Source organism: Eretmochelys imbricata, chromosome 5 (genome assembly GCF_965152235.1).
Source record: "Eretmochelys imbricata isolate rEreImb1 chromosome 5, rEreImb1.hap1, whole genome shotgun sequence".
Classification (NCBI taxonomy): Eukaryota; Metazoa; Chordata; order Testudines; family Cheloniidae; genus Eretmochelys; species Eretmochelys imbricata.
Window position 1 is genome coordinate 46,645,866 of NC_135576.1, and position 72,089 is coordinate 46,717,954.

At 43.2% G+C, this 72,089-nt stretch overlaps 1 protein-coding gene across 1 annotated transcript; it reads right to left on the bottom strand.

Moving 5' to 3' along the window:
- Positions 1–27,415: 27,415 nt before the first annotated feature.
- Positions 27,416–45,676, bottom strand: CRHBP (corticotropin releasing hormone binding protein). The gene is made up of 7 exons (XM_077816309.1): positions 45,596–45,676; positions 45,022–45,115; positions 44,552–44,709; positions 40,162–40,372; positions 36,689–36,837; positions 33,773–33,890; positions 27,416–27,615 (listed from the first exon to the last, which is right to left on the bottom strand). Exons 1-7 carry the CDS (start codon positions 45,674–45,676, stop codon positions 27,458–27,460), a joined length of 969 nt encoding a protein of 322 aa, XP_077672435.1. The 3' UTR covers positions 27,416–27,457.
- Positions 45,677–72,089: the final 26,413 nt, after the last annotated feature.

Consider the following 72,089-nt stretch of genomic DNA (forward strand, 5'->3'; position numbering starts at 1 on the left):
AACTTTCAATTCTCGTATTAATCCCCATTTTCTCCAGTTTAACTAATAATTTCCGATGTGGAACTTTATCAAATGCCTTCCTGAAACCCAGGAAGATGAGCTCTACTTCATTTCTTTTGTCGAGAAAATTAGTTATCTTGTCAAAGAAAAAGATCAAGTTGGTCTGGCGTGATCTACCTTTGATAAAACCATGTTGTATTTTATCCCAATTACCATTTTAGAAATGTGTTAAACTGCAAATACTGTAACCTTAACAAAAGCCCATCGAATAATAACCCCAGTAGGATAAGTATAAACATAACAAATTAGAGTTAGTTTAAATTTGGTTAAGAAAAGACCATATTTGATTTATAGTTTTTGGCTAGTAGGGAGAAGGCCTCAATCAGCAAATAAAAGAAGGCTGTGAGAATAATAAATCAGATTACCTGTAGTGTGGGAAGGAAATATGGTTTCAACATAATTAATAAAATAAAGAACTGCAGTAACAAGACTGGTTTCAGAGTAGCAGCCATGTTAGTTTGTATCCACAAAAAGAACAGGAGTACTTGTGGCACCTTAGAGACTAACAAATTTATTAGAGCATAAGCTTTCGTGAGCTACAGCTCACTTCATCGGATGCATAGAATGGAACATATAGTAAGATATATATGTACATATATATGAGCTGTAGCTCACGAAAGCTTATGCTCTAATAAGTTTGTTAGTCTCTAAGGTGCCATAAGTACTCCTGTTTTTTTAGTAACAAGACTGTGATGCATGGCTAGAAAGGGTTAAACAGCTTGCAGGCTGAATGACCCAAAGCCCACCTTTAAAGTCATGTTAGAAAGGTATGCAAATGATAATTAGAGCCATTCACGCTAAATAGGCTAGAACTTTGAAATGCAAACCTATATTGTTAGAAGCAATATGAATTGTGTGTATCTTAGATGCTACCCGTAAACAGATAGTTCCTGTCTGTCACTATAATTATTGATTCAGAGATCAAAAGGGAATATTAACATTTGGATGAATCTTGGGTAAAATAATAGGTTTCAGAGTAACAGCCGTGTTAGTCTGTATTCGCAAAAAGAAAAGGAGTACTTGTGGCACCTTAGAGACTAACCAATTTATTTGAGCATAAGCTTTCATGAGCTACAGCTCACTTCATCGGATGCATACTGTGGAAAATACAGAAGATGTTCTTATACATACAAACCATGAAAAAATGGGTGTTTACCACTACAAAAGGTTTTCTCTCCCCCCACCCCACTCTCCTGCTGGTAATAGCTTATCTAAAGGGATCACTCTCCTTACAATGTGTATGATAATCAAGGTGGGCCATTTCCAGCACAAATCCAGGGTTTAACAAGAACATCTGAGGGGGGGAGGGGTTATGCAGGTAGGAAAAAACAAGGGGAAATAGGTTACCTTGCATAATGACTTAGCCACTCCCAGTCTCTATTCAAGCCTAAGTTAACTATTCATTTGCAAATGAATTCCAATTCAACAGTCTCTCGCTGGAGTCTGGTTTTGAAGTTTTTCTATTGTAATATTGCAACTTTCATGTCTGTAATCACGTGACCAGAGAGATTGAAGTGTTCTCCGACTGGTTTATGAATGTTATAATTCTTGACATCTGATTTGTGTCCATTTATTCTTTTACGTAGAGACTGTCCAGTTTGACCAATGTACATGGCAGAGGGGCATTGCTGGCACATGATGGCATATATCACATTGGTGGATGTGCAGGTGAACGAGCCTCTGATAGTGTGGCTGATGTTATTAGGCCCTGTGGTGGTGTCCCCTGAATAGATATGTGGGCACAGTTGGCAACGGGCTTTGTTGCAAGGACAAGTTCCTGGGTTAGTGGTTCTGTTGTGTGGTATGTGGTTGCTGGTGAGTATTTGCTTCAGGTTGGGGGGCTGTCTGTAGGCAAGGACTGGCCTGTCTCCTAAGATTTGTGAGAGTGTTGGGTCATATAATGTCATTGTCTATGTGTCTCTTTGAAGTTTGTAATGGACTGCTAATGGATAAATTGGCCTATGTTAATTTGTGTAACTAATTGCTGCTGGTGTTTAGAAAGCAAAAGGTTATATCAAAAGCCTATTGTTTAACCAGGATTGTGTTGTCAAGTGGATGCTAGAATACTGTATAAAAAGACCCTTGGGTCCTGATTCTGTCATCTCAGATCTGCTTAGGCTTCATCAGGTGAAGTTTAAGTCGCAAGACTGCGGTCCCAGGTAGGCTGGTACACCCTGAATATGATATTTGGACATTGGACTATTATCTATGAATTGAATTCTAAAGGAACTCTTTGCAACTACAAAGCTCACCATCTCTGCTCTGAATCTGCACCTCAATTAATTGAACTCATGTCTGTATGTATAGTGATCTTTTAACCATACTCTCTCTCTTTTGTTTTTTAATACATTTTAGTTTAGTTAATAAGAATTGGCTGTAGCGTGTACTTGGGTAAGATCTGAAACATTCATTAACCTGGGAGGTACTGTGTCTGATCCTTTGGGATTGGGTAGAACCTTTTCTTTTATATGATGAAATAAGATTTACAGAAATTTTCATCATATTTGACGTGGGTAACTGGATGGAAGCCTGAGGCTGGATCACTTTAAGGGAACTGTGTTGTTTGGACCTCTGAGTAACCAGTAAGGTAATAAAGAAGCTGTTTTACACTGGCTTGGTAAATCTAAGTAGTGGAATATCCACCAGCTTCATGGGTATTGTCTTTCCCGTTCTTTGCAGTTCACCCTAATTGAGTGATCATAGCTGGTCCCCACCAGGAAAGAATTAGAGTTAGTTTAAATTTGGTTAAAAAAAGACCATATTTGATTTATAGTTTTTGGCAAGTAGGGAGAAGGCCCCAATCAGGAAATAAAAGAAGGCCATGAGAATAATCAGATTACCTGTAGCATGAAGGCTGTATGGTTCCAAACATAATTAATAAAATAAAGAACTGCAATAACAAGACAAAGAAAAATTGTCTTAAAAGAAACTAGCCCAAACCCTTCCCACTGTTCTGCTGGTAAGCAGGGAGGTAGGGGAGAAGATAAGAAAGGAAAGGCCTTGGGAAGAAAAGAGGTTATAAATCTTATCTGGATTAAGACTGGAAGTAAGGGTGAATTGTCTCAAATTGGTTTTTATCTGAAGTCAGTAATTGGCAATGACATCACTTCTTTGTAAATGGGTATAAAAAGTAAACTCTTAAAGGGTTCATTGCTAATACCTGCCTGACCAATTTGGAGCCAACCAATATGGGTCTAAGCACCTCTGGGTTTAGTCTGTTTGTAAGTATCTTGATCAAATGCTTATAAATGTTTTGTTACTGTTTGGATGTAGTAAATTGTTTAGTAGTCAGGCTTTTTAGGCATGCTTAGAGCAATTGTCTAAAAACCATTGGCCTTTGGATTTAATAAAGGAACTTATGGTTAAATTAGTGTTTAGTGGTTTCCATATTAATATTAATAATTTCAAATATTAATAACTGCAACAACCGCTAATCGACATCCTATTCTCTCAAACCCATCAGTAATCCTGTCAGTCAACCTATCAATCCATCTTCACCCCAAATGTCCAAAAAGAACAAAGGACTTTGCTGCATACCTGGAAAATTAACAAATCCAGAATCAGGCAGATGAAATAGAGGAGTAAGCTCCAAAGTCAAGGATGCTCCATGCAGAAAGCCATATGTCCGGTGAGCAGCTCACTCCTTTCTTTAAATTAAGAGTGCTCCAGTTTGAGCACCTCAGACCATTTGCAATTGTTAGTATTAGAAAATAGAAAGGTGACTTCTTCTGGCAGTTCTTCAGCTTCTGTGTATAGAGCACTTTCACAGCATGCTTTCCTCCAGGGCCAACACTTCGTATCAGACATACCTGTGCAGGTATCTCAAGATCTTCATGCCTTCAATCTTACACTCCAGCAGGAGTCAGCGAGGTTTCAAAGCTGTTCAGATGTGAGACTCCAAAGCTTCTCATCTGCTCATGGATGATGAAAATACGACCTGTATAAGACAGAAATAGACACTGAATGACTTAACTCATGAAAACAATTTAGCAATATTGTGCCTGGATTGTCCCCTCATTAACACCTATCCTCTGCAGTGAGTGAAGGAAATATCATAATTTCTATGCTCTTGCTTGATGACATCAGTCAGTTTTTCCCCACCTCAGGCTGTCTACATTAGTCACTGAACACTGTGCTTTGTCGTACCACCACTCCCCCATGGTCCGCATCTGAGCCCCTGAAGTACATGCATGAAAGAGTGCGCACAGCAAGAAAGCTAGCATGCATGAGGGGTGTGAGTATGTACATGCCTCTGCTGTGGCATAGTCCCATATGCTACCGTGCAGTGTGGATGGGGGCCAGGCGCATGTACCAAGTTTCAAATTTCAGTCGTCCTCAAGGCCCATTCCCACAATGCATTGGACTCGTTTCTGCCTGACCCGATGTGACGAAGTGGGACTGTTCTTAATGTTTCCTCCGAATATTGTGGGGGTGCCTCAGTTTCCCCTATGCAGTTCTTAAGTATCTAGGTGGTGGGGTAAGGGTGTATGATCATTGCAGAGCCCTAGAGGGCAGGTGTGTGCAGGGGTCTGGGCACAGAAAATGGCCAACACCCTGTTTCCTGGCAACTGATGGCCTGGGCCCTTCCCCCCCCCCACCTTGCATGGTGAAAGCTGAAGGGTTGGAGAACAAAGGAATCAGGTGACCACCTGGCCCAGGAAAGGAACAAAGCACAGAGGAGGAGGGGCTGGAGGAAGTTTCAGTTTGGGGCTGGCTGGGACATGGAGTGAAGGGCAGACGTGGTTGTCTGGCTCACTGCCCCCCAAAATGGACCCAGCTGAGGGGTCCTGTTCTCTGCACCTACAAGCTCTGTGTTAGACCATGTTCCTGTCATCTAATAAACCTCTGTTTTACCGTCTGGCTGAGAGTCACGTCTGACTGCGAAGTTGGGGTGCAGGACCCTCTGGCTTCCCCATGAGCCCTGCCTGAGCGGACTCGCTGGGGGAAGCACACGGAGGGGCAGAGGATGCTGAATGCTCCGAGGTCAGACCCAGGGAGGTGGAAGCAGTGTGAGCTGTGTGTCCTGAAGACAGGCTGCTCACAGAAAGGTGACTGCCCCAGAGTCCTGACTGGCTTCATGGGGAGCAGTTCCAGAGCATCGCCCAGGGTCTCCGTGACACCCTCATCCAGTGTCTCTGGCCCTCCACTATCAGTGGTAGCAGAGAACTGTGCTGAGCACTTCAGAACAGTTTTTCTCTACACTCTGGTCAGTACAGGTTAGCATGGATCATGTTTGCAGAGCAGCCACTTGGTCCACCGAGCACATCCCAGTGCTGATAAAGGTGTGTTCAGAATACACCGTCTTCCAGGACTTTGCCTGGAGCAGCAGGAACATTCTTTTGTACTGGGAGATTTCACGGAGGCTGGAGGAGGTGGGCATTCACCAGACACAGGCTGAGTGCTGGGAACAGATGAAGCCCCTGAGGCTCCTGTTCTGAAAGGAGAAGGACTGGAACAGTCACTCTGGGAGGGACCCTTGTATATGCCCATGCTATGATGAGATGGACCAGGTGCTCCCCAGGGCTCCCAGTACAGAGCCTGAAGTGACTTATGAGCCCCTCCTCAACCTTGTTGGCTTCATCAGGCCAGGAGCCAGCAGGGAGCTTGGAGGAAGACCCAGGAGTCCCAGAGGAAGAGGAGCATGTGATTTAGCACCTTTACCTAGTGAAACCAGTTGAACAAAGTCCCCACCCCAAAGGAGCCCAAGGAGGATCCTGAGCTCTGGTAGGAACCAGTATCCAAGGCTGATAATTTTTACAATGGACCCTCCTTCAGCCCCTGAAATATCCCCTCTTGCTTTGGTGCTACATGCCTGAAGCCCAGCCCCACTCTGCTCCACCCCTAAATGGTCCCCAAGCAAGACATGGCTAAAAATGAATGATTTTCTGGAAATCCCATATTATGTGTTTAGTGGAAGCTATAACAAAGATTATTCATGAATGATGTCCTTAACTACCTTCCTCAAAGATCAGTCTTGGGACCAACATTATTTAACATTTTCATTATTGACCTTGGCACAAAAAAATGGAAGTGTGCTTATAACATTTGAGGATGACACCAAGTGGGGAGGTATTGCCAATATGGAGGAGGACTGGAATATCATACAAGAAGATTTGGATGAACTTGTAAACTGGAGTAATGGAAATGGGATGAAATTTAATAGTGCAAGGTCATGGACTTAGGGTCTAACAATAAGAATTTTTGCTAGAAGCTGGGGACACATCAATTGGAATGACAGAGGAGGAGAAAGACCTGAGTATATTCGTTGACCACTGGATGACTATGAGCCACTGATGTGAAAAAGGCTAATGAAATCCTAGGATGCATCTGGAGATGTATTTCCAGTAGAGACAGGGAAATGTTAGTACCATTATACAAGGCACTGGTGAACCCTCATCTGGAATGCTGAGTGCAATCCTGGTCTCCCATGTTGAAGAAAGATTAATTCAAACTGGACCAGATACAGAGAAGAGCTACTAGGATCATCTGAGGAATGGAAAACCTACTTTACGAGAGGAGACTTCACAATCTCAGCTTGTTTAACCAAATGAAGGCTGAGGGGAGATACGATTGTGCTCTATAAATACATAAACACAGGGATAAACACTGGGAAGGGAAAGGACATATTTAAGTTAAGGGCCAATGCTGGCACAAGAACAAATAGATACAAACTGGTCATCAACAAGTTTAGGCTTGAAATTAGACAAAGGTTTCTAATCACCAGAAGAGTGAAGTTCTGGAACAGCTTTCCAAGGGGAGCAGTGGGGTCAAAAAACCTAACTGGTTTCAAGACTGAGTTTGATAAATTTATGGAGGGAATGGTATGATGAGATTGCCTACAATGGCATGTGACTTGTCTACGACTGCTAGTACCAAATATCTCTAATGGCCAGAGATGGGACAGAGAATTCTTTCCGTTGTGTCTGGCTGGTGGGTCTTGCTGACATGCTCAGGGTTTAACTGATCTCCACATTTAGGGATGGGAAGGAATTTTCTCCCAGGTCAGATTGGCAGAGATCCTGGGGCAGTTGCTCTTTCCTCTGCAGCTTGGGCCTCAGGTCACTTGCTGGTTTAAACAGAGTAAATGGTGGATTCGCTGTTACTTGAAGTCCTTAAATCATGGTTTTAGGACTTCGGTAACTCAGTCAGATGTTTTGGGTCTATTACAAGAGTGGGTGAATGAGGTGCTGTGGCCTGCAATGTGAAGGAGACCTTAAAGTCTGTAAGGTGCAGGCCCACTTACGTAAGCCTGGGACCTAACCCACCCCCAAACTAGCCTGGGGTGAAACTCAGGGAGTTCACCACTAAAACTGAGGAAAAGAATGCTCTGCTGCTGATAAAGCATCCCTTCAGGAATGTCCCTAACAAGAGTTATAATCACCAATGGTTGTAAAGTAGAGACACACAGGCGCTGGGAAGTTTTAGGGAGGATATAGAGAGACTCAAGAACAAATAGTTGTAGATAAGATAAGCTCTGACCAGCAAATTTATGCTGACCATTTGCACAAACAAGGAAGGTCATAAATAAGTTACAATTTGGGCATGAGAGCTAAAATGTAAGAGACTTGGGAGGGAGGAGGAAACATAGGTGTCAGTGTGTGATTTGTTAAATTTTGTTCCCTAGGGGTGTTAGATAATGTGATAGGTTTAGTAGCATTAAAGGAGGTAGTTAGTTTTACCTATATAACATAAATGAAATACAAGGCTGTTTGGGAATCAACTCTGGACTGCAGTGCAAGAACAAGCTGCGATGTCATACCCCCTGCATAACCATGACATGTAAGGGCACTGGAACCCCCAGACGAGTGGATCCCGACTGGCCATTGGGTGAGATTCGAATGTATATTGGGAGAGGTGAGCATAGTAGCCTTGCCTGGCATATGTATTCTGTATGTGTTGCTAATAAATAGATGTTTAGAGCAAGCTCTGTAAGGCTGTTTCACTGGGAAAAGGTCCTACAGACCCGTATGGCCCTGAGCCCCGAGGGAAAAAGGTAAGGGGATAAGAACATAGGAATGGCCATATAGGGTCAAACCAAAAGTCCATCTAGCCCACTATCCTGTCTTCTGACAGTGGCCAATGCCAGGTGCTTCAGAGGGAATGAACAGAACAGGTAATCATCAAGTGATCCATCCCCTGTTGCCCATTCCCAGCTTCTGGCAAAATACTTAAACTGACCAGGTTTTGCCCTGAGCCCCAGACAGGTAAGGGTGGGTGCCCTATGTCTTGAGCCTATGGAAGGGAAAGGGTGGGGGTGCCTAAATTAACCAGACTGTGCCTTGAGCCATCGATAGGGTAAAGGTGGGGTGCCCTAGATTGTGCAGGTAATACTTAGGTCCAGGAAGGAAAAGGGAATCCTTTGGTTGTCCAAGGAACATCAGAGCAGTCCTTTCTCCCAGTGAACATAAATGTGTTTTTTTACCTGATGTCTGGTATCTGGCCTCCCACTGCTCCGGTCAATGCTGCAGAAGCTGGGAGAACCAGGAGTGTGTGAAGGATCAGGTTCAGTGGCTACACAAACACAATGTTGTGTCCCTTTGCAATGGAGAGACAAGTGGCTTGCAGTGCTCATCATAAAGTTCCAGGAACAAAATGAAGTTGTGGTGTGACTTTCTTTCCTTGTCTTTTTCACATCTGCTTGCTGGACACAGCGGATGGATTTTCTAGCAATGCAGTGGGATTAGCGAGGCGGGTGAGCATTTTTAGCGGTTTGGTTTTCCTCTTCCAAGGGAACTCCGTCTGCTAGCTTAGAATACAGTCTATTTCCTCTTTAATTGCTTCCCATTGCTGTAAGCATATTTCAAGCTGTTTCTTCATATTCAACAGCAGCATGAATGTAGTTGGTTCATCTTCATAGGTGTCCAGTCCCCTCCATTCAGCAATATTCATACGGGTGATCTTTAGCAGAAACTTCTCCTTTACGTGAATCACAATGACACTAGTGACTGGCGCAGAATTCTACTGTGCTCCATTCAACATTTCTTTGATGGTAATTATGGTAGGTTTAATTGCCCATAGTATATTCTACATGTTCTTCCATCATGGATCAAATTTTGCCTCAAGTCCCTCTTAATCAAGGAAATTCCCCATTTTGCTTCTGGTGGAGCTAGCCAATTCTTCCACTTAATTATTTTTTTTCCCAGCAGCCAAAAAATTGCTGCTTTATAAAATAAACCAAGATATAGACCAAACCTACCTCCCCTTTGTCAGTGTTACCTGAGCTCAGAAATGCATTCACAAAGTTTTAAAAACCACTGTTGCTAAAACAGTTTTATAGCCAGTACGTTCAGCTACAGAGCATCTGGGGACTAAGAGTTTGATCTGTCTCAAGAAAAATGTAGACTACTTTTGTATATTAATCAGAAATCAAAATAATGTTTTGTGAGGATCAGAGAAGGTTGTCATTATTCATAACAAATATTGTGATATAAAATACATCATCTAGTAATTGTTTGATTAATTATCCAAAGTAAAAACAATCCACATATTCATACACAATATGTAAAAACCAAATATAAATCACACAGGATTTAAGCTGTAATGTTAATCTGGTGACCAAGATAACTGTTTCTAAAAGAAGGTAGAAAATAAAATTTAAGATAGCACAAACACAGCTAGCCATTTTTAAAACACTTTACATTTCAGAGGGTTCTTATTCCCATCTCTTATCTAGTTCACCAGTGACATCACAAAGTTATCATTGTATCCAGCTGTGAAGTCAGCACTGCCGCAAAAATGTGAAATGAATTGGGAAGCAGATATTATGATAAATTGCAATTGTGCTGTAGCAAAAAGAAAAGATTTCTTTTGAGACATCCATATTAAAGTGACAGCTACATGACAAGAAATACAGCATATTTTCAAACAGCTTTGCTGTGTAGAAATTGAAAGATGAAGCCAGATCTTATCTAAAACTGAAGAAAACAGGCCTGGTTTCCAGACTGGATGACAAGTGCACATGACAGGTTTCAATTTGGCTCTGGAAATGGTTATGATCTTGCATAAAAAAGAACAAAAGTAAGAGAGTTTATTTATTCAGTAACACTTGAAGAAGACGTCCCAAGTGCCAAAAAAGTGTGCTGGAGTCAGAGGACAGGTTTGACAATCTTGATCTGGGACCTGAGCCTTCTACTATTGACTTCAGTGGAAAGCTGAAATGCTGGTCAATTGATTTCCACTTTAAAGACGCAACCAGGTGTTAAAATCAAAGACTTCCTATGCAATGAATTAGTAAATTACATCTAAAGCAATAAAATGTACATTGCACATTCAGTTACGGAAAGACATGTACTTCACCCAAAGTCCAACAAATATAAAATACATTTTCCTTTAATCTTTTAAAAGGCTTTTCTTCAGTATTTTCATGACAGCTATCTGAAAGCAAGCATCACCTTTTTATATTTTTTTCTGCCTGGTATAAGATAGTAGAAAGCCTTCATGACATGCTCAAAAGGAGAAGTAATGAGTGTTTTGCATTTTCATTTCCCTTCTGAATGTTATTCCAAGAGAAGTTAATACATTCAATCTTCCCTCAGGAGAAATCAGGGAAGTGCTTTGGTGAGTTATTTTCTATTTGTACATGTCTATTTATGTGTTTTGCTCTTTAGGGAACAAAACTCCACAGACCAATATGAAAGGTACCTCGACAATTGAGAATGGCAGAATGTCCATAATTTAATAGCCTGAATTAGGTTTTTATCTTAACTCCTGAACAGTGCCAAATACATAAAACCAACATGAAAAATTCATAAGAAGTTTGTCTATCATGAGCATTAGTATGTATTTTAAGAAAAGAGAACCTAAATGAGCTAAATGCTTCCTTCAGATACACATACACAATTCCTGTTCACTTCAGTGGGAGCTGGACATGGCTCATATTGCATATTCAGGACACCATTTAACTTCTCATTATTAGGTCTTATGCTTCAGGAAATAAAATGATCATCGGCTGAGATCAGGATTCCCTCTGCTAATCAGACAGAAATGCATAATTGACTATGTGGAATTTTACAAGGACACTTCTCCATCTGGCAGAGACCACTGATAACACAGAGAAAGGGTATCAGAGAGCCTACTGCCTGAGGTGCAATGTTAGTCAGGGCTGAAACAAAAGACTATTCATCAGACTAACTGGACCACGTTTGCTGGAATGGCAGGTCTTGTTTTCTTGTTCACTATTTTTATTCAATTTGAATAGTTTAAAGTTTTTAAAGTAGGTGAAAACCGGTGCTTTTAGGAACTCTGGTAGATGAGCCAAGTAACCCACCATCTGCAGTCTCTCTTATGCAACCCATTAAATTATTGCATGCAAATTGGCTGTAGAGTAAGGATGATGATTGGTTGAGTTACCTCTGATATCACAATGGCCTGGGACTCTTGGCACCACATAGATACATGCCTTTCTGTAGCTGAAAGCCTGTGCTGTTGCCTGGCTGAAAATTGTACAGTAATAGACTGTGAATCCCAGTGATGACATAACCTGCTGACATTCTGAACAAAAAGAGCCCTCCACCATTCGAAATTTTTTAGGGGTCCGCAAATGAAAAAAGGTTGACAACCACTGTATTCTATAGATTGTCTGCTAGTGAAGAGGTCTATCACCTTTCTAGTGAAAGTACATAGTACAGTATTGTTTAACAAAGAATATTTATACCCCTTAATCAAAAGTGCAATGAACTGAAACCACAATTTCATCAATGACTCATTAACTAAAATGCAGCTCTTTATAATATAGCATCACTGTAGTTATGATAAAGAAAGACTTTTCAAGGTAAAGCAAAGTCCCTGATTTCAGTGCTTCATAATTCCTCCCCAACTCAGAAAAATTAGGGTTGAAATTTGGGATTTTTTCCAGTTTAAAGAAAATCCACTCATTTGTGTGAGTTCAGTGAGCATGCAAAAGTGTTTCAGCTGTTAAAGACCTGTTCAGATGCCTTTTTGAACTCAAAACATGTTGGTTTCTCTTAAAGTTCAAACGCGGCATGTAACTAATCCTCAGAGGAATGTGGCCTGAACCAAGTTGGACTGAAAATCCATCCCCTCCATTAGGAGCTGTTGAGGGCACTCAGTAACTCATAGGAGTGTTCAGCACCTTGCAGATTTGAGCCCATGAAGGAGGTAGCTAATATTTTTGTCTTAACTCTTATAGGGGTAAAAACAATTTAAGGGTCTTGCATTTATAACTGAAACATTGCACTTGAAGCACTCTGGGTAATTAGAAGTATTCTTGAGCTGTACATTAATCAGGGCAAGGATATCAGAGGGCAGTCCTGTGCAACATCACTTCCAACTATTTATTTTAAAAGGCGAGATAACCCATGTAACAGTGAGTGCAGTGCTAGGTACTGGAAATAACTGTTTGCTAGAATGAGGCATTTTTTTCAATGTCTAATTAAAGTTGTGTCACTTGATATCTCTTGCTAGAGGTTTGCCCTATCATGACAACAGACTTAAAACAGGCCTTCCCGGTGGAGTTCCTGTCCTTAAGGTATCTCTGGTTGGCAAGTTGCAGCTTGTTTCTCAGCTCTGTTGAGATGGCAGTGTAAGCGGAGAAGGAAAATAAGGTAGGTTCTGTATCCTTTTGAAAAAATGAATACTTAGGGCAGGTCTACACTACCGCTTAAGTCGATCTAACTTGCGTCACTCAGGGGTGTGAAAAAGATACCCCCTGAGCACAGGTGCTGGAACTAGAGGTGCTGGGGGTGCTGCTGCACCCCCTGGCTTGAAGTGGTTTCCATCATACAGTTTACAGTTTGGTTCAATGACTCTCAGCACCCCCACTATACAAATTGTTCCAGCACCCCTGTTCCTGACCGATGCAAGTTACAGCGCTGTCCACACTGGTATTATGTCAGCAGGAGATGCTCTCCCGCTGACATAGCTTCCACTTCTCATGGAGGTGGAGTAATTATGCCGACAGGAGAGCGCTCTCCCATCAGCATAGAGCGTCTTCACCAGACATGCTACAGCGGTGGAGTTGCACCAACACAGCACTTCTAGTGTAGACCTGCCCTTATAGAAAACAACATGAACAGTTAAAGCCCAGATCATACATCTTATGAGGTTTGCAAAGGCTAGCTGTCAACTTCAATGCTCACTCATGAGAATAGTCCCATAGAAGTCAGAGGGCACTTATCACCATAATACAAAAGCGCTAACAGAGTTTTAGCTAATTGTTGCAGTCCCAGTTTCTTCCAATAAACATAAAGTAGTTGGAAGTAGATGGCATTCCCAGCTTCCTCTGTATAGAAGAGCCATACACTGGCTATAGTCCAATGCTACTTTCTTGTGGGTTTGTCCTCTACTGTTAACTTAAATAGGCCAATGTTGGTTGTGTTCTAAAGTTCAGCCTCCCCAAACTTGGCTGTTCCTAGATTTTTTTCCCTGCAGGACCGTCTCTGTCCCAAAAGCTAATTTTCACTGCCTCAGAGAATGGCCAGTCCCTCATATCCTACTGGGAATGAACACAATCCAGCTGCCAGTAGAATGAGCTACTATACATTTTTATGTTGGGTTCCACCTATTACAGGTACTGGGACGGGCAGGTCTATGCCTGCCCAAAACTATCACCTCCTATGTTAGGTTCTGTGACGGGGCAAGGCCAGATGGCTATAGAAAAGTAGTGGGAGACACATATATTAGCCCCAGGCTAAACAAATCCCTGTTACCAGGATAAGTAAATGGCAGCTGCTCCAGGTCAATTAAGACACCTGGGGCCAATTAAGATCTTTCCAGAAGGCAGGGAAGATAGCTAGGTTGGTTGGGACACCTGAAGCCAGTCAGAGGCTGGCTGAAACTAGTTAAAAGCCTCCCAGTTAGTCAGTTGGGTGTGTGTCAGGAGCTGTAGGAGGAAGTTGTGCTGTTGGAGGAACTAAGCAGTACAAACCATATCAGGTGTAAGAAAGGAGGCCCTGAGGTAATGGTGAAGTACATATTGAGGAAGTGGGGGCTGCTGTGGGGAAGTGGCCCAGGGAATTGTACACTTCCTATTTCCAAAAAGTCAGCTACCACAGCTGCTACTATTAGGGTCCATGGGATGGGGCCTGGAATAGAGGGTGGGCCCGGGCTCCCCCTCCCCAATTAATCACTGAGACTGGGAGACAACAGAGACTGTGCAAGGGAGGTTGCTTCTCCTCACCTCCCTTGCTGGCTTATGATGAAAATGGCTCAGTAGGCTGTGACCCTTGCCTCTAGAGAGAGAATGGCTACGTGGAGGGTTACAGTGAGCCTCTGAGGCTAGCGAAATCTGCCAGGAAGTGTGGGACCCACTGAGACTAGGACAGAGCTTTGTCACAGTTCTTACACCTGAATTTAGGGTGACTCAACAGAGGAGCTCTGTATTCTTTAGCGGAGTCCTGGGGCATACCATTTCCTTACACTGCTGTTGTAGAGGGAAGCAGCAGAAACAAGTGATAAATAAAATAAACCATGCTAAAAATTCCAGTCATGCATTCCTTTTAAATGGATAATTGACAAATCATGCTTTATCAGTTTCAAGAGTATCCATGCACATCACTGACCACAGGAAGAGATATTGTTTGGTCTTGCATTTGGGAGTGCTTTCCAATTAAAAGCAAATCAGTGAAAGAGACTTTCAAATTGGTTTCATTGAAGAAGAAGAAATGAAGGAGCTACTTCAGACTTGACAATAGCTGAAATGATTTGAAGTCATGAAGGGCGAGAGATAACATTTAATTAACATTGGTAAAAATAGAACATTGCTTTGAATTTACGCAAGTTCTCTTGCTGTTCTATCTATGTGCAATGTCCTTTCTTTAAGTCTTTCTTTCTAAAGAAAACTGTAGCAGCCTGCCTCTTCTACAAATAATATTACAGCCAAAGCTCTGGTAGCATTTCCATTGTAAAATTTCTTTTTTCAGAGCTCAGCTCTAAAATTTGTTCCAGGCTGGATTTTGCAACATAAGGTCAGGGTCACACAGAGGTTTTTGGGGGCCTGGGGCAAAATCTGAAACTGAGGTCCCTCCCCCTTCCAAAAGAAATTACCACTGGGGAGAGTCCAGGGAGAATGGGTGTTGGAGAGTGAGCCTGGACTGGACTAACCCCTCCTGGGTGACTTGTAACTGTCAATAGTGGGGGGGGGGTCATAATTTAAAGGTTGGGGGGATCATGGGATAGGCCCACATGTTGCCTCTGCTGTCCACCGATCAGCTCTTTACATGCTCCCCTCCTCACTGTTCTCTTCCTGCTTTGCCCCTTCGCCCCACACCAACCTATTACTCCTCTATACCCCCGCCCCCTGGTGGGGCATGTCCCACTCCCAGCAGCATATGGAGACCCAGCTCCTGGTGGGAGCGCTCCACACACCTACAGCCTGCCTGGCAGGCTCCTTCCTCCCCTGCTGCCACTGGCTGGGCATGGGGCACTGCCCAGGAGGAGCTGAATCCAGCATGTGCCAAAGCCACCTGGAGCCCTGTGCAGCACCAGGTGGACACTACACCGGCACGGGGGGAGCCTCTCAACCCTTCAGATAAGGACTGGAGGAGGGAGGGGAAGCGAATTCCAGTCCAACCTGCAGGCTCAACAGCAGCCCCCGGGGGCTTAGCATCCTCTTCACACACACCCACTGTTCCGGGTCCTGGCCCCAGGGAGTGCAGGGCTGCCCCATCCCTATGGCACCCTCCTCTGCTAAGCCACCTCTGGCTGGGCTCCTGGGCTGCTGAAGCCCCAGCCGTGAAGTTCCCTGGGGCTCCGGTGCACAATGCCTCCTTAGTGCTTAACCCCTTCCTGCCTGCGCTGAAGCCAGGGGACAGGAGGCAGCTGGGTTTTGTTGGTGGCCAGCAGCAGCCTGGAGGTGTTAGCTGCCTTTCCGTGCTGTGCAGGCAGGAAGGGCTGGGAGCTGCTTCCAGCCACAGGGGGGAAGGAGAGGGAAGGGATGAGCTTTGCAAAGACACGGGCCAGGTCATCCCTTCCCCACTCCTCCCCCTGCGTCTGGAAGCAGCTCCAGTCCCTTCCTGCCACACAGTGTCAAAAGGCTGCTGCTGGCCACGTTCTGGTGTGAACCCTCCCTGGCAGAAATCTGGGGGGGCACGTGACCCCGCCTGCTCCCCCACAAGTCTGTAACAGTGGCGGCTTGGCTCCTGTCCCACAGGTCTGGGTCTGGCTCTCTGCTCTCGGCTTTGTGACCTGGCCTGCACAGTTGCAGCACCACTCAGGTTTGGCACAGCCGCAAATTTCAGTGTGTGGCATTGCAACCCGTCGTGCAGTATCGCAATGCCACTCTGGTTTGGCATGGCTGCCCCTTTTTCATGATGGAGGGACCACCAGGCACCCTACTCATACTCTCTAGTCCCCTGTTTACACATTCAAGGATCACATTAGCCCTTGGGCCATAGTGTTGTACGAGGAGCTGTTATACCAATAAAATAAAAACTAGCAGGATCTTATTGAAGGGAATAAGGCAAAATGCCACATTTATTGTGAATCCAGAAAGAATCATAGTAAGCAGTTAGTTATAGCTATAACATTCCATTCAATTTCGTATTTATTCACACATTCATTCATATACACACACACACACACACACACGCACAGGTTCTGCAAGGTTGTTATCATAGTTACCAGCCTTAGAGTTGCTCATGCCAAGCCACTGGCCAGGTGGCCTGGACATGAGGAGGGAGCAGGGACATGTCAGATGCTCATTTGATGCTCCTGGAAGTTGGTTTGCAGAATCAGACCCCAAAGTTCTCAGTTTCTAGACTCCATTTTTATAGGAATTTATTCCTATGCCAGTCTGTGGGAATTGCTTCATCATGCTGTTGCTGAATCAATCAGCAGATGGCACATTCCTGATGGCTCCGTGCTGCCAGATATTATCTTGTTCTTCGGTTCTCCCATCTTTGAGGCTGTTGGGTGGATTCCAATCTGCCCTGCAGGTGTCCTCTGGTTGTTTCCACTTGACGCCTTCTTCGGCCGATCGACACTGGATTCTTAGGCTGGCACCTCCCTGATCATTCATTTATTATCCACACCAAGCATCCATCCACATACATCCTCTATCTCTATTTTAATCACAATTGTTAACAAAGCGAGATAAATACAACAAAAGGGCAGGGAGTCTCTGTGTGCTGTTTCTGTTATTACAAAGTATTGCTTTGAGTCTCTCTCTCTCTCTCTCTCTCTGAGTAGTTGTTACAAAGTATTGCTTTGAGAACAGACTCTGTCTTAGGATGTACTAACACAATTAGTGGTTTGCAAGTTTCACACAGACAGGGAGAGAAACAGTAAAACCAAGAGACCCCTTAATTGTTAATGCCCTGCAATTTAAACTATGGGGAATCAAACTCATTTGTGATGTTAATACAGAACTTCTTTAATATGATCCAACGTAGCTCCTGTTCAGTTGGTTATTCACCACAACCCTTCAGTTATGTGGCATAATGTATTTGCAGACATTACAGAGGAAAACCTTTAGACACTGCAAATGCAGTTGTTTTCTGGAGCCAGCTTTTGGGCCACAAAGCTCACAGCTGTCAAGCTGTGGCCCTTTGATCAGGAATTTGAGTAGGGAGGAGTTGGGGCAGTGTAGTCCCCCTCCGCTTCCTGGTTTCGATAAGCAGTGCTCCTCTGCAACCTCCCCCTCCCCTTTTGGGTGGTGTGGTGGGAGCTCTTTCTTCCTAAGCCACCTCCTTGAACAATTGCCCTCGATTTAAGGAGATGTCAGAGCTTATCTCATTTTTCTTTCGGGGGTCGAGGGGGAAACAAGTTCCTTGTAAAGTTAGACTTAAGCTGGTCCGTAGGATGAGAGCTTCTCATTGACCCTTCCTGAAGATCATAGGTTTTCAGTCTTCTCCCATCCTCTTACAAAGGGCCCCTTAGGGTCTGCTGTCAACCCATGGCCAGAGGCCCCTCGGTTTTCAGAAGATACATCAGTTAGCAGCTGCATAGGCGGCTGCTGCTGGCACTGGAACTGCTGCATGTTCCCAGGGGGCTGGCTCTTCTGCTGGGCAGCCCATGTGACTTCTTGCCACAAGGAAGGGCTACTCAGAGTGTGACGGGCAGCGTGGAGCAAGCACCAGACTCAGAGTGAGGAATTGCGACATTCTAACCCACTGGGCTACAAGCGAATCCCAGCTCTGCCATTTGATTAAGGCGTCAGAGGGAGTCATCACCTAACCTTTGTGTTTTAGAGTAACAGCCGTGTTAGTCTGTATTCGCAAAAAGAAAAGGAGTACTTGTGGCACCTTAGAGACTAACCAATTTATTTCAAATAAATTGGTTAGTCTCTAAGGTGCCACAAGTACTCCTTTTCTTCTTTGTGTTTTAGTTCATCTGCTACTCGAATGGGGAGTGATGCTTATCTACCTGACAGGGTGAAGAGGTGATTAGTTAATGTATGTACAATGCTGTATGCATGCTTTCTGGTGAACGCAGACCCTGCAGTGGCTGAGTAACTCCCCAGTTTATTTTCACAGTTGTTCTTTGCATAACAACTTATGCTTTAGTCACCCACAAGTCTTGAGGCTCTATAAAGGGGTAACTGGATGAAATATAGTGATTTGTGAGATACAGGAGGCCAGACTAGATGATCTAATGGTCCCTTCTGGCTTAACCCCTGTGAAATGCTGGCAACTAGGCATGGACCCCAAAATAAGCAGCTGGTCTCCAACACTCCATTAGCAATCTGAGATGTGTGCGTGTTGGTCAGGGTGAACCTAAAGATCTCTCTTCACCCTCCCCACAGACACACACACACACACCCCACACCCCTGAATTTTCCCTGAACTGCCTACAGGTTCCCCTTTTGGCTACCAGAGGCCACAAAGTAGCTGAAGCTGTGGCCTCTAGTACCATGCTGCCCCGGTGTGCTCTGAAGAGGAGAGTCTGTAGCAGATGCAACACAGGAGATTTGTCCCCTCCTCTAGTTTGTGTTACTGCAGCAGCCCTGGGTAGCCTACAAGCTGGAGAAAGGGGGCAGCTGCTAGATCCTACCAGGTGGTTGAGGGATAGGAGGCTTCAAGGGGGAGCAGGGAAGGCTGCGGAAGGGGGAGAGAGTTGGAGCACAAGCAGCTATGTGTCTGTGAGCACATTTTGTATGCCACTGAGGTTGTGTTGCCAGTCTGCAGTTGTCACCCACACACTGGGAGCTCCAACACCAAGAGGCACAGCCATAAAAATGTATTCTATTTTATCAGTCTCATGAGTTTTGAACTCAGGGTTGGCAATACTGCACACTTATATCAAAGGTGTATTATGTCTGGGAGCACCCTAAAGAGTTCTCCTTAGGCCAGTGCTGTGTATAATGGGTGTTATGGGCATGAAATTATTTCACGGGGCCACTGAAAAATGCTAAGTCTGGGCCCCTGGAGGATGAGAGTTGTGCCTCCATAACAGGGTAAAAGCGCATTATTGTCAGAAGCCCCCTTGTGTTACAGTTGAGAGGAAACATTAGGAAATTAGCCAATATTGTAAACGATGCTTTGATGGGAGTTTGAAGCCGCGTGATAGCATGAATATCAATTTTGTTTGCAACAGTGGATGATAATGAAAACTTTTCATTTGGTGGTGACTCACGTGTTATACACTGCTTTCCCGTTGATAGGAAATGATGTGTGAGTGAAATCCATAGTTGCTATGATTAGTTGTTGCTGATCTTTAAAGACAAAGTGAAAAAAGTGAGAAGTGCGTCAATTTATCAACAAGCAAATCGCTCAGCTACCAGAAGTAATGTGGATCTAAATAAAAATGATTATAATGAATCACTTCCCTGAAGTATAATTTAGCTTGTATTTAATACTGAGTAGGTAAAGCGTTGGGGTTGTAAGAAGTTTTACTTGAGTTCATACAGAAAATCAAAAATTCTTTAAGAAAAAAGTATCTCTTTGTTACATAAGGCAATTACATGTCTGCAGTATCCCCCATAATGGGGTTCACTAGTACAGATTGCCAGTATGTACAGGTGAATAAGTAGAATAAAATCTACCTTGAATGTTAAGCAAGAACATTTTGACTGCATTGAAGTTACATTTTAGATCTTCTAAGAATAGAGAGATTCTATAGCAAAGCTGTTTATATCATCCAGCACTTGGTGCAATCTACAAACCTACATTTTTCATTGTTCAGCTTTTTTGGAAACTGTTTCCTAATTACAGATAAAACCTTCCATGCAATCAACCTTCAATCAAGTGAATTGAATGGCACAGTTTCATCGCATTAGTGTTAGCAGTACATTTAGTTATAAATATAAAGCATTCTGAAAACAATTTAAATATTTAGACTCCCATTCAGAAGGATGACACTTGTCCTGTTCTGAGCATGGTTATTTCCATTGCCAATCGTCACAGACCAGTTCATCCTGGTTGTCACCAAGGCAATTCAATACCTGTTTTAAAAAACTATTAAATAAATACTGGCGTGGCTCTCTGCCCTTGGACAATGTCAGCCAATCTGTGATTAGTTGCCTTTTGAGTTTTAAGTGCCGAGGACCTCATTGGTGGAACAAACAAGTAAATCGAAGGCAGTATGATGGAGCAGTCTGACAGTTGCATCACAATGCCAGAGGTTTGAGTGTGGGATTGCTCATGCCCCCATTCCTTCCCAGCTCTGCTTCCTGTCTTGTTTTCTCAGGAACCAAAAGTAGCAAACCTGCCTTCCAATTGTGGTTTTAAAGCATTTCTACTGTGCTCTCTGCATTTAATAACCACTAAGGCCTCAATAAATACAGGAAGATAGGCTTAAATGTGCATTGATTTTTCACATGAGGAAAAGCTGCATCTGCAGCACAAAGAATGGCTTGTGGTTTTGTGCAAAATACATGATGATGTGGGGTTATATAAAAGCTTTATCAGCATGAGTTTGGAAGGCAACATTAATCACAAGTGGTGAAACAACAAGTGAACCGTGAAGTTCATTCCAGCCAAGTGTCAACAAACACCCCCCCGTCATGCACTGTGTGTATAACGCTCAGCAGAATTACTAGAGACATTTGTAGAGAATACTCCTTGTCATAGCCCTTCACCTATAAAGTTAGTATTTCTTAGTACCAAGATCCTGAATGTACATACCTTGGAAGAAGATAATTCTAACTAAATTTTAATCTCTGAAAATAACCTAAAATAGCTTTTATGTAAATAATATTGCTATTTTAAGGCCAAATATATTAGGTCTAGAAAACAGTACTGGGTCCCATTAGAAAGTCAGAAATCTACCTTTAAACCCTGTAACAATGTTAAAGAAAGAGGCATTGAGTTGGGGAGTACCACTCCACATCCTCTACTGAAAGTAGCAGGAACCTCCTCTCCTTGGCTTGGAGGAGCAGTTCTTCTCAACGGCTCCCCACATCTCTTTGGTTCTTCGGTTTCAGTCTGCTTTAACCACTCCCTGGGTGTATAGCAGCCATTTTCATCTGTGAGCTGGTCCTGAGCTGTTGGACCCTAAATCTGTCACTGGTCCTGTGCTTGCTGCTCATCTTGCAGGTCAGACCAGGGGAAAATTCCACCTTTGGGGAGGAAAGAAGTAAACATTTCTTAGGCAGTTTTTTTAACATGGTAGCCTGTTTGAATGTGCCTTCTAGGTTTGAAATTCTACTGGTGGTCCCAGTGATCTCACCTGCTCTGCCCAGTGATCCAGCTTCACTGGGACTATATAATGCAAGACTGTGATATCCATGGGTGAGATGGACCCCTCGTATAGTAAAAACTTCAGAAGGAGACTTTCTAGGCCAGTGGTTTTCAACCTTTTTTTATTTGCGGACCCCATTTCGAATGGAGATACGAACCCCTTTGGAAATCTTAGACGAACTCTGTGGACCTTATGGGTTTGTGGATCACAGGTTGAAAACCACTGCTCTAACATCATTCCATTGGAACCCCTCCCAAAATGAGCTGCAGGACTAGCCCCAAACCTGCCATGGCCATACACACACACTCTGTGGCTGCATTGGCTCTAGAGCCCTGGGGTAAAATCCTGGCCCTATTGAAGTCAATGGGAGTGTTGCCCCTAGATATCAACCCAGTTTCCACCTCCCACTGACCACAGCAGTAGCTGAGAGAGGATTGGTGGGAGAGGTAATAGGGCTTGAGGCTGGGCCACCTCTTCAGTCGATCTTCACAGGGCTGGTAGGGGAAGCACATAATTTCCCGTCTCGTGGCCTCAGGTAATAAAGCGCTGTCTTTCGTCCCCCACAGATCCCAACCCTGTGGGGGCATAGTGCTGCAGAATCACCAGTGGGGCAGATGAGATTTGGGGGCTGCAAGTGTGGAGGACACACCTGGCCCCATGTCACTAAGTGCACGGGTTTGTGATAAATTGCACACCATGTGTTAGAATCAAAACTCCAAAATACCTCATTTTAGGGTTAATGCCCTAAACATATAAGATAGCCAATAACATGAGAGAAGCTGTGAAATGTTTGCCTCTCAACATGTCTTCCAACCACGCAATAGCACTGTAGCAACATAGCAGTCTGGGACACTAGACAAATACTTTCATTTGGTTTGGAGGTAAACAACCATTATTTAGTAATAGCCACAAGGAGTAGATAAAAGTAATGTGCACTCTTAATATGTGACACTATATCTTGAGGGAGCACCCTGTAACTCTCATATTCATCATTTTTATATAATTGTGATATTTCATATAAAGCATGCCATGTAAGGTATCATGGGAAAGGTTATGATCTGCTGAAAGCCATTGTTTTATCTAAATATGTATATCGTTAGTGCATATGAAGTTAGGAGACACCAGGGGAATTACTCACTTGCACAAGGCCAACCTTGCCTGGTGACTCAGCAACGCCCACCAGACATGCTTGGTCTTGTGTTCGCCAAGCATATGGAATCATAGGTGCCAACTTCTCATGGTGCTGGTGGGTGCTCGTGCCCCCCTCCATCCCTGCCCCACCCTCATTCCAACCTCTTCTCCAAAGTACCCGCCCCAACTCTGCCCCCTCCCTGCCCCTATTGGACCCCTTCCCCAAATTCCCACCTTTTCCCTGCCTCCTCCCCTGAGCGCACTGCGTTTCCACTCCTCCCCCATCCCTCCCACAGCTTGTTACGCTGCAAAACAGCTGTTTCACAGCAGCAAACGCTGGGAGCTAGGGGGAGAAGTGGGGAAGGCGCGCTCAGGGGAGGAGGCAGAGGTGAGCTAGGGTGGGCGGTCAGGGAGCTGCAGAGCACCCATCAATTTTTCCCCATGGGTGCTCCAGCCAGCATCTATGCATGGAGTGAGGATATAAAATAGAGGACAGAGGCCTCATGGTTTGTCCTATATCTCCCCTACCTATGCTGAAGGCAACGAGAATCCTGGAGATGAGGAGACTGGTCCCCAGGCTAACAGGGAGAGCCTGTGTATGAATGACTGTAACCCTCCTGCAGCATCCAGTGGGGTGAGAAAAACTGCTTAGTCCAGGTATTGCCTGGTCTATTAAGATTGAGAATTTGGACTAAGTGCTTATTTTTTATTTGCCTTTCATAACTACTATAATTGTTGCCTATCACTTATAATCACTTAAAATCTATCTTTTTGTAATCAGTAACCTTATTCTAATGTTTAAGCTTACCAGTGAGTTTGTTTGAAGTATTTGGTAAATCTGCTCAGGTTAAAAAGGCTGTTGCATGTCCACTTTCCATTGACGAAGTGGTGAACCAATTAATAAACTTGCATTGCTTAAGAAAGATCTTGAACAGTGCAAGACGGTATATTCCTGAGGTAGAAGTCTGGGAGCTGGTAGAATTTGGCTAGTGACTTGCTCTGTGTCAGTGGTTCTCAAACTTTTTTTTTCGTGGACCACTTGAAAATTGCTGAGGGTCTTGGCGGACCACTTAATGATCTTTCCAAGTGTTGTTTGTACTGTTAGCTATTATAAAGCACTTTGGATAAAACCGCTATATAAAAGAAGTTAATAATTAATGTTTTTTTTCTACAAATAAAAGCACACATCTCATATTTTAATATCAGTAGTCTTACCTTTCTAATGTGATGGATGTGCCCTCTCTCCCCCACCGCAGCAGCCCCTGAGCTGGGGCTGGGAAAGAGGGGAGTCTCTCCTTCTCTCCCGTACCACAGCAGCCCCTGAACTGGGGCTAGGAAGGAGGGGGGTCTCTCCCGCACCATAGCAGCCACATAGCTGAGGCTGGGAAGGAGGGCCATCTCTCCCCGGCAGCCGCAGCCCTGGAGCTGGGGAAAGTCACCTCTTTCTCTGGCTGCCGCAGACCTGCACATCCCAAATTCCACCCACCCCCTCTTCTCACCCCACTGCCCCCTCCCACCTACCCCTTATTTTCCCCAAGGCCACCACCTCACCTTACATGTGCATCTTCTCCAGGGTCCAGACACCTCATTAGTGGAGCCAATCCTGCACAGCTCCACTAGTTAGGTGCGTGGCCCTTTGTTCTCTTGTATGCAGCCGCCCAGGCCCACACCTTAGAGGGAACTATCCTTGGACCACCTGAATGGAGCTTGTGGACCACAGTTTGAGAACCTCTGCTCTGTGTGATTCGTGAGTGGCTCTGGGAGCATTCATGCAATCTAGCTGGGTATGGGGCTCCATACGTTGATAGAGTGAGTGATAACAGCACCTGGAGGGGTTTGCTGCTTGTAAACCAGTAAGGCATTGTGATAGACAACCAAGCTTAGCAAGTTAAGGGGGCACAGTGGCCCCACAGTCCCAGGTTGCATCCCGGGGATCCTGTCACAGGGGTACACAACCGTTATTCAGCACTAGTGCCACAAGGACTAGAGAAAAGTAATGTGCACTCTTAACATTGGCTCAGTAATAAAACAGCACTTGCAGAACGAGAATATATCACTACTGCACTGTAAGCAACACTTACAATCCCAGGCTTTCAATTTAGACTTCATAACAAAACATTACAGATGCTGAAACAGTGAGCAGTAGAGTTCTTGTTCATAGGGTAGCAGGGTGTTCTGGTGACTGCAGCAAAGGATGGTGCCAGGACTGGCTATTATGGCTCGTTCTTCACACTGACTGTGTCCACATGCTGTATAACTGCCATGGTTAGTAAGTGCACGAATAGCCAAATGTCTTGTCTGTGGTCAGTGCAACACATGGTTGTCTCCTTGCTATGTAGATGGAATCCTCTACTGGGCTGTGTAATGGGCTGACTGGTCCTCCTAGCCTATCTATATAGAATGGCATAGTAAAGTGCATTGCCCTGCATGTTGCTGGTGCCACTGTGCATACAGCCTCTAGGTCCTCTGGATATACCCCTTAGGCACTTAATTGCCTTGCAGCTTGTTATAACCATTTACATGCTTGCAAAGGAGGGTGTAAAGTACCATCAGCTCAGACACTTTCCACTCACGTTGATGTTAGAATGCTGCATTCACTTGGCATGGATATAAACTACTACATAATGTAAGAAGCAGCAGACAGTAGGCCCTCTATCCCCTTCTGTTGCTAGAGTATAACATTCTAGGTGTTCCTAGGATACACTGATACAAAGCATGATGGGTATCACACACACACACACACATAACGTGATTGCATTGTGAGAAAGAAAGGGCTACATGGACACCTCTCAAACATGGTTTTTGTAACAGATTCTGAAGAGGGTGTCATGAACTGGTTCCAAAAAGATAATTGTACTGTTACCCCTTTTTGACACACACTGATAGCGGGAGTGCAGGGCCCTGCAGGTTGTTTCCACTAGAAGGAGAAATTGATGATAGAGACAGGTATTTTCTTTGATGCAAGCTTGTTTATTTACAAAGACTATACACAAAATCCTGACTCCCTGAACACCGTAGGAACAAATAGCAGGAGAAAGTTTCTTCGCTTCCTATTCCAAGCCTGCCTTTCGAGCCAGCATTCTATGCCCCAAAAGCTTCCACGCCCACATTTCCAGCATTTCTGTGACTGTCAGCTTGGCTTTCTGCCTGCTTCTGTCTTCTCACACACACACCAGCTAAAAACCCTCTGCCCACATGATGCTAATTCCTGGGCAGAATCACGTGTTTTTGGTTAAGGCACTGCATGTACCTGTGTTTAGGACAAAAACTCCTGTTATTTCATAAAGGAGCCTAACTGTTTCTTACCACTATCTTAAGTGAGGGGCAGTGGTTACACCTACCTGTTTCAATGATGATTCACCCAACCCACAACAGAATTTATAGGTTCAGATCAGGGTCCCAAAAGTTAGGCTCCTACAGAAGTGTCAATTTTCAGAGATGCTGACACCTTAGCAGCTTCCACTGATTTCAGTGGGAGCAGATGACTGGTTGGTAGCTCTGAAAATCAGGACATTTGCTTAGGTGCCTAGATATGGATATAGGAGCCTAATTTTAGGGACCCACTATTAAAAATCTCAGTCATAATGTCACCAAGGCCTAAATTTAGCAGCAATAATTTCAAAGACATAAAGAATTAATCGAGAAGTGCTCCTGAGATACACTTGAGATGGAGCCTTATTTTTCTAAGGTAGGATAATTTGTGTAATGCTGATATTTCAATATACTGTCACTCTTCTGGAAACTTTGTACTTGGAATGGTAACACAACATCCCCCTCTTATGGGTAGGTAAAGGTCCAGGGACAAAAATACCTGTATTTGTAGGCACTTATACCCACACTTTCCTCATAGTGCCCACTTCGTTATCTTTACTGTTTAAGGTTTTTAATTAACTATTAAATTGGTGCTTACTATAAGTCTTCATATGGGTGTGCAACAGTGCAAACTGAATTTATGGCCATAATGTTACTTTAATGGTCCAGTTTTACAGTGACAGATGTCCAAGATTACCATTTCCAAAAAAACTGCACAAGATTTACAAAGTTAACCAGAGAGTTAAACAGCTTCTCAGACAAATGCAACATAAAATTTTGCCAACACTTTGAATGTATTTATTCATGTTTTGACTTGTATAAGGAAAAGTTTCCATGCTACAAATGTTTTTATTAAAAACAAATAATTAGAAATAAATAATAGTACATTTATAGTAATAAATAAGCAATCTTTGCACATACTAATAATGGATTTTCTATTATAAAACTGATGTACATTCCACCATATTTTTTCTTTTTGTGAGTGCATCTGATATAAAAAGGTAAAGTTGCTAATTGAATTTGATATTAATTTGTAGTTTTTATGAGTGCTCAAACTAGCTACATAAAGGATTTTCGCCTATGTCCTTTTGAAATAATAATTATATTGGGAACATGGTCTTCTGTTCTCTTTATTAATTTTGGATACAATAAAGGAACCCAAATATTGCAACAAAAAAGTATTATGATAAATAGAAAGATTAACACATTAGGTCATTTTTCCTGATTGGTCATGGGAACAGCTGTTTAATATGAAAAAGATAAGGATGCGTATGCCGTAGAAAGTTTGATAATACTAGTTAGTTAAAATTAAAAGTACATTGTTTATCAACCAAGACCATATTTTTGCTAGCAGCGTGAAAATGCTTTGAATGGTTTCTCAAATACTAGGGAAGCAGAACTCCTCAATGCTATTCTCCTTTCTGTTTTCCAATTCATATTGGTCAAGCTGATGATACTCAAATGACACACGATTAATATGCTTGCCACTGGACACCATTCGTAGTACAGTATTGTCACAGCCAATCTTCATTTGAGCTAATCAATGAAAAGATAGCATTTTACATTGTTAGGAATTACTAAATACAAATGTCTAAATATACAGTTGAAAGTATCCATTCTTATATATAACTTTCCCACTATGATGAACTTTTCACCTAGCTGACTGTAGAATGATGACACTACTGAATACAAGTTAAATATTAACAAAATTAAAAAATTAAATTTTGTATTTTTATTATTCATTTTTAAACGGTTTGACCATTTCACCAAATGTTCTATTTACTAATACTAATTCCATATGTTATTTCCACCTGTCCCCTTTCTATGTTTATGCCCTGAAATGTATATGAATGTTAAATGCCATTGATAATAATATTTAAAGGAAACCATTCCCAACCACGGAGGTGTCATTAATAAACCATTTGTGAAATATTTCCTATTGAAAAAATGACAGTTTTTAGGTGCCAACACCAAGAAGATTCTTCCTAATGTAAAAGGTGTGTTTAAATTCTAGTATAGCATGCCCAAGTAGGGAACACTCACGTTAGTCAGGTTTTCTTAAGACAACACTCCATAGGAGAATTCAGGATGAGAGTACAATGTGCACTGTAACACAGTGAATGGGGGAGTATCAAAACAGATGTCTACTTCAATCCTGCCTCTTTTCATTACAACAAAGTAAAAGGGCAGGGGCACGCATTGGGGGAAGATGAATTTATCTTTACTAAGAGGAATTATGAACCAATCAGCCTAAATTCAATACCTGGAAAGATGCTGGAACAAATTATTAATCAATTTGTAAACACCTGAAGAATAATAGGGTTATAAGGAATAGCCCAGCATGGATTTGTCAAGAACAAAACCTGTCAAACTAACTTAATTTCCTTCTTTGACAGAGTTACTGGCCTAGTGGATAGGGAGGAAGCAGTAGAGGTGATATATCTTGATTTTAGTAAGGGTTTTGACACAGTCCCACATGACATTCTCATAAGCAAACTAGGGAAATGCGGTCCAGATGAAATTACTATAAAATGGTACACAATTGGTTGAAAAATCATACTCAAAGAGTAGTTATCAATGGTTTGCTATCAAACTGTGAGAATGTGTCCAATTGTGTCCTGCAGAAGTCTGTCCTGGGTCTGGTACTATTCAATATTTTCATTAATGATTTGGATAACTGAGTGGAATGTATGATTATCAAATTTATGAATGACAGCAAGCTGTGTGGCGTTGCTAGCACTTTGGAGGACAAGACTGGAATTCAAAATGACTTAGTAACTTAGAGAATTGGTCTGCAATCAACAAGATGAAATTCAATAAAGACTAATGCAAAGCATGGCACTTGAGAAGGAAAAGTCAAATGCACAAATACTAATGGGAAATAACTGGCTAGGCAGTAGTACTAGAGAAAAAGATCTGGAGGTTATAGTGAATTACAAATTAAATATGAGTCAACAATGAGATGCCATTGCGAAAAAGACAGATGTATTAACAGGAGTGTTATATGTAAGACACAGAAGGTAACTATCCCACTCTACTCAGCACTGGTGAGGCCTCATCTGGAATATTGTGCCCGCTTTTAGATGTCATGCTTTAAAAAAGATTTAGGCAAATTGCAGAGAGTCCAGACGAGAGCAATAAAAATAATAAAAGGTTTAGAAAACCTGACCTATAGAGGAAAGATTAAAAAAAGGCCATGTTTAGTCTTGTGAAAAGAAGACTGAAAGGGGACCTGATAACAGTCTTCAAATATGTTAAAGGCTGTTATAAAGAGACTGGTGATCAATTGTTCTCCATGTCTACTGAAGGTAGGACAAGACGTAATCAGCTTAATCTGCAGCGAAAGAGATTTGGGTTAGATAGTAGGAAAAACTTTCTAAGTAGAAGGGTAGCTATGCTCTGGAATAGGTTACCAAGGGAGGTTGTGAAATCCCCAGCATTGGAGGTTTTTAAGAACAGGTTAGACAAACATTTGTCAAGAATGGTCTAGGTTTATTTAGTCCTGCCTCAGTGTGGGGTGGATGGACTAGACAACCTCTTGAGGTTACTTCCAGCCCTACATTTCTACGGATAGCTGATTATTTACATGGTTATTCCACCACATTGATTAAGAGGCATCAAGACATCTGTGTTTCCATGTTGCATTACCAATGAGTAAGGATATGATTCTGTCATGGACGTCATGGATTCCATGACTTTCTGGGACCTCCGTGACTTCTTCTGGGCAGGGCTGCTGGAGCAGAGGCTGGGGTTGGGTCAGCCCCCACCACAGGAGTACTGGCGGGTCTGGAGCAGCTGCAAGCCTGGGCAGTGATCTGTTTGTCATTCCTCTCTCCCGGGTATTTTTAGTAAAAGTCAGGGACAGGTTGCAGGCTTCTGTGAATCTTTGTTTAATGCCCGTGATCTGTTCCTGACTTTTACTAAAAATAACTATGACAGAATCTTAACCTTACCCACGAGGGAATGTCACATTTTCCTTACTATTAACCTTCCCTCATATCAAAAGGCAGTGCAGAGATATTCCTCATGCCTTCCTCAACACATCACCTTTGAAATACACACCTTTGTGCTATCCCTTTTTCAGAGCCCAAGCATGTCCCTTTTAGGATGAACCTGAGCTCTAAGATGTGATGATTGTTCCTAAAGCTTTATAGCAACACATTATGCTGAAACTTATCCATCCTGCTTCAAGTCAGTTCTATAGAATTTATGTTGTTGTTCATCTCTTTTCCCATTCTCTCACCTGTCCTCATTCCTTCCATCCTCACACCTTTTCTACACTTGCTCCCACTCTTTCTCCATTTCCTTTTCCCCTGTGTTCTATTGTACCTTCTCCCTCTCTCTTTTTTCTTCCTCTGCATCTCTCCCCTTCACAGATCAGTCCCTTCTCCCCTTCACTTTTTCCCCAGTTCTTGGTCTTCATCCTGTTAAGTCTTCTGTGCACTCAGAGTCCCCACTGAAATCAGTGGAACTTCTCAGTATGGAGGTTCTACAGTACTGAGCTCTGTCTTTCTCATTGCTTCTCCAATTATTCTGCTGTATCTCTCCATATACCTGTGTTTTCCAAATACGCATTAGGAGTGGCATCAGGCCCCAAACCTTGTCAGAGCTCATTGAGCCTGTTATTAAACCCTGCTTTGTGATGAGCTTCCCGAGGAGGAGTTTGGCATTAACCTTTGTAGACCATTTCAAGAACTCAAAGTGGCCTTTTGTATTTGGAGGGAGCCTGAACCCACTGGACTCCCAACCCTTCAGATTCATCCCAACAATATACCATTGTATGATTTCCCTTTCTCTCATTAACTGGAGCACCATTTCACAATGTATTCAAGAGCTGCCTTGGAAACAATATTACCTCATAGGAGCACTCAGCATAGGCTCAGTGACATTTTTTTTGTCTGAGACTTTAATTCTGTTTGCTCTGGTATAGAGAAGTTTTTCTCAAATGGTGGGTTGTGACCTCAAAGATGGATCATGAAAGGCAATTGGGGGGAGGAGGAGGAGATATCACGAGCTGCTGAATTACAATCTAAAGCAAAGAAAATCTCACTGCCCCATACACCCTTACTCATCACAATCAAGAGTTTTCTGTCAATCTCTCAAATCACATATCCACAAAAGTACATTATATAGGCTTATTATTATCCCACATACATTTTTACTCTTTCTTTTATAATAAATATAAGGAGACTGCAAAAACTTTTTACTTTGAATAACAGGTCATCAGCCTGAAAAGCTTGAGATAACGCTGATTTAGAGCTTTTCTAACGTCCCGCATGTTAGAGGAACTTATGTAAGCAGTACATTTTTTCTTTCCAAAGGAAGAGAAGGCTCTTAGAACTAGAGCTGGGTGAAATTTTTAGGACAAAGCTTTTTCATCAAAAAATGTAGATTCAGGTCGACCCCAAAACATTTAGCTAGTTTATACTGAATTCAGCAAATTGTTTTGGTCCGAACAAAACAAAACAATCTGAAAAAATCAAAATGTTTTGTTTTGACATTTTTAATGAAACATTTTAATTATTCCATTCAAAATGACTTTTTGTTTTATATTTTACATCAAAGGTATAAATAAGTTTTTAAAAGGTCTTAAAAATCACCCTCAAATATTAAACATTTCATTTTGGGTTGGACAAAATATTTTGTTTGACCTGAAATGTATATTTTTTAACTACTTTGGTTTGCCAAACTATTTTAAATATTTTGCTTTTGAGTCACCTTGAAATTATATATAATATATATATTTTCAATTTTTCGGTTCAGTCAGCAGACCAAAAAATTGCTTAATCGCATCGCACAACTTGGGACTTTGAGTAACATATGAAGGACTCCTCCCCCTCCACTCAGAACTTGCCTGCCCTATTTTGACCTTATCATGGTTGCTAGGAACATCCTTCTGTTGCAGTCCTTATTGACTATGGACATATCTGTAATAAGAATTTTTTTTTAATTGAAGCTTAACCCTGCTGTGGTTTCTAGTCTGTCCTTAAGTTCTTAAGTGCTGAAGGAATTGGCGGCTGTGATTGCAGAGCCATTGGCCATTATCTTTGAAAACTCGTGGCGAACCGGGGAAGTCCCGGATGACTGGAAAAAGGCTAATGTAGTGCCAATCTTTAAAAAAGGGAAGAAGGAGGATCCTGGGAACTACAGGCCAGTCAGCCTCACCTCAGTCCCTGGAAAAATCATGGAGCAGGTCCTCAAAGAATCAATCTTGAAGTACTTGCATGAGAGGAAAGTGATCAGGAACAGCCAGCATGGATTCACCAAGGGAAGGTCATGCCTGACTAATCTAATCGCCTTTTATGATGAGATTACTGGTTCTGTGGATGAAGGGAAAGCAGTGGATGTATTGTTTCTTGACTTTAGCAAAGCTTTTGACACGGTCTCCCACAGTATTCTTGTCAGCAAGTTAAGGAAGTATGGGCTGGATGAATGCACTATAGGGTGGGTAGAAAGCTGGCTAGATTGTCGGGCTCAACGGGTAGTGATCAATGGCTCCATGTCTAGTTGGCAGCCAGTGTCAAGTGGAGTGCCCCAGGGGTCGGTCCTGGGGCCGGTTTTGTTCAATATCTTCATAAATGATCTGGAGGATGGTGTGGATTGCACTCTCAGCAAATTTGCGGACGATACTAAACTGGGAGGAGTGGTAGATACGCTGGAGGGGAGGGATAGGATACAGAAGGACCTAGACAAATTGGAGGATTGGGCCAAAAGAAATCTGATGAGGTTCAATAAGGATAAGTGCAGGGTCCTGCACTTAGGACGGAAGAATCCAATGCACCGCTACAGACTAGGGACCGAATGGCTAGGCAGCAGTTCTGCGGAAAAGGACCTAGGGGTGACAGTGGACGAGAAGCTGGATATGAGTCAGCAGTGTGCCCTTGTTGCCAAGAAGGCCAATGGCATTTTGGGATGTATAAGTAGGGGCATAGCGAGCAGATCGAGGGACGTGATCGTCCCCCTCTATTCGACATTGGTGAGGCCTCATCTGGAGTACTGTGTCCAGTTTTGGGCCCCACACTACAAGAAGGATGTGGATAAATTGGAGAGAGTCCAGCGAAGGGCAACAAAAATGATTAGGGGTCTAGAACACATGACTTATGAGGAGAGGCTGAGGGAGCTGGGATTGTTTAGCCTGCAGAAGAGAAGAATGAGGGGGGATTTGATAGCTGCTTTCAACTACCTGAAAGGGGGTTCCAAAGAGGATGGCTCTAGACTGTTCTCAATGGTAGCAGATGACAGAACGAGGAGTAATGGCCTCAAGTTGCAGTGGGGGAGGTTTAGATTGGATATTAGGAAAAACTTTTTCACTAAGAGGGTGGTGAAACACTGGAATGCGTTGCCTAGGGAGGTGGTGGAATCTCCTTCCTTGGAAGTTTTTAAGGTCAGGCTTGACAAAGCCCTGGCTGGGATGATTTAACTGGGAATTGGTCCTGCTTCGAGCAGGGGGTTGGACTAGATGACCTTCAGGGGTCCCTTCCAACCCTGATATTCTATGATTCTATGATTCTATTCCATCTAGGGGCTGTAATACAGGAAACCTAAACACACTGGTTGAGCTCTTAACAGCTTTGATTCTCAGGTTCTGCTCCATATGAAGTACCCAAGCCTACCAGGAAATCAGATTTCTGCTGTACTCTACTGCTAATTAATTATGTCCTCATGCACAAATTTAAACAAAAGACGTTCTCACCAGAACCATGAAAGGATTGACACAGATCAGCTAGTGGGAACATCTTGGAGGGGTCTAATCCAGTTCCACCCAACAGCTCCACAAAATCTCCCACTCCTGCACAGCCCGTTGATGGTTTCTATAAAGACAGAGACAGAAGATACATTTTGAATATACTTAATAAATTAAACAGTCATTTAGATATCATTTAAATCAGTAGAGTTGTGGGCGCTCAGATCTGTAAAAATCAGGCCCCTTTTGGCCTGTTTAATGCTCTAATTTGAAGTTAGCAAATTTAATGTCCTTAAGAGACCATACAAGTAATCTATAGATGGATTTTAGCAATAGGAGTACCCAATTAAGGTTTTGGATCATGTTGGCTCTAACAAACCAAATCATCCTATCCAAAACAGTAAGATACGATAGCTGTGGTACTGAAATATATTACCTTTGCAAAGTTTAGTTAATTAACAAAGGTACTGCAATGAATTTTTGCTGCTAATATAATCCTAACTATAAATTCCACACACACACAGAGCTGTGCAAATAACTGACTTTTTGGTTCACTGGCAATTACGAAAAATAAAAAAATTAAAATGTTTCAAGTAGACCCTGAAAACAATTTTTTTTTTTTTTTTTTGCAAATTGAAAAGTCAGAAAAATTGTTTGGGGTCAAATGAAATTGTCAAAAAAATGTTTCATTTCAATGTTGAGAGAGAGAGAGAGTGTGTGTGTGTGTGTGTGTGTGTGCGTGTGCGCACGTGCCCCACTCTGTTTCACCATCCCATTACATTTCTAGGTAGTTGTCAGAGTGACAACTAACCAGGCTATGCTGCTCACTAAGTTAACTTACAGTGAAAATATCAGGAGAGCACAACATTCCCCCTCCATGTTTACCAAGTAGGGAGCATTGTGAAAGGAACAGAAACCCCATTTAGCTGACCTAAAATCCACTGGGGCAGGGTGAAAGAGGATTTTGGAGCCAACACAAAAGTCCCTTCCCTGCAATCCTGGGGAAACCCCTCAGTACATTTTGGCTTCTATGGACTGAGGGAGCTGGGGAGAGTCTCCTTCTGCAGCTTCATTGTCTTAGAAAACTGCGAAGATTTTCTTCTGTGGTTTAATGCTGACTGCCAGCGCTACCTTATACCAACTCCCATTCTGCTGCTTCTAGCTGTGCTCAGTTAGTTTCCCCTATTCCTTTTCCTGTTACAATCCCACGTCTGTCTGTTAATGATTAAGTCACACTCATTTTGCACACCACCACATGCCAAATTGGTGCAAATTACATTTCTAGACAACTTCTGCCACCATTTATGTGATTGCAGGCCCAGAGACTTCAGTGAGACACATGGGACTCCGTGTTGGACAAAAGAGGTGTGCATCTATTGGCAGGATTGGATCCACAGGCATTTTCAGCTAGTTTATAATGGGCAAACTCTGTTTTTTCACTTAGGAGACCTACATTTATTGGGGTTTTTTTGCCCTGGCAATAATCTAAGAACTATGTTTGTGGGAACACTCTCTCTCCTTGGTCAGAGACAACCATGTAAATCCATGCAAGGAGGGCCAGTAAGGCAACGTGATACTTGGGTACTTGTTTGAGCTGGATCCTCAGAGATTTAAGATATGCAGTTTATTTACTGAGTCACCCAGGCTCCCATAAATGTTCTCTTTTTTAAATTAAACTATCTCTGTGCCTCAAACAAAACAGCAATGGTATAATCAATATATAATGAGTTTTTATGAAATAGCAATGGTATAATCAATATATGATGAGAATTTATGAAGTGGTTAAAAATTATACTTCAAATTCCACAGCCTGAACATTGCTGTTACCTGCATGAAATCCAGTACCTTAGCTTTAATCATTTGCTGTTCTTTCCCATACGTTGTTTACACCCAAATCTTGACCCTATGGTGCTTGATATCATGAAGCTGGACAGAAACCAGGCCCCTTTCGGGACTCCATAGGTATGGAACACTATTGAAAACCTTTGGGCAAAGGAGCTCCAGAGAAGCAAAGAGCCCCTCCAAATCCATGGAGAGGCAAGCAGGTTTCTCCACAGCTCAGTGATGGAAGAGCATAAAGAGGCTGCACAACTTGAAGATTATCAGCTGGTAGTTCTGCAAGGCAGCCAAGACAGGAGAAGCACCCCCTGGGACAAAGAAATCTGCCCCACTTCTTCCCCCAGTCTGCATGTTATGGGAGGGAAAGGCTCTTTGCAGCAGTGGGTGTTCCTCCTGTTCTTGGAACCCTTCAGAACTAACAGCTGCTTATTGTTACGTTGTGTGTGTAATCCTTTTAAGCTCCTCCATGGCTGAGCTGTGGAAGAACCTGCTTGCCTCTCTATGGATTTGGAGGGGCTCTTTGCTTGCTCTGGGCCTCCCTCCTACCATACTAATAGGCTTAAATTATAAATGGGTCTTCTTGGGAAGACCTGTTGTGGTCCAAATGGGTTACTATGATCTTCAGAGGAATCCAGTCAGCAGAGTTTCCCCTGGCTCAACTCAAGGTACTAATTTTATACCATTTCCATAGATTTCAAACCACCCCAGGTCCAATTCTGCAAGTTAACAAGTCCCCTCCACTCCTACTGAAATAAAAAGGGACAGAGGGTTCTCAGCACCTCATGGGACTGGGTCCATTGTAAATAGATTCCTGCTTTTAATGTCTTTCATACTAAACACACCCATAACTACACAATATGTGTTACCCTTTTGCCTGTTTAGGACCATCACTACTGGTTATGTGAAATGCAGATTGGATGCTCTTTTGAGCAGAAGCTTGGTTTCTTATGAGATGCCTCGCACATATAAGGGGACTCAACATATTAATAATCGTAAATATACAAATGACACTCTGTATAACCTCATTATCTATGCTACACTCCAGCTGAAGACATTAATTTACTACGACACAAACAAACAACTCACCTTTAAATGGAGGCTATTTAAATGTCCCAGTATAAGGTCAGATATTTTTATCACCACTGGATAGATTATGGAAAAACTGCAGTTTCTGTGCTGATGAGGAATTACCAGGGTAAACCTTCCCGTAGGGGTCTGAGAGATGACATTGCAAGCTTCAGCACAGGAAAAAGATACAGTGTAATTAGTCACAATCTGCATACAGCATAGATTTAGACATCCAACTGTGTTCTAGACACTCTTGATGTAATTGCAGCTCACAGGCCAAACTCACAGGGCCAGATTCTGCCCCCTGGGACCTCTGCTGACTTCAGCAGAGTTATTTTGATTTACAGCTGGTGTAATCATGAACAGAATCTGGCCTGCAGGCCGTGTCATTACATTTCCAAAATAGGCCAGTCTGCACTCTTCACTGTATCCCATTTTCTCAAATAATGGATCCTATCAAAGAACAATTCATTTTATTACTATTTATTATAAATAGAATGCTGAAAAAAGATTCACTCAGCATTTCCTTTGGCTAGTACATGGTATTGTTCTCTAGCAATTGCCAGCATATCACTCAGAACGTAATATCACATGTCAAAGAACTTAAAGAAACTCCTTTTAGCTGAGTATTTTAGACTACATCTACACTGTAGCTGCGGGTATAATTAGAAGGTTTTGTAGATTATCTGAGCTACCTTTAATCCAGCTAGTCTGCTAAAAATAGCAGTGAAGACACGAAGGCCCGGGCTTGTGGTTTTGGGTTTGTTTATTCTTACAGCTCTGTAGTGCCTAGTGAAGACACTACCTATGCCGACGGGAGAGCTTCTCCCATTGGCGTAGTTACTCCGTCTCCCCGAGAGGTTGTAGCTATGTCTACGAGAGACGCCCTCCTGTCGACATAGTGGGTTAGGTCAGGATTTTCCACATCCCTGAGTGACGTAGTTATACCAATATAAGTTTGTAGTGTAGACCAGGGCTTAGCTATACTTGTGGGACATACAAGCCTGCCTGTCCTCCCCAGGTACATCCTTGCATTGCTAGCCCACACTGAAGCCTGCACCACCACATCCTCACTGCTATTTTTAGCAAGCTGGCTATATTAAAGGTAGTAAGGGTACATGTACACGAGCTGCAAATAATTCCCCTGACTGCAGTGTAGATGTAGCCTTAGACCTGATCCTGCAGCTGACTCTGCCTGGGTTGACTCTTGAATCTTCATGGAGTCCAATTGACTTCAGTGGGGCTCTGCATAGGGGCACGGGTTTCTTAGGGATTAAGACCTAGCTCTTTGGTCAGTATTTAATAATAAGCTACATATTACATGAAGTCCACTAGCTATTATCTTACATTATGTATCTATTAAAACATTCATTGATAGGCATGTTCTGCCCCCACTTACTCACACTGAAAGGGATCCCATTGAAACCAGAGGATGAATATTGGTTTTATTTTAAAATCTTCATTAAATTGATAGATTCAGCCATTACTGATGGCAGCTTACCTTGTGTCTCCGTGGTGCAGAGCAGCGACTGTTTTTGGCACACTTGTTTCTGCCATATTTAAGATCCTATATTTTCATTCCAAGGAATCTTTCACCTTTAAAGAGGATTTATTCTAATATATGGCTCAGACATTGCCCCTAGATCCACACAGAACCCACTTTGTGCAGCTCACCTCCCACCCTGCTCAATCCTGCAGGGGACCCACGCTCTGGTTCAGGGTCCACCATATGGAGCAGAAGGAGACTGGATGAGCTGAAGAGAGAAGTGAGTGAAACCGGGGGATCCAGGTCTCCCCTTATCCTGGCCCTGGGTGTTGTACTGTCATTTCCTCAGAACAGTCACAGGCAGGGGAAGGCTCCAGAGGAACCATGCTGCAGAGAAGCAGTGCCTGGTATCAGAGCCCACATGGAAGCACAAACCTCCCAGAGATCATCCAGATTTGGGGTCAGCCCCCGCAGCCTTTCATGTGGGGAGGGAGGAGATTAAACCCCACCCTTTCCATGGGGGATCCTCACAGAGAATTCCTTCCTCTGAGTTTCCTCCCATGCACAGGATAGTTTGGGCCTAGAATATAAAGTAGGGCATATTCAGTGTGGGTAAGGGTGGCAGAACTGCACTCTGAGTTAGAAGAAAAGGAGTACTTGTAGCACCTTAGAGACTAACAAATTTATTTGAGCATAAGCTTTCGTGAGCTACAGCTCACTTCATCGGATGCATGCAGTGGAAAATACAGTGGGGAGATTTATATACACAGAGAACATGAAACAATGGGTATTACCATACACACTGTAAGGAGAGTGATCAGGTAAGGTGAGCTATTACCAGCAGGAGTGGGGGGGAGCGGGGAACCTTTTGTAGTGATAATCAAGGTGGGCCATTTCCAGCAGTTGACAAGAACGTGTGAGGAACAGTGGGGGGCGGGGGGGGAGAATAAACATGGGGAAATAGTTTTACTTTGTGTAATGACACATCCACTCCCAGTCTTTATTCAAGCCTAAGTTAATTGTATCCAGTTTGCAAATTAATTCCAATGCAGCAGTCTCTCACTGGAGTCTGGTTTTAAAGTTTTTTTTTGTTGAAGAATTGCCACTTTTAGGTCTGTAATCGAGTGACCAAAAAGATTGAAGTGTTCTCTGACTGGTTTTTGAATGTTATAATTCTTGACATCTGATTTGCACATTGGCCAAACTGGACAGTCTCTATGTAAAAGAATAAATGGACACAAATCTAAGGTGCCACAAGTACTCCTTTTCTTTTTGCAGATATAGACTAACACGGCTGCTACCCTAAAACCTGTCGCTCTGAGTTAGTATGTTTATCAAATGAATAGTAACTGGACTGGGTTGAATAGTAACTGGACTGGGTTGGCAAATAAATTGTTTGCTGAATTTTGTGCTGTTTTAAGTAAATATTTTTCATTTGGTCAGTTTATAGATCTGTGCAAATCATTTAAAAACACTGCCATAGAGTAATTTGACAAAATTCACCATGTATTTCAAATAACATATTTGAATATTTTTTCTCATTACCTACCCAGCTCTAGTCATTTGCCAAATTTAAGATTCTTAAAGTAATACCATTTACTCTTATTGGATATATTAACGTTATAGATTGGAACAAATCTTTGAAATAAAAATTCCTTGGATCTTACATATAGCAGGCTTTCTTAAAAAATCTCTCGTATTTCACTGACTTTCTCTCTTAATGTGAGACACAAGCTTAGCCTATATAAGTACTTTCTAAACCAGGTCCTCAGCTGGTATAAATTCTCATAGCTCCATTGAACAATGTCACTTTACAGCAGCTAGGAATCTGGTCTTCTAAGTCTATCAATTTACTGAAGACTTCAAAACGATTTCAGAGAGCGTGGTTTTAAGTTTACCAGCTTCTTTTCAACTGTACTGCTTCATGATAATTGGTTCTTTTTGGTTCCTAATCCAAATGTAGCCCATCTGACAATCCAAGTGGCAATATGAAAATCAGACTTACGGAAGAGGTTGTCATTTTTCTTTATTGTAAATGTAAATCCATTCCCAGGTTCATGAATCCTGAAGAAGATCATTGCCACATTCTGGGATGACCTGATGCTCCTACGGATGTTGCCGCTTTTGCAAAAATCTACATATCTTTCTGAAGTAGGGAGAGGATGGTCCAAAGAACTAGGAAACTTCTCACCTTTGAGTATCCAGCCATCAAACACCTACAGGGGTTCAGTGATTCAAAGAACAGTTCAGGTTTGTTACCATTCTGTCAGCAGTCTCCAGACATGTCAAAGATTACAGAGTGTAAAAGATGTAAAAGAGGCTCCAGTTTAGAGTTTTCCTCTAAAGGTGGAGTTTGACAGTAAGATTTTCAAAAGCACATAAGGGAATTAGGAACACAGGACCCATTTATTTTCAATGAGCTCCTAACTCCCCTGGATGTTTTTGAATAGCCAACCCTGAAACTGATCCTTCTCATAATGATGCCACTTCAAAAAGGAAAACAAACTTGCATTTTACAAATCCTTGGCAGAATCCAACCCCTCCCCCTCATGTTTAAACACTAAAGGGATTAAAAACCAGTCCTTCCTGACATTTTTACAAAGGGTCTTATGTTTTTCAGACCCCTCTGCCTTCACAAGGCAGTGTTTATGACCTTGATATATCTCATAATGCTTTGTGCTCCTGGAAATAATATCAGATCTCATGGGGGATCAATTTTAAAAAATGCTGAAAGATAACATTATATTTTGCATGGTGGCAGCTGACAGAACAATGCATCTTCACAGTCAACACCCATTCTCTGAAGCTTCCTGCCTGGCTTTGCTGCCCTGTCTGATGCTGCTCCCCACCCTCTGTGCATCCTATCCCTCTGCTTCCAGAGCCCTGTTACCTCTCTGGTTCTGTAGCTATGCCCTTACCAGCTCCTCACCCTTGCTGAATCCATCTCACCTATCCTTCCCTCTCGCACCAAACAGCCTTCCAGTTACCTGTGGAGGTTTGACAGTCAGAGTTTCAGTCCAACAAACCAGGAAAGTTTGGGTGAGATTCTGAGGAATTGCGTGTGTACTATGTTGTGGGTGGTTGTGTGCTGGTGGTGAGGAGTCTGTGAATGCACTTGAGCACTCTAATCTTTGAGGAGTAAGGTCTGTGAATGGAGTCTGGTTGGGATTCTGATGCTGCTTTACCTGGTAATCACCTTGTTTTTTGTTGGTTGTGCTGGGAGGAAAGGCACTTTTGCAGCCTTATCAGCAATTTAACAAACTTTCTTGTGTGGGTAGGTATTGGTCCCACATCAAAGGCACGGAAATGCAGCTGTATTCTAGGTCAGAGAGTGACTAAGTATTTTAAGATTATATAGAGTTCTATCCTGCAAACTCTACTTGCAAGAAGATGACTGCTTCCATGAATAAAGGTTTTCAGAATGATGTCCTTAGATGGTTAGGTCCTATTTATACTTCAGGGGCATGTACCATGTGTTCATATTATTTACATTTATATTATGGCAGCCACAGAGGAGTCAGCCAGATCAGTTCTCATTGTGCTAGGCCCTGCCCACAGACGCCAAGTAGTAGACATTCCCTGACCCAAACAGTTTACAATCTAAACAGATAACACAGAACAGGTGGGTGAACGAAACAAGTTGATGGCGGGATGGGATAACAAAAATAATATGCTAGCTGGTCCTTGGCCAATGAATAGCAATAATCCCAATTTGCCACCTGCCTCACTCTTATTCTTGTTATCTTCTGTCTTGCTCAGTGCTCTTCATACCATATGTACCTAAAAATAATGCTTATATTAGCGATTATCTTCTTGGTAATTACTACAAGTAGATCTCGTATTATAATCCTAATCCAGCAATACCAAACAGACTCAACTAGTAGTGGATTTGTTGATTTTTTTGACACCAGGTGTTTAGTCCAAAACCACCAATGAAATTAGAAGGATCTGTGTTTCTATATTCCCTGTGGTTAAAAGAAAGTAACTGCTGATGTTTCAGTCAAAGCATGTATATAAATGCATGTATTTTATGTTAGAGACTGTACTTTTCCCAGGGCTAATGTTGATTGTATTTAATGAAGGGAAGATGGAGTGAGAATCTCATGGTTTAAAACTATCTTTTTTTATTATTATTCCATTATTATTACTGTTCCATTATTACTAAGCCAAGCTTTTGACTGACGTCATCTAGCATCAATGTCAAACATATGTCACCATCTCAACCTCTAACTATTAATTACTTTGATGCCTCTGCCTTTTTCCACTTGGAATGTTTTAATGCTTGTTTTTAATTGGATAGAAGACATTCCTGAGCCCTGGCACTTCATCTTGAAAAATCAGCATGATAAATCTTCAGTGAAGAATTCCTGCCAGTATTACTGCTTGTGCTAGGCCAGACCTTTTTCTTTCTGTGCCTTTCCTTTTAATGAGGGAGACACGGTAGGTGAGGTAATATCTTTTATTGGACCAAAGGTACAAGTTTTGGAGCTTCACATAGCTCTTCTTCAGGTCTGGGGAAGGTAACCAGAGTGTCCCAACTTGTATTTAGCTTAGGCACGCTGTTAACCTTCCCCAGAGCTGAAGAAGAGCTCTTTGAAACTCCAGAGCTTGTACCTTTCACCAACAGAAGTTGGTCCAATAAAAAATATTACCTCAACCACTTTGTCCCTTTCTCATCCTGAAACCAACTGAGCTACAACATTTCCTTCTCATCTCACTCTGAGGCTTGTGCTGACCATGAAAGAACATAACAGTAAACATGGCATCAAATTTGCCCTTACGGTGTTCTGGGAAAATTTGTGAGAATACTGTTTGTCAGAGCCAAAACAAATTAAGTATCTGCACTGCAATTAGCTTAACTGAGCAACTACCTTTTGAGCCCTGATTCACTTGTCTTCTCATTGCTTTTACTCAGCAAGCCATTACATGCTTCAGTGGTTTTCATGTAGAGCACTTAGACGCTAAGGGCCAGAACCTGCAAGCATTTAGTGAGGAATCCTTATGCTTATAGGGAAAGGCTTTCTTACCTAAGGATCAGGCCCCAGATCTTCTAGAGCAGCAAATCCTTATCAAGTGGCTACATGTGGGTGTTAGAATATAAGCAGGTAAAGCTGTTTGTAAGAATTGTGAAACTCAGAGTGTAGGTTGAAGAAAAGCCACAAAGGCCCCTAGTGAAGTTCTGTCTGAATTTTTCTGGCCCCAAAGAAAAGGTCCAGTGTTAAATGCCATGGCTCCACAGGAGGTCCCCAGTATCACTTCTCCCCTCCCCTATCATCACCCACTGGCAATGTGATCCCTGTGGAGATACCAAGATGGGAGAGACTACAAAGGAGTAATACAGCAGGGAACTGTATTTCCATGGGGAAGTCAAAAGTCCAAGGCCTGACTTGGTTCCTTCCACACCTCCTCCTTATTTCCTGTCCTCATCCACAGACCCCTGCTGGGAAAGAAGAGGGTATAGCCCCCTCCCATGTTAAGATTAGGGGACACCATAAGGTCATGACCCAGGCACTTTGAAGCCTCCCTTGGTCTCATTAACTGAATTAAGTACTTGGTTTCAGAGTAGCAGCCATGTTAGTCTGTATGCACAAAAAGAAAAGGAGTACTTGTGGCACCTTAGAGACTAACAAATTTATTTGAGCATAAGCTTTCATGAGCTACAGCTCACTTCATCGAATCCGATGAAGTGAGCTGTAGCTCACGAAAGTTTTTGCTCAAATAAATTTGTTAGTCTCTAAGGTGCTACAAGTACTCCTTTTTTAAGTACTTGGTGAAAGTTTCTCCCTGGTGTAAGGCCATTGAAGTCAAAGTTTTCCAGTGATGTTTTCTTAGTTCTTAAATATAATTGACCATGAGTCATGGAGTTCATTCTGTTTAAGGAGAATGCCATGAAAAGCTCCACTGGAGCCATTTAAAAGAAAGAAAGCACCAAGCCCCTCATCAGTAAACTAAAGCTACATGCTTGTGCAGTGAAAATCCTCTGAGAGCTACAGTAATATCAACAGCATTCGTGTGATTCATCGTGTTACAAAAGCAACAACAAAGCAACACTAACGAGGCTACCTGGGCTTCTCTTTAAAACCGATCACATGAAAACAGGGAGGAAGAAACAGCCAGGGGTCCTCTGTGAGAGTGCTGAAACGTTTGCACTGCAGTTTAACAAGCAACTCCGCCTGCATCATGATCAGATCTTACAGGGGGAGAGCTTCAGAAGCGCCTAAGGGGGTTAGGAGCACAAGTACGAATGACAGTTACTTTTTAAACCTCTGAAACACATACACACACACACACACACACATTTCCCCTCCATCCCCCCACACCCATAAATGCCATGTCCTGTGCCTGGTTAGTATATGGAGGACGGGAGTATCACCCATATACTGCCAGCCTCCTACCTTCAGGAAGTCTCCCCCTTGGCAGTCAATATTGACGAAGTCATAGTCTATTGTGATGAGCTCCTCGGGGTCTCCTATGAAGAAAGCGGCACAGTGCAGCTGGGGCTGCTCGGCGGTGAAGGTGAACTGCCCCTCCACGCTCAGCATGTCAATGCACCCTGGAGAGACAGAGGCTGCGTCTCAGCGCCGCTCCCGCAGGGGGACCCGCGCCCAGCTCCCTCTGGCCGTGCTGCAGAGAGGCACCCCCGGCCGCCCCCCATGGGGAGAGCTGAGCTGGGCGGGAGTCGGGCTTAGACCTCCATGCCCAGGGCCCAAGCTGAGCACCCCATCTCCCACTCCCTTAGCCAGGAGCTCCCCACATCACGCGTGTCTGAGTTCTCACCTCAGCCTCCTCCTTCCCCCCAGTTCAGACCGCCCGCTCTGAGCTCTCCCCGGGCCTCCCCCCTTAGCCGAGAAGCGAAGAAACTCACTGAGCGCCCGGTGGTAGAGCTGCCTGCCTGACAACTCCCGCTTCAGGTCTGCGCTGAGGAGCAGAAAGGGCTCGTCCTCGCCAGCACCCCTGGCCTGGGGAAAGGAAACACTCGGGCAAGAACAGCCTGGGCCAAGGGGACATGGGCTGACGGCAGCAGCCCTCCCTCGCCCTGCACCCCCCTGACACAGGTGTCAGCGAATGGCATCCCGCCCTCCTCCACAAATGGGCCCGCGCAGACAACGCTTCGTCTGAAACTTCCTGCCTGTCACGGTCTAAGGCAGCCGGCTCCAGAGGGGACCCGCGCTGGAGAGAGGGCGCGAGCAAGCCGGGTGCACGGTGAGTCTCTCAATCCCTTAGCCAAGCTGCCAGCCGGCTGCGGGAAGGGGCACTAGCTGGGGACATGGGGAGAGGACATGCTGCCTTTAATGTTACCTCCAGTCTGCTCCGAAGGCTTTGGAAGGGAGTGGGAGGGTAGAGGAGACAGGCAGGATGCCCTAAACCTGGAGCAGCGAGTTGGAAGAAGGCTGGAGAAGGTGTGATGAGCTGTGATAGGTGCCAGTTGCATTGCTCACCTCTAGGTATCTGGTTTCCCCCTTGAGGGCTGCCAAGAAGATCAGGATGCAGTGGCACTGAAGTCTGAAAGCAGAAGCCATGCTGGCACTTCCTCTCTGGTCCCTGACTCTCTCTCACTGTCTAAGTTTTCTTTCTTGTCTGTGCTGATAGGCAGCAGCCTGTGGGGTTCCTTTGACAGACCCTTTTTATAGAGCTGTTGGGAGGGGAGGCACTTGGTCCCTGTACTGCTAGGAATTCAGTTACCATGGGTTACCCTATCTCAGTGACAAAGTACGTGGGTATGACGAGGGTCCAAATCACAGCCACAAATTTCCAAGCCAGTCTAGCTCTTCTCATTGGCAGCTGTCTTTTCTACTTACCTGTCTGGCATAGTTAAACAGCTACAGGGAGAAGCGCACTGTCCCTCTGCACCTACTAAATGTGGGACTGATAGTTAGAATTAGCCCAACTGTCCAAAGGCAAAGCAGGAAACAAAGAGCCTCGCCGCATCCCTCTCCCCTTACATGGAATTGCACAGGAAAGGCAGCAGCAGCATCCCACACTGAACCAGAACCTGTTCATACCTATATTAACTGGACCCTCTGATTTCCTGGGTGTCTGCAATGCTATCAGTGCCTATAAGGGCTCTTACCAATGGTTTGCTAGACTCTGAGATGCTTTGCATAGTGTTATATGAACATGAATTGATTATCCCTCACAATGCCCTTGTGGAGGAGGTAGATAAATGGGGTCTTCTCTCCTAGAGATGTTTCAGAGTAGCAGCCGTATTAGTCTGTATCCGCAAAAAGAACAGGAGGACTTATGGCACCTTAGAGACCAACAAATTTATTTGAGCATAAGCTTTCGTGAGCTACAGCTCACTTCATCGGATGTAAAAGCAGGTGCATACTGCGTAGAACAAGGTCTCCCCCAGCAGCAGCCAGAGACCTTTTCCTTCCCTCCCCTGCCTCTCTTGGTTGGGGGCAGCTCCTATGGGCAACAGGCTCCATATGACTTCCTCCAGTCACAAGGACTCCGTGGAGGTAAAAGTAAGGGGCGGGGGGAAGGGAGGGCAGAGCAAGTCCCAGGAAGCAGCAGTTTCCCCCAGCAGCTCACTCATTAGGAGTTGTCCATTTGAAGGGATTTATATCATCAGAGACAATAGTTTGAAGTACTTTACTAATCACTGGAATTCAAATGAATTTCTTTATTAAGTGTCACACAATTCCTATTTTAGAGTTTACTTTCATGTAACCTGTTTCTTCTTATTCTGTATTTAAACCTATGGTTTTGTGTTGCATCAAAAATCTTCATAAAGAAATATAAACCGATAAATTGTCTCCCCATGTTTTGGCCTCTCCAAAAATGGCTTGTTTCTAACGTCTCATGCATTCAGTTCACATATGACTTTTAAATATTGACTTTTTTTTGTTTCAAAGTTATCAAAACTGGTCTTGTGAACGGAGTAATTAATTGGTGGCTGACCCCGCGTTTGCAGATGATCCTAAACTGCTCAAGATAGTTAAGACCAAAGCAGACTGTGAAGAACTTCAAAAAGATCTCACAAAACTAAGTGATTGGGCAACAAAATGGCAAATGAAATTTAATGTGGATAAATGTAAAGTAATGCACGCTGGAAAAAATAACCCCAACTATACATGCAATATGATGGGGGCTAATTTAGTTACAACTAATCAGGAGAAAGATCTTGGAGTCATCGTGGATAGTTCTCTGAAGACGTCCACACAATGTGCAGCAGTCAAAAAAGCAAACGGGATGTTAGGAATCATTTAAAAAGGGATAGAGAAGAAAACAGAGAATATCTTATTGCCCTTATATAAATCCATGGTACGGCCACATCTTGAATACTGCATACAGATGTGGTCCCCTCACCTCAAAAAAGATATACCCGCATTAGAAAAGGTTCAGAAAAGGGCAACTAAAATGATTAGGGGTTTGGAACGGGTCCCATATGAGGAGAGATTAAAGAGGCTAGGACTTTTCAGCTTGGAAAAGAGGAGACTAAGGGGGGATATGATAGAGGTATATAAAATCATGAGTGGAGAAAGTGAATAAGGAAAAGTTATTTACTTGGTCCCATAATATAAGAACTAGGGGCCACCAAATGAAATTAATGGGTAGCAGGTTTAAAACAAATAAAAGGAAATTCTTCTTCACTCAGTACACAGTCAAGCTGTGGAACTCCTTGCTTGAGGAGGTTGTGAAGGCTAGGACTATAACAGGGTTTAAAAGAGAACTGGATAAATTCATGGAGGTTAAGTCCATTAATTGCTATTAGCCAGGATGGGTAAGGAATGGTGTCCCTAGCCTCTGTTTGTCAGAGGGTGGAGATGGATGGCAGGAGAGAGATCACTTGATCATTACCTGTTAGGTTCACTCCCTCTGGGGCACCTGGCATTGGCCACTGTTGGTAGACAGGATACTGGGCTGGATGGATCTTTGGTCTGACCCCGTATCGCCATTCTTATGTTCTTATGAAATAGTAAATTTGTCTTCAATGAATCTGCTCTGAAATGTTTAAATATTTTGGTTCTATGCTGAGATTTGCAAAGGCACCGAAGAGAGTAAAACACCAAATCCCTATGAAAATCACAGCTCTAAGCCCCTGCTCATGCTATCATAGAGAACGAGGACAGAGAAGGACCTGAGTAGTTGCAAGAGTCCCTGGGAACATTACATCGGAATTAGGAGAGACTGGAGCTGGAGAGGTACTCCACCGATGGCCCTGCTCTCACTCATCCTCCTATAGGAGAATCTAGAATCATTCAGCATGTATTGTCATATGTTCACTTTTTAAATTGAATAAAACAAATGTAAAACATAAACAGACCAAGATCACAGTGTAACAGACAACTAATTTATGAGGGCTCATCTAGAAGAAGTCAAAGCTATAGCTGAAATGTCACCATTTAAGAGAGGAGATACAGTTCTGATTCAGCCCCAGCAGCAGCCTAGAACCAAGACCTGTTTCTCCTGTGCTGAATCCCACTGGAGACACAACACAAAATCTAATCCATGGTTTTGATTGGTGCTAATCCAGTTAAAATGAGGGATGCCCCTAGTGTATGTCGCCTGATGGCTTTCAGACCCTGAGCCCTGGAAAAGCTGACGAGACAGCGAATGTTTGGTGAGCCTATGAGTATGTGAGAGTTTCATACATTATTTCCAGGTTCTTGATCATTTCAAACTTGTGACAAGCTGCTGTCTGATATAATTAATAAACAGTAACAACATAACCAGGTGGCCCTTAAATCTCACAGATTGCTCTCCCATTTGAGATTTAAGCCTTTTGTAGAATATGCACCAGAGACATCCCGAGTGGTTACCGATACCTTATTGAGGAGCCCAGTTGCTCATGCAGATTCACTAGAGGCTCAGGATCACATGGAAGAACAACAAGGTGCAATTATGAGTGGAATGGCTTTCCTGTGAGATTTACGGCACTTTTTGTCTGGCCACAAGCAGCTTTACTTATGGTGGTTCACTGCTTCCAGTCCTGGCTAGAAACTGGTGTTGGCAAGGAACATAGCCAAATCTTCTGGAACCTCAAATAAAGGTTTGGATCAAGCTCAGTCCTATATGTGAGCAAGAGGTTCATTGGTGTTACTGTAGCTAAATCAGTTGCCCACTATGAATACAATTATTTTATTTGTACTTCAAAACAGTTGTGAAGAGATCCAGTTAGACGGAAACACACTGGGGCAATTTTTCAACACAGATTAAATCATCATCCCCCTGCAATATTAAAAAAAAAAACTACTCTAGATATTCATTTATGGGGCTCTTGAGCTTTAAAATCAAAATCCAATGACTAAAGACCAAATTATCTTCTTATTTAAATCACTTCAGAATCCCTAAAAATTGCACAGCTGTGAGACCAGAATAGGATCATATAAGTCACATAAATCTTGTATTTATATTATCTTTTACTCAGAATCCTTTCTATGGGTGATAGATCAGAAGGCCTATGGAAAAATGTAAGATTTTACTATGGAAAAATATAAGATTTACACTATTGTAAAATCAGGTTTCAGTATGGACAATAGGAATAATTTGTATGTGTCCTTGTTAAACTTGGACTCACCTATAAGTCTCCTAACATAACAAGTTGAGATCTATACACAATGTCATGCTCCAGAATGCAATAATATTTCATTGTTACTTCATGCCAATACACTTTCATTAATGAACTGCTTTCTGCAACATATAGAATGAATCCCTATCTTGCTTATACTGTAGTTTTCTACTTCCTACCCAGAGCAGTGTCTGTATTTCTCACTGCAATACTCTTGTTCAAGACTCTTTATAAAATCCTAACTTTTTATTGCAGAGCTCCCTGTCCAGGAAGTGTGGTTTTGACAATCAAACACAAAGAAGTTAGAGCTTTTCACAGTATCCAAAATGCTTTTAAAATATTTTGTAATGAAAAGCATCCTAAATGCCATGCATACCCTTTGGCAAACCAATGGGGTGTTATTTTTTTCTTTCATTGATTGACTCAAGATAACACTGCTGAGGATACGTCTTTTGTTAACACCCAATTATACAACCTAATAAAACACATTTCCAGTCTGACCCTGCTTCAGGCTAAATAATTTTTTCTTGTGTTATTTGGGCCTAGCCTACACACTAGCAAGCTACACAGCTGTAATTCGCTACCCATGTAGCTCCACCCATAGAATAAATGATGGAGGTTGTTGTGCAGATAGTGTAAACACTCAGTTTCTGTCTACATTATAGTTTCCACCAGTGAAGCTGCACCACTGGTAAATTACAGCTAAGGAGTTTGTTAGCACAGATTCAGCCTCAATCATGTCAAATAAGAATCTAGGGTTATTAGAACTAGGTTGTTTTTTTTCCCTTGAGATTAAACTGAGAGCTTGAGAGAATCCTCTTGGCATGTACTATAAATTCTCAGTGGCTTTCTCAGAGCTTGTAGGCATCTGTGACAGTGTGAGAAGCCTAAGACTGACTCACCACTCTGTGCACTTGGTAAGTGTCCCCACAAGGCCTAACTTTGGAAGATAATTAGCCAAGGATTGAATGATAAACCAAGTTGGCTCAGCTCCTCAGCTGAGGAGAGCTAAAAGAGACATAGGAAGAGAGGTAAACTGGAAGAAAAGGCCAGAGAAGCCCAGGATTTCAGGGAGATGAGCTCTCTCCACCTGTGTCTAGGGAGCATGTAAGAACCTCGAGCTGTGGGGACCATGTTATGTTATATTCAGACTGTAAATAAAGCACTTGGTGTTGAACTTGCCATGAGTTCTGTGTGAGGACTGTCTGCAGTAAGGAATCCAGAGTGAGGGGAACCTGTCCTGTGACAGCATCTCATAAACTTTTCCCTCAGATAGGGGTTCTCAGTTATAGTAAATAAGAGACGGGAAAATACAGTTGAATGGTACAACTGCTGAAATGAAATTATTTTGCCATACCCTTTCAGAACACAAGAGCTGCTTTGTGTTAGTATAATACCCTGGGTAAGTGTGTATAATGGAGTCTCCCTCAAGATCAGAGCCCCAGTGGGGTGAGGAGCCTGCTACTCACAGCTAAAGGAGTTACTCAAGTTGTAGGAGCTTGCCTTGAAAGTTCTAGGTTTGCTCCTCAGTGACAGCCAGGGGGGTCTATGTGTTTAATGGCCACATGTGATTACATGGCAAGACTGTCAAAATACTCTTCATGCTGGGAGTTGTTTGCAAACTGATATTTAAAACAGTGAAAGAGGAACCTGAGCTGGGGACATGATATAGGAGGCTGTCCCCAGTAGCATGGAGACCAGGCTCTCTCTAATACATTGGAACAAGAATTTCCCATAATCAGCAGGAGCCTAATCTGGAATTCCAGAAGCAGGACCAGACCTCGGCTTCTAGAAATACTGCCATATCATGATTTCATTCCAGTCGAAGTTCAGGGCTTGATTCAGCCCTGGTTCCACAAGCATAGCTCATGGCTGTGGGGCCCCAGGATCAGAAAGTTTGCTTTGCCAGGGCAGTAATAGAGGCTGTTGTATTAATTTAGATGGAATATATGGGCCCAAAGAGTCAAAGGCTGGCCACTAAATTAATCCAAACTCTAAACTGGTAACTATAAACATCAACTGGCAAAACTGTGTGCATAGATAAATGTATGCATACAATTAAAAAACATATGCTAACTGTTGTATTCTCAATAAATACAGAGTTTTACCTTCTCCCCTATAAAAAATCTTGTGTGCTTTGTATAGCATAACATTAATGGGACCCTGTCACTATCCAATATTAAATAGTGATAAACAAGATTCAGGGTTTTGCAGCCTGCTTAAGTACCATGGCAAACACACCATTAAAAATCTTTTTAACCCCTTATTAAGGATACAGAAAAGAATGAAAACAGGTTAAAGCATTTGAAATGTGAAGGGTTAAGTAAGGCTTTCATTTTAAGGTCATCCCTTCTTCCCTTTCCCTCTAGCTGGAGAGTTCTTAAAAGGGACCCTCCTCCCCCATTTGACAGTCTTTTAGATGGTGTTAGACATGGCAATAATGGTCCTTTTTGAGGAAAAGACCTGGACCGAAGCTGTTATTGTTAAAATCCAGTCCTGCTTCCACAAAACAAACACATGCGAGACGGGAGAGAAAAGAACAGCAAAGATAGAAAATGCAGCTTCTGTCTCTGGTGCTGACTCTCACTTGCAACATCATTGCTGGAGAAACACAGGCACAGCACATGGCCTTATCAGTCACCCCAAGACCTGGCAAAGTGGTACCAGCATGGGGCGGTTGAGGGCATTGCTTTCAGTTGCCTCCCTGGTCACAGGCTTACAGCAGTGTTGCAAAATATTAAACAGAAGGTAAAAGGAGAGGGATAGGAAAGAGAAAAAATAAGGTGGGGAAGGAAAAGGACATACTGGAGGGAGGAGGGAGATGACAAAGTCTACTGTGATGCTGGCAGACCAGGTGCCAGCTCATGCCAAGTCCCCGAGGCCTCACTCAACTCTGACAAATCCTTAACTGGAAACCAGTCTGGCTCACCTGTCTGTTAGTATTGTTAAAATAGATATTAAAGTTGTAAGAATGTGCTTAGTGTTTAGACTTTATGAAATGCTTGTAGGATGCTGCATCTATTAATCCTACTTCTAATATCTGTATCCCATGTTATAAGGTAATATTTGTGTTTGCTCTGTAACTATAGAAGTGTTAGCTATGAAACTGGACACTCTCACAGTCAAGTGTGAAATACTAGTTTACTGCAAGAGGTGTCATCTCCTGCCCAACAAAAGAAGGCTCATAGACACCAGATAAACCATTGTGGAACATCAACAGACAAAAGACTGTGTTGATTGATCCCCCACACCAGGAAGATGGTACGTACACAAACACTCATCCCATCACAGCTTGAACACTGTGGGAAGGGAATAAAAATCCCTGTCAAGGAGGAATTGTTATCACTGTGCTGCTTGGAATTTGGAGAGAGCAATATTTCAAAGCATAAACAAGGATCCCCAAACTGCTTAGCTTGGGTTAACATAAAGGCCATATAGAGCTTGCATATTACAACAGGGTCTATTACCTTTTGAAACCTAAGACTGTAACTCATTTGTGTGTGTATGTTTACCTGCTTTAAACTTGTAAATAACTCGTTTTTTGTTTTCTTAATAAAGCTTTAGTTAGTTTAGTTTTGGATTGGCTACAAGCTTTGTCTTTGGTAAGAGATCTATGGTACAATTGACCGGTATAGGGTGGTGTTTATTATCATGTACATTGTAGGGAGAGTGGTCACTTTGGATGAGCTATTACCAGCAGGATAGTGAGTTTGTGTGTGTGGTTTTTGGAGGGGGGTGAGGGGGTGAGAGAACCTGGATTTGTGCAGGAAATGGCCCACCTTGATTATCATGCACATTGTGTAGAGAGTTGTCACTTTGGATGGGCTATTACCAGCAGGAGAGTGAGTTTGTGTGGGGGGGGAGTGGAGGGTGAGAAAACCTGGATTTGTGCTGGAAATGGCCCAACTTGATGATCACTTCAGATAAGCTATTACCAGCAGGACAGTGGGGTGGGAGGAGGTATTGTTTCATATTCTCTGTGTATATATAAAGTCTGCTGCAGTATCCACGGTATGCATCCGATGAAGTGAGCTGTAGCTCACGAAAGCTCATGCTCAAATAAATTGGTTAGTCTCTAAGGTGCCACAAGTACTCCTTTTCTTTTTATGAATATTGTTGTGATTTTTGGTGTAAGGGACCATCTATCACAAAGACAGGCTTGCCTGGGTAGCAAGATAGATCAAAGTGCCCAAAGCAACTGTCTGTGACTCCATGTTAAAGCTGTTCTAGTGCTTGAGGCATTCACACTTGATACTTGGTTGGTGAAATCTAATTATAGAACACACAACCAGTTTGGGGTTTGTGCCTTGCTTGTTGACAATCCACCCTGAGGTTGGCACCCATATCCACGAGCCTCTCCAGACAGCTTGACACTCACATCTGTAGCCTTTATTTGAAATTGAATTGATTGATAGTTCTGTGGTGAATTACAGTGAGTCTGGCTCCTGTACTAACTACTGTTTTTAGGATCAATAGAGTGGAAATCACCCTTAGATTTGGAGGTTCTGGGAACACACAAAGAATGAAGACAGTCACACACACAGTCACAAGTAAAAAGTCTTGTTTGTATTATAAGTTGTACTAAGCAGATGATTAAGGTTACAATCACCCATGCATATGCAAAACGTGAGAGAGCCCAGGCAATAGCTACTACAATATTCATACTCACATTCCCAAAGATGTATTAGAGCCTGGTGGATCTCTCAACATATGGTCATTGATAGAGGGGTGGTTCCTGACGGCGTCTTCCCAATGAGGTCTTCCCTCAGGGTCTAGCTACCCTATCCATACCAGGGAACCCCTTTTATCCTGTTCTGATCATGCTTAGCACCTTGTGCATATGCCTGAGGGTTTCAACCTCCTTTTCCTTTTTTGTACTTCCACACCCCATAAATTTCAGGTTGCCCTGCTTTTCATAGGTTGTTCTCTTAGTTCCCCTTATTCTCATTAGCATTTATGTAAACATGTTTTCATGGTGACCTACAGTCAAAGCAGAACTTTCCATGGTGTTACAAGCAGGTACCTTGCGGTCTGTTTTTCCTGAACATTACCTATTGGCACAGTCTCTACAGTAATCTTGGGCCTTTACTGGCATAGGGTCATTCTTCGGTCACCCACTTATGTCAAGTCTCCTTAAGTCTGAGGCCTAGTGTGGCTAAGCTGAAACGTTACAGGCCTTAGCCTGTAGACCTTGCATTAGAGCCTTGCTCTACTTATATACCTAATACACACTCATCACTCCTAAATACTTGTCAGTCTTGTAATTCTATGGTCTTATAATTTAAATCTATTCATCACACATTGATTAAATATGGAATAACCCACAAGAATAACACAGTTAAATGATAAAAATGAACTAACTGGTTACACATCCCAGATGGTGCTCAGGATTCAGTCAGAACTGGTGGAGGTGGCAATGACATCTGTGTTCTTCTCTTTCACCCAGTCTGGTCAGGATCTCTCTTGGGATTAGGATGACAATGGCCATCAATGTTATGGTAAATCTTGGGGTCCCAGAAGACTGTGGCAGTGTCAGCCATGATGCTAAAACTTGCTCCTTTCCTGTCTCTCAGCCAGTAGTTGTTGGCTCTCAGCTTCTTCTGCAATTTTATTCTCCAAAAGGAAGTGATGGGCAGAATAGCCATTTCTCTTATTATTTTGTTCATCTGTTAGGCCTAATTTCCACATACCAATTTTGGTTCCCTGGTTTTTGGTCCCATACTTTTCTTGTTTAGGAGGCATGATCTTAACACAGACTTATCAGAAGGCTTTTTTTGTTTGGACTAATTTAGTCTTTCTGTCTTCCTTTTAGAGTAGCAGCCGTGTTAGTCTGTATTCGCAAAAAGAAAAGGAGTACTAGTGGCACTTTAGAGACTAACCAATTTATTTGAGCATAAGCTTTCGTGAGCTACAGCTCACTTCATCGAATGCATTGAGCTTATGCTCAAATAAATTGGTTAGTCTCTAAGGTGCCACTAGTACTCCTTTTCTTTTTGTCTTCCTTTTGCACCTTTTCCCATCAACATTTGTTGTTATAGGTGATTGTGTCATTTTCTGAACTTTCATTTACTTTTCACAGTTGAGCTCACAATTAGGGTAAAGTTGTAGGCCCAATGATTGCAACAAGGCCCAGTGTGCCCCCAGGTTCTCTGGGGGCTTGAAGCTGGTCAGCACTGCCTGAAAAATGGATGGCTCTAGCCAGGAAATGGAATAGCTAGGGTGCCCAGGAGATACACTGAACTCAGCGCATCCACTTAGAAGTCACTACCATTGGGTCTCCTCTGGACCCTGGCTGGGGGAGGCAGTAGTGTAAACACAGCCTTTCTTCCATTATGGGGAGACTCCCCTTTAGCTGCAGCCTCCCTGACTCGTGCAGAGGGTGAACATAAGAACAACCATACTGGGTCAAGACCAATGGTCCATCTAGCCCAGTATCCTGTCTTCCGACAGTAGCCACTGCCAGGTGCCCCAGAGGGAATGAACAGAACAGGTAATCATTAAGTGATCAATCCCCTGTCGCCCATTCCCAGTGCATTTTACTGTTGAGGTGAATCTCAATCTAACACCAGGTTCTTAAACAAGGATTTATTTTCCTGGCAGGGGTATTCAGAGCTCATACCCTGTACTACTCACTGACTCCTCTCACTACTAGGAGCATCCTGATGCCAGATCAATGCCCAGTCCCTCACAGGCATTTGTCTCAGCCACATTTTGTCTCCATCTAATCACTTTAGTCTACTGAACTGACATGAGCAACGAATAGCCTGTTATGACGTAAAAAGAAAAGGAGTACTTGGGGCACCTTAGAGATTTATTTGAGCATAAGCTTTCATGAGCTACAGCTCACTTCATCAGATGCTTATGCTCAAATAAATTGGTCAGTCTCTAAGGTGCCACAAGTCCTCCTTTTCTTTTTGCAAATACAGACTAACACGGCTGCTAATCTGAAACCTGTTATGATGTGACACCAAGGCTATGAGTCGAGAGGATTTCTTCTTCTGCCCCAGGCACCTCATAGAATCATAGAATATTAGGGTTGGAAGAGACCTCAGGAGGTCATCTAGTCCAACCCCCTGCTCAAAGCAGGACCAACACCAACTAAATCATCCCAGCCAAGGCTTTGTCAAACCGGGCCTTAAAAACCTCTAAAGATGAAAATTCTACCACCTCCCTAGATAACCCATTCCAGTGCTTCACCACCCTCCTAGTGAAATAGTGTTTCCTAATACCCAACCTAGACCTCCCCCACTGCAACTCCCCAACTATCATCTTCAGCTGATAGTGCTGGTTGCTCACCGCTGCTCTAGCACTGGTATCAGGATGGCTGGGAAGGAAGGGGGTAGGGGTGATGCACTGTGTGCGATGTCTGGATGAACTTTAAGCTTCCTACTGCCTCAGGCACAGAAGATAGCACTGTGATGCTTTTATCTCCCTCCTACTTGTCCCTAGTGTAACTCAAACATAATTTAGGTGTCAGCTTTTCCCTTTCCCACTGGTGCTCTTGTGAGGTGGTGCCAGGTCTTTGTTAACAAGTTTTGTTGCTTGCTGTTTATCGTGTGTGATGAGGTCTCATCCTGCTGGGCCAATTTCCAATCTTTGCGGGGGAGGGAAGGAGATTGCCTGGTGTCACTTGGGGACTGCTGTATATATGACTCTAGACTGACTTTGACTCCTTCAATATATTGTTGGTTATTGATGGGATTAGCAGGGCCCATTTAAGGAGATACAGATTTAGTGGTTCCTAAATGTCACCAAGTAACAGGAAGGGCCAGATTTTCAGTCGTGGTCTCCCGTGCACCTGCAATTAATTATGAGTGCAAAATAGGGCCTGTAAAAAAGGAGGCAAGGCTAAGGAGCCTTTAAAAATCAGGGTCCCAATGTTAATGGGACACTACAAAGTCAAATAATATTCAGGAAAGCCTTTAGTTCAAAACCTCTCTGAGCAAGTCAGAAATTTGAAGCTAAACTTGTGTGGAGATCCTGTTTCTGGCAAAGGTCAAAAGTTCTAGGGCAGGCTCCTCATGAGGCAGTGTTGTTCACAGGCTGAAATTCCTGAATTGCAGGGAGAAATATCAGAAGCAGGTTTCAAGCAGGGTGTCATAATCATACAGCTTAGGGTAGCCTAGAATTCCTCCTTACCTGTAAGGGATTAAAAAGCTCAAATAACCTGGTTGGCACCTGACCAAAAGGACCAATGGGGAAAGAAGATACTTTCAAATCTGAGGAGGGGGAGGCTTTGTTTGTGCTTTTTGTTGGGTGTTCTCTCTCCTGGGACTGAGAGAGGCCAGGCCAAAATCCATCTCCTCCAACCAATCCTTAACCAGTCTCTAATATTACAAAAATAGTAAGTAAAACCAGGTAAGGCATGTTAGATTATCTTTTGTTTTAGCTTGTGAATTTTCCCTTTGCTAGAGAGAGGTTTATTCCTGTTTTTTGTAACTTTGAACTAAGCCTAGCAGGAGTTCCTCTGTGTTTGTGAATCTTTTGTTACCCTGTAAAGTTATCTTCCATCCTGATTTTACCCAGAGGTGATTCTTTTACCTTTTCTTTAAATAAAATTCTTCTTTTAAGAACCTGATTGATTTTCAGTGTCCTAAGACCCGGTAGTGGTGGGGGGTTGTTTATCTGTGCTCACTTTGTAACCAATTGGTTAGGATATTATTCTCAAGCCTCCCCAGGAAAGGGGGTGTAAGGGCTTGGGGGGATATTTTGGGGGGGAGATAGGGCTCCAAGTGGCCCTCCCTGAATGTTTGTTTAAATCATTTGGTGGTGGCAGCATACCGTCCAAGGACAAAAGGGATTTGTATCTTGTGGAATTTTTAACCTAAGCTGGTAGAAATAAGCTTAGGGGGTCATTCATGCGGGTCCCCACATCTGTACCCCAGAGTTCAGAGTGGGGAGGGAACCTTGACACAAGGTTTGGAGTCTCTGTAGACTCCCCCGCCCAGTGCACGAAATCTTGACTGAGAGCTGAAGGCAGGCATTCATGCTACCATTGAATCTGTTTCAGATTACACTGAAGAGATGAGAGGATGAGAAGAAGCAGAAGTAAGGAGACAAGAGAAGGTGGGAGATAGGGCAAGTACCAAAGGTCATTTTAGTTGCAATTTGCTACTGAGGTGTGTAAGAAATATGGCAGCTTTTCTCTCTTCTTCCTTTGGTCTTCGTGCAGCTTTAATGTTTGTTCTTACCTTTTAGTCACATGAATTGGGCTTCCCTATTGCTCCAAAGACTTTGACCAGACTGGTTTATTGTCTCTTCAGTGAAGATGCTACTATGCTTCTCCCATGGGCATAGTTAATCCACCTCCCCAACGGGCAGTAGCTGTGTTGGCAGAAGAAGCTCTCTACATGCGGGGCTAGGTTGGTATAACTACATTGCTCAGGGGGTGTGGATTTTTCATACCCTTGAATGACATATTTATACCAATATAGGTCTGTAGTGTAAATCTGGCCTTATTTTCTTTTCCTCCACCTCTTCTGCTCTGAATTCACATAAGCAGAGTTTTCTACGTCAAATGACTAAATGAATTATCTTCCTACATTTTCTCTTTGAGTAGAGAGAACGCATGTCGATAACGCATTAATAGCATTTGGCCACATCTACACTACAGAGTTAAGTTGACTTAAGTTATGTCGATGATCATAAACCGCTGTAATTACATTGCTTGTGCATTTTCACACAACGCTCCTTGTGTCAACGGAGCGTGTCCACAGTTGGTGCTCTAGTGCTGACAGAGAGAGCAGTGCACCATGGGTAGCTATCCCACTGTGCAAATCATCACCTTCTCCCAGTAGGAGATCTGGGAATGGATCGTGGTGCATCATGAAGGTCAGATCCCATAATGTAGTTTTATCCATCCCATAATTCCAAGGGCTTCTGACTACGTTTAATGAGTTTTTCAACTGCCTCTGTCATAGACAACTCGTGCCTCCCCATTCTGGGAGAATCACAATCTAAAGAGGAGGACATGTGACTGCCCTACATGTCTCCTCTGCCCAATGACCCCCCCCGCCCTGCCCTGTGCCCAGCCCGGAGCTGCCACGCTCTCCCCTGCTGGGGGGTAGGGGTGGACTCTGTCCTTCTCTCCCTGCGCCTCCAACCCTGTCTGTTCAGCTGCTCTCCTTGGCAGCTGTGCGGGGAGTGGGATGGAACTGCTTCAGCCTGAGAGAGCTTGGCTGGGAGGCAACGGCTGCCTGCTCCCTGCCCGGGCCCTACTGCTGGGGACAGGGGCCAAGCATGCGCAAGGGAGAAGGAGAAGCTCGCTTGGCTCCTGTCCCTGGCAGCAGGGCCCGGGCGGTGGGAGTAAATTTCTGTTGCAACCACTCTGTGTATGTCACAAATAAAGAATCACTGTCTTTGTAAGACTAAATTTTTATTAAACAGCAATACACAGATTAACATTTCTTACAAGGGACGCGCCAGTGAGCAGCATTCTCTGAAGTGAGGCTCTCAGAGCTGTGTGTAAGTCCAGCTGTCCTTATGGAAAATGTCACTAGGGGTGGAGTGTAAGGGGTACTGCAATGGGCTGGGAACATGAGAGGAATGGGGGGGTGGGGAGTTTAGGGAGGATAAAGTTGGCAGTTCTGTATGGGCTGCATGTATTCTCCCTGCAGCGGAATCAGGGACCCGAGCATCTGTTTGGCTCTCCATGAGCTTTATCATCCACTCCTGCCCCTCTATTGTCTGCTCCTGCCCCTGTCTCCTCTCCTGGTTATCTATTTCTAGTTTTTCATGTATTGTCTCTATCCATGCTCTGCACTCCCTATGAACCTGATCTGACTATTGCAGCACTTTGCAAAACATGTCCTCCTTACTCCTCCTTGTTCGCCTCATTATCTGACAGAGGCACTCCACTGGTGTGTAGGTGCTGGCCCTCAAGGGCATATCTGCCAAAGCAAAAGAAACAATACACAGAGTCAATATTGTGTGTGCACTCACAGTCTTGAATCATAAAAGTTACATACACTTCTTTGTCACTTTCCCTTGGCAAGCACACAGCATGGCCAGGGCACTAAACATGGTGAGCTCGACCCGGCGGGCCATGGGGATGGTGCAAAGAGTCTGGGTGGTTTCAGACAGGGATCAGTACAAGCGCTTTGGGACACAATTCTGAATACTGGCACAGTTTCCCACAGGCCGGGGTGATCAAAGCTGAAATCACACTTCTGAAGGAACCGAAGATGCAAGGGTGCATCTCCTGCATGCGTGCAGCTTCAGACCGAGTCTGTATGCTGCTCGCTATGTGCTGCTTTGGCTCCTGCAGAAGTAATTGCCGATTGGTGCAGCAAAGTTTCCTACAATGGAGGAAAAAACAAAGCAGTTCTGCCAAGGAACCTTCGGCAGAGAATTGCACAGTATCTGCAGGAGAGTTTCCTAGAGATCTCTATGGAGGATTCCTGGGTGATCACGGTGTGCATTAACAAACTTTTCTGCAAGGCCCCCACTCGGTAGCTGCACAAGGGAATGTGAAGCAGATGCAAACAGTGCCTAGTGTTAATTTCAATCCCTTCTCCCACATGCACCATGTAACAAAATAAAGGACATCTCTACCTCATGTAACCATGCATATCAAAGCAAAATGAGTACTTACTGGAGCTCCTCTTTCTGCTTTCGGCACGCCAGACCTGGACTGCTGGGACTGGCTAGACCTTTCCAGAGTCAAAAAGAGTTCTTGGCTCATGTCACCAGATGAGCCTGTCGCCTGTCTCACATCCTCTTCCAACTCAACCTCCTCGTCCACCACTTTATCCTCGAGGTTGACTCCACAGGCCATTGCCTCCAGTCCCCCAGAAGTATCCATAAGGCTCTTGGCGGTGGAGGTGGGGTCACTGCTGAGGATGGTGTGCAGCTTCTTGTAAAAGCAGCATGTTTTTGGTGTCGCACCAGAGTGACTGTCAGCCTCCTTTGCCTTCTGGTATGCCTGTCTCAGATCCTTGATCTTAGCATGGCACTGCTGCATGTCCCTTTTGAGCCCCTTCTCATCCATGCCACAAGCTGTCTGCTTGTAGGTGCCAAAGTTCCTTCAGATGGATCAGAATTTGTGACTACACAGCCTCCTCTTCCCACAGACTCAACAGAACCAGCAACTCTGGTGTACTTCAGGCAGGAGCGCATTTGCTGCAGAAAGCCGGCATGGTCAGCTGGGAAGATGCAATTTGAGTTGTCCATGTTGAGCAAACAGTGAAATTGCAAAAATTCCCAGGGCTTTAAAGAGGCAAGAGTGCATGCCTGTGTACCTGGCTGCAGGGCAGCAGAGTAGAAACTGCTTACCAGAGTGGTCATGATGGGCATTGTGGGAGGTGTCAAGGTTCCTCCCCCACTCTGAACTCTAGGGTACAGATGTGGGGACCTGCATGAAAAACCTCCTAAGCTTATCTTTACCAGCTTAGGTCAAAACTTCCCCAAGGTACAAAATATTCCACCCGTTGTCCTTGGATTGGCCGCTACCACCACCAAACTAATACTGGTTACTGGGGAAGAGCTGTTTGGACGCGTCTTTCCCCCCAAAATACTTCCCAAAACCTTGCACCCCACTTCCTGGACAAGGTTTGGTAAAAAGCCTCACCAATTTGCCTAGGTGACTACAGACCCAGACCCTTGGATCTTAAGAACAATGAACAATCCTCCCAACACTTGCACCCCCCCTTTCCTGGGAAATGTTGGATAAAAAGCCTCACCGATTTGCATAGGTGACCACAGACCCAAACCCTTGGATCTGAGAACAATGAAAAAGCATTCAGTTTTCTTACAAGAAGACTTTTAATAAAAATAGAAGTAAATAGAAATAAAGAAATCCCCCCTGTAAAATCAGGATGGTAGATACCTTACAGGGTAATTAGATTCAAAAACATAGAGAACCCCTCTAGGCAAAACCTTAAGTTACAAAAAAGATACACAGACAGAAATAGTTATTCTATTCAGCACAATTCTTTTCTCAGCCATTTAAAGAAATCATAATCTAACACATACCTAGCTAGATTACTTACTAAAAGTTCTAAGACTCCATTCCTGGTCTATCCCCGGCAGAAACCAGCATATAGACAGACACACAGACCCTTTTGTTTCTCTCCCTCCTTCCAGCTTTTGAAAGTATCTTGTCTCTTCATTGGTCATTTTGGTCAGGTGCCAGCGAGGTTACCTTTAGCTTCTTAACCCTTTACAGGTGAGAGGAGCTTTCCCCTGGCCAGGAGGGATTTCAAAGGGGTTTACCCTTCCCTTTATATTTATGACAGGAGGTCACTTAGAGACCTCCTGGAGGGCACGTAGAGTCGCAAAAGCAAGAACAGTGTCTGCACTGAGACTGTGTCACTGGAACCTTGTTGCAAAGAGCTCTATGCTGCTCATTGAGGTGGTTTTATTATGTCAGCATAGCTGGAGTTAAATCAGCAGGAGGAGCACTGTTGTGTGTATGCCTCCACTGTTTTGTCAATGAAACCTGACTTTTGTCAACAAAACTGTAGTGTAGACAAGGCCTTACTCTGAAGTGGAAAGACAGGGAACATTTTTGGTAACCTTTCAAATGTAGCAGTTAAGCAAGTATTTTAGGAATGTATGATACTTAAAGGAACCCTGGAAGCACCAACAATTTATTTGTCCGAGTTATGCTAGAAGGTGCCATCAAGCAGCTCTTTGATCTATAGATGATTATAGACCAGATTAAAGCCAATGAGTGTTCTAAGCATCTTTCATTCAGACTAAATGGAAGGCTCAATTAAATCCCTTTATGGAATAAGGTATCTGAAAATAATGGGAGTCACCACCCAAGGTAGTTGGCTGCATGGCAAGGCCTTATCAGAAACTAAATTGTGTGGAGGGGTTCCCTGATTTTTTTTTTTTTTTTGCAATGAACAAAAGGCTAAATCATCATAGGCATGGTTGCATCATGACGAATAGTGATTTCTATGGAACTGCTCAAGTAGTAAGGTACAACTCAATGTGAATAAAGGAGGCAGAATTTGGCCTAATACATTTGGCCTGTGTACATTTTGAAAGTAAGATAGGTGTATTCACCTACCTTCACACATAAAAAGTAGCAGCATTAAGACACTGAATGAAACCTACAAAGCTATGAACTCTACAAAGCAATAAACTGCAGAGTTAAGGATCATGCTTGGTCCTGCACTCAGAACTTTTTATCTAGGTATTAGAGAGGTTTCCTAACACTGTATGCTTTAACGTAGTAAGCCCATGATCGCTTTCTTTGAAATCAATGGGAGTTTTGCCATTGACTTCAAATGGGACCATCAGCAGCACTTTTATTAAACCAATTAATGAATATATTTAAAATGTTCCTTTCTAAAACTTGATAACTTTATAGACAAGTCTGTCCCCAAATAAAAGTCTTAATAGAATGTTCTTCCGTTTTCTGATCATAGTCAAACTGTCTCTTACTTTTTGTATCTACATTTTCTTCAAAAATAAAAAAAACTTTATATAAGGGAAAATCGAGAACTTCTTGTTAACAGTGGACAGTGTGACATAAGGGATGTGTGATTTGTCATGAAGGGAGATTAAAGAAATGTCAAATGTACATGATTTATATACTAATGACCTAACACAGGCTAGATGACAAGTGTTGCATTAACACTATTTTTGGCACTGAATAAGAGAGAAGACTGAAGGTCTCAGTTTAACAGGTTACAAAGACTCAGGCAAACATTATATTCAAAAACTGAGATTACCCTTAGGAAACTATCACTGCCAGCTCTGCTTTAATGATTATCACCATCCATGACTCAACCCAAAGTCTGCACAAAGCAGTTGGAAGAGAGAAGTGGGAGTTAATGAAATTTTTTCATCTGGGGCTAAATGTACCCAGGCTGACGGAAAACATACAGCGATTGTAGCTGTATGAATGGAGTAATTGAAGAAGGCGTATCTCACTGTTCCAACTTCAGATTAGAAAGGTGCCTGCCTGCGGCCTCGCTCAGTTCTACTGAAGTTGTTTAATTTTTAATGTGGGCCTGTCCCTTCTAGACTCTCTGCAGGAGATTTCAAAGTTTCTCAGAAAGAATGCCCTGGCATGGGAGTAATTTAAGCCTCATCTACACTAGAGAATGTTGGCTTGGCATGCATCTGCCATGCCTGTGTCTGCACGCAAAAGTATTTGCGATAGTCCACAAGCATTGTCAGCATCATTGCAGTTGCACTTGCTTGGAGGCTTCCTGCTGTTGTATCTTGCATCAGGTCATTCTGCACATCGCAGCACTAGGGCATGGGGTACGTGCCTACATTAAATAACCAATAATCAGCACATGCAAGTATTTATGTGGTATTTGTGACCTGTGACTAGAAGTGTCGCCCAACCAAAACCAGGTTCATTTTCCATTTGAAAATGATTGTTGACTTGGCTCCACATTCAGTGTCTTGAGCTCATGCCGTGCCACAGCAAAGACATTTCAGCCAAGGCATGTCAAGGAGATGGGTTTTTTCTTCCTTTTTGTATTGTTTCAAAGACTGATAATTTCTCAACTGAAACACCTGTTGTCCCGATGGGAATTGGCTTGAGTCTTTGTGACTCAGATTTTTTTGAAAGGCAAAAAATGGGATTTGCTACCAGTGGTGCTAGATACTATGGTGATGGGTGCATTAGATAAATGTAGAGCAAGGACAGATTTAATCAAGCACTCAGTCTACATCCAGACAGATAAGATACGGAAAATCTCTCATGAGTGACATACTGAATACCTAAGATCTTTGCTGCGCTGTTTACTTTCTCCTAGATGCCTTTTCTTCTCCTTCCACATTCCCTAGATTCTTTTTCTGTTATTCCTGGTATTATAGTGAGCATTCTGATCAGAATTATATGCTGAATACATTTGAACAAAATTGTTGGCATACTTCATGTAAACATATTTCAGATTGTTTGCCAGCTATCTGGTTTGACCATGCCTGATGTGCTGATCACGATCTGTTATTTATAGCAGGTCACTGGTCACATTATATTGTTTCTGCTCCCTGCCTGAAATGTTTATAAACAGAAGGTGGGAAATCAAAGACATGTCCAGCTGGCCATACAAAAACTTCTTGAAACTAAAACAAACCAAAAAAATATCACTCATGAATGTCCACAGAAAATATAGAGAGCCACAAATGTCCTCATCTGGAGCTGCATAATGCAGGCCCTCATTCAGCATTCTCAGGCACTTGCCCTTTTCCAGTGCTTCCTGAGATATGCTCTTACTTGGCACACCTCAGGGCAGGTCCTTCTTCCATATTCCCTGAGATCTGTCCTAATCAGCATTTCCCCCTGGCAAGTCCTTATGCTGCATTTCTACATAATGTGTCTCCTGTGTCATAAAATTGTTTTATAGTTTAACATTGGTAGTTTAGATGAAGGGTTTTAGAGATGTGTATTTGATAATTGTATTATGAATAGCTTGAACTGAAATCCTTCCAGCAAGTGGAAGCACAATTTATAATTTAAACAAGGTTAAAGTCCTTGGGCCATATCCTCAGCAGATATTAAATGGCGTAGCTCCTTTGACTTCAGTGGAGCTGTGCAGTTTTACACCGGCTGAGGATCTAGTTGCTAGGGCTAAATTCAGCCCTGTCATAAACAGGTACAGCTCTAGCTAACTTCACGGGCAGTTGCGCCTGCTAGGACTGAATTGTGTCTCTCAAGAAAGTGACCTTTTCTTAACTTATTCAATTCAATATGCTTTGTGCACTACCCAGGTTGCTATCCAGTCCACATAGCCTGAGATACTGTAACTCTTAGGAGAGGCTCCAGAGTGAGCTAGTTTAGAAAATAAATGACCGGATAATAAACAAAAGATTTTCTCTCATTACGTATCATGTGACAGAAGCAAGATAAAGTTGACACTGTTACTGATTTTTCTGCTAGACAATATACTACTGTGCAACAGACTTAATTATCTTTGTAAGGAAGAATTAATTAATTGTTAAACTGTCCATCAAAAATGTTGTTAAGACAGGCATATGGTGCCACATCACCGTGTAACAAATCTTTCTGTCTGTCAAGAACCTTGATGTACATGGATCTGATTGCAGATTCAGGTTTGTGGCCGATCTTTCAGCCGTCATCTTCGGGCCTAAATCTTTGAGTAGCTGAGCGACTCCTGCTAGGTAATGACCTTGAGACAAGGGTTGCCACCTCTGAGGAAAAAACCCCCAGGACATCTGGGATGAAATTGACATCTGGCAGTATGTCCTGAGCACCCTTACAGCTACCTCGAAAAAGGGACGAACCTGGGAAAACCTGGACAACTGGCAACCCTACATCTCAACTTGACGATACATGCTGCATGCAGGAGACTTCCTCTATGACCAGAGAAAAGAGAATCCTCCTCCGCCAGGTTTCTCTTTTGTTGGTACTGCAGCATAGGGACTGCCATAGTCTGCAATGGAGAAGTGCCTTTTACGTTGGTTGAGATGGTGAAGGTGGATCTGTATAACTACAAATGAGCTGGACATCCCCCTCTTCCATTCTATCCACAGTCTAGTTCCAACCGCAGCTTCATGCTCACATGATTGGATCCTCCACTAGGCAGGCTTTGTGGTGCATGAAACTGTAAACCCAATTCAGTGGCTGCCCACATCCTTCCCCCACACACCTTGCACAGCAGAACTACACCCATTGTGCTGTTTTCAGGCTCTTTGGTAGCTGCAGAGGCACCACTTAGCAAACAAGTAGCCCTGAGTGAGGAATAGTTCCTTTGCCTTTGGAGGAAATGTTTGACTTTGAAATAAGAACATTTTAAAACAATGGATTGTGCATGCTGTGATCACTATTATTATTACCTGCAGAGAGAAATACCAACATGTGTTTCCCCAAATATTTGCTTCTCTGCTTATATATCTGTACAATAGTTTAAACATTGGAAGGGTGAAGTAACATACTGAGAGAGCGACTATACCCAGAGGCTCAGTTTTTCTGGTCAAGCCAAGCTGCACTTAAAGCAGAACTGGGCAGGGAGGTAGGAGGAGACAAAAGTGGCTTTATGCCATCTCTGTGGCTGATAATCCCCCCTGCAGCAACTCAGAGCAGCTTCAGGTTCCTAGGGGAGAAAGAAAACTTGAAGTTGCCTATTCAGTCCTCTTTTCTAGAAGGCGCTTTGGAAACAGATCTGTATTTAGGACAAATGACCATGTGACATGAACAAGTGTGATACAACAGCATTATATACAAAAACGCAAGTACTGAAGGGCCAGATTCTGATCCTGTCACACTGCGGGGTGCTCCACGAATGTTCTCATTGAAATGAATGGTATCACTCGTGGAGTAAGGTGCTCCTCAGTAGGAGTAAAAGTATCAGAGGCTAGCCTGAAATGAAGTGCAGCATGGCTCCCCTACCTACATAATATCGCTAATGAAAATATTTAAAGGCCTGATGATGTTTCAACTCACATTTCTTGAGCATGAAAAAATTGATCAAATGAATCCTAAACACATGCTGTAATCAATACTAACTCACTGTAGCATTTATTCTCACTTGCATAATAAATTCGTTTCATAGCATGGTATCTCCTACGTTGTGTAGAAGATGTCCCTTGAACGAGTGTTGCAGCAGCTGCATGTCTGCAATAGTAAAATGATCCCATGTATTAATTTTCAACTATTTCTTTAATTACTTGATGGAATGAAATTACTATGAATTCTATCTACTGGAAATTGTCAATAGGAAAAATCTGTCATGGTCTCTTTAACAGCTCATTACTTCTTCCCCCTACAGCACCAGGCTGCTCTTGTTTATGGCTGAAAGTTGTTGTAGAATGATGGTTATTCCAGTTGGCCTTGAACACTAATAACTCCTGAGCCATTTGATACCTCCAAGCTGCAACAGAATAAAGGAGGTGTTGTTGCCTTATGATGGATTTACTGGGTAAATCAGTGCCTGAAGGGACTGCTCCATTTCAAAATAGTCATCGTTACACTGATGTCATCAAGCAGCTTATTGAGATCTCTGGTTGGATATAGTATCTGAGGATGTTAAAAGGTTATTTACACATATTTGTAGCACTTCAGGATGCATGAATCCAATTATTTCCCTGACTGGTACTTAAAGTGTCATTGAAACTGAAATAAAGGTAAATGTCACTGTCTGGAGGTTTCAAGACAATGCAATTTGTCTTCTAAACATCTGTTATGTATGTGTAATACAAAAAGAACCTCACAATAGCTAGGAAGGAGCTTGCTTGACATCGCTGTAAAATTTTATCAGCCTCAAATGTAACTATAAAAATGTTAGACTATAAACAGGTCTTTTCTATTGATGTTCTAGATAGACTCTGATAAAAGGCATCTTTTTAGTTTGTGTTAATTAGGGGTCTTCACTAGAGCTGACTTTGGAAAAACACATGTAGCACGTTGTCTTTTCAATTAAAAAAAAAGGTCTCTCAATTCTTGAACTTAGGACAAATTTAATTAACTTCGAAAGATATATCTTCAGTCTTAAGAGCACTCTCTCTGACTGGTCTCACTAATAGAAAGCATAGTGCTGTCATGTCCGAAGCAAAGAAGTAAGGATTTTAACCTTCCTTTTTGAGAGAGAGATAGTGAATGTGTGCAGCTATCAACCCAGATTCCCCCACCCCCACCCCGCGTATAGGTCACTGTGCCAGCGTCACCTAAGGCTGACATAGCTGGCCATGGAAGGATCTCTCATCCAACATTATGGCCAGCATAATGGCTACCATGCCACTCCTCTCTCTGCAGCTTGCACAGGAGTTGTGGCCAGAGACAGGGAGCATAGCTGAGGCTTCCCTGCTCTCTAGCAATCCCCCAGCTGCCCTAATGGTCCCTTGGTGGGGATTGATAGCTGATATAAATATACACCTGGGGACTGGACCAGAACACAGTTAGCCCAGGGTTAGGGGTGGCAAAGGTGGCTTAAATCCCTCCTGAGGTGTGCTATGCTATTTTGTTTTCTGGTACTGAACATGCTTCGGGATTTTTTCTCCCCTGTCTGTTTGCTCTTAAGACTGAGCTCAGAAAAGGGCTCTTTTAAAAGTTGATAGAACTTGACAGTTGTCTTTGCAATAAGAACCCTCTAGTGATTTACAGAGTTTATCCAGCATTTGTTGTCTCTAATCTGGAATAAATATGATTTGAATCATTCTATGAATCACACGCCATTCATGTGCAAGACAGCCCCGTTCACAAGAAGTTCATGCTACGCTGATCCCCTTGTAAATTCTGATCATTAGATTATTTCATTGACTGGCTCCATCATGACTGCTATCTCCCATTAGCAGTAGGTTCACATCACGGCTAAGTGTGACATGGCATAATTCTCATCAGAGTCCAGTTTGCTTCTTTTTCAGTATCTAATTAGAGAATGGCAGTGGGTTTGTGAGCTTTCCCAGCTTTGAGGATTTCTTTCAAAGGCCTCCTAGTTAAAACTGGTAGTGGATAAACTAGTGTGGCAGAATACCTTGTTCGGCTCAGTCCTTTTTAGCCTTGGAGACTCAGGTTTGGGGCAAGGCAAATCCTTATAGGTGGCACAGGGTCATAGAATCATAGAATATCAGGGTTGGAAGGGACCCCTGAAGGTCATCTAGTCCAACCCCCTGCTCGAAGCAGGACCAATTCCCAGTTAAATCATCCCAGCCAGGGCTTTGTCAAGCCTGACCTTAAAAACCTCTAAGGAAGGAGATTCTACCACCTCCCTAGGTAACGCATTCCAGTGTTTCACCACCCTCTTAGTGAAAAAGTTTTTCCTAATATCCAATCTAAACCTCCCCCACTGCAACTTGAGACCATTACTCCTCGTTCTGTCATCTGCTACCATTGAGAACAGTCTAGAGCCATCGTCTTTGGAACCCCCTTTCAGGTAGTTGAAAGCAGCTATCAAATCCCCCCTCATTCTTCTCTTCTGCAGGCTAAACAATCCCAGCTCCCTCAGCCTCTCCTCATAAGTCATGTGTTCTAGACCCCTAATCATTTTTGTTGCCCTTCGCTGGACTCTCTCCAATTTATCCACATCCTTCTTGTAGTGTGGGGCCCAAAACTGGACACAGTACTCCAGATGAGGCCTCACCAATGTCGAATAGAGGGGGACGATCACGTCCCTCGATCTGCTCGCTATGCCCCTACTTATACATCCCAAAATGCCATTGGCCTTCTTGGCAACAAGGGCACACTGCTGACTCATATCCAGCTTCTCGTCCACTGTCACCCCTAGGTCCTTTTCCGCAGAACTGCTGCCTAGCCATTCGGTCCCTAGTCTGTAGCGGTGCATTGGATTCTTCCATCCTAAGTGCAGGACCCTGCACTTATCCTTATTGAACCTCATCAGCTTTCTTTTGGCCCAATCCTCCAATTTGTCTAGGTCCCTCTGTATCCTATCCCTCCCCTCCAGCGTATCTACCACTCCTCCCAGTTTAGTATCATCCGCAAATTTGCTGAGAGTGCAATCCACACCATCCTCCAGATCATTTATGAAGATATTGAACAAAACCGGCCCCAGGACCGACCCTTGGGGCACTCCACTTGATACCGGCTGCCAACTAGACATGGAGCCATTGATCACTACCCGTTGAGCCCGACAATCTAGCCAGCTTTCTACCCACCTTATAGTGCATTCATCCAGCCCATACTTCCTTAACTTGCTGACAAGAATACTGTGGGAGACCGTGTCAAAAGCTTTGCTAAAGTCAAGAAACAATACATCCACTGCTTTCCCTTCATCCACAGAACCAGTAATCTCATCATAAAAGGCGATTAGATTAGTCAGGCATGACCTCCCCTTGGTGAATCCATGCTGGCTGTTCCTGATCACTTTCCTCTCATGCAAGTGCATCAGGATTGATTCTTTGAGGACCTGCTCCATGATTTTTCCAGGGACTGAGGTGAGGCTGACTGGCCTGTAGTTCCCAGGATCCTCCTTCTTCCCTTTTTTAAAGATTGGCACTACATTAGCCTTTTTCCAGTCATCCGGGACTTCCCCGGTTCGCCACGAGTTTTCAAAGATAATGGCCAATGGCTCTGCAATCACAGCCGCCAATTTCTTCAGCACTCTCGGATGCAACTCGTCCGGCCCCACGGACTTGTGCACGTCCAGCTTTTCTAAATACTCCCTAACCACCTCTATCTCCACAGAGGGCTGGCCATCTCTTCCCCATTTTGTGATGCCCAGCGCAGCAGTCTGGGAGTTGACCTTGTTAGTGAAAACAGAGGCAAAAAAAGCATTGAGTACATTAGCTTTTTCCACATCCTCTGTCACTAGGTTGCCTCCCTCATTCAGTAAGGGGCCCACACTTTCCTTGGCTTTCTTTTTGTTGCTGCTACTCCTCTCCTCAGTCAGTCCCTTGTGCTTGTTTTCCTTCCCTTCTGGGGAGCGAGTGCAGCCTCCCTACTGGGAGGGTCTGGTGTCTTGCTGCAAACAGTCTACTGGCAGCTTTCCTGCTCCCCTCACTCTCTCCCTCCTACCACCCAGGGGAGGGTTTAAAAA

Bases quoted from the DNA above. Each gene is read 5' to 3' on its own strand.
- CRHBP (XM_077816309.1), bottom strand. From the start codon at position 45,676: ATGGCTTCTGCTTTCAGACTTCAGTGCCACTGCATCCTGATCTTCTTG. The intron at 44,710-45,021 runs GTGAGTTTCTTC...CTGTCTCTCCAG, and splicing joins GCTCTACCACCGGGCGCTCA to GGTGCATTGACATGCTGAGC. The intron at 40,373-44,551 runs GTAGGAGGCTGG...GAACCCCTGTAG, and splicing joins AAGGGGGAGACTTCCTGAAG to GTGTTTGATGGCTGGATACT.